At 35.7% G+C, this 72,089-nt stretch overlaps 1 non-coding gene and 1 pseudogene across 1 annotated transcript; one reads left to right on the forward strand and one right to left on the reverse strand.

The window, feature by feature from the left end:
- Positions 1 to 3,470: 3,470 nt before the first annotated feature.
- LOC148761202 (uncharacterized) lies at positions 3,471 to 29,503 on the reverse strand (annotated as a pseudogene).
- Positions 29,504 to 35,896: 6,393 nt separating this feature from the next.
- LOC148761203 (small nucleolar RNA R71) lies at positions 35,897 to 36,003 on the forward strand. The gene has a single exon (XR_016028132.1). It is a non-coding gene; the product is annotated as a small nucleolar RNA R71 (small nucleolar RNA).
- Positions 36,004 to 72,089: the final 36,086 nt, after the last annotated feature.

Consider the following 72,089-nt stretch of genomic DNA (forward strand, 5'->3'; position numbering starts at 1 on the left):
TTGATCAATACTTTTTCCTTTTTCATCAGCATCAAGTTTGGTGGATGGACTCATTGGTGTGCAGATTGGTTTTAGCTTCAGCATATCAAACTTTTTGAGCATATCTTGAGTGTATCTTTTTTGGATGATGAAGATTCCTTTCTCACTTTGTTTGATTTGAAGGCCAAGAAAGTATTTCAGCTCACCCATCATACTCATCTCAAATTCACCTTGCATCTCTTTGGCAAAATTCTTGCATAAAGCCTCATTAGTTGCACCAAATATAATGTCGTCCACATAAACTTGAACAAAAATTAAATCATTTAAATCTCTTTCGATAAACAATGTAGCATCGATGCTACCCCTAACATATATTTTTTCAACTAGAAATTTTGAAAACCTCTGATACCAAGCTCTAGGAGCTTGTTTCAATCCATACAAGGCTTTATGGAGTTTGAAAACATGATCTGGTTTTTCAAAGTCTTCAAATCTTGGTGGTTGTTCAACATACACTTCTTCTTGAATGAAACCATTTAAAAATGCACTCTTTACATCCATTTGGTACAATTTAAAATTCATGAAGCGTGCAAAGGCAAGCAACAACCTTATGGCTTCAATCCTAGCAACCGGTGCAAAGGTTTTATCATAGTCAATTCTTTCCTCTTGGTTGTATCCTTGGGCTACTTGTCACGACCCAAATTCCGGGTCATGACCGGCGCATGGGTCCAATGGACATAATCCACTAAACCCAGGCAAGCCTATTATTTATCTTACTTATGATTCTATTTATTATCACTAAGTCCTATTTCATAACTTTGAGTCAAAATAGTGATATACATTGCCAACTCGTACAGGCATTACTCTTTTAAAATTTACATTACGTTCATCTATACATAACAAAATAATACTTGACCTCCAGCGGAGTGACTCGGATGGATATACAGCTACCGAATGCCGAGACGCCTACCAGAAGATGTACACAGATCTACAAGGACACCTCGTCCTAATTATCAGCTACCTCGTGATCTGAAAACATGAATTTGAAAATGGTGAGTATAAACCCAGTGAGTGAACAATGAAGGGAACAAGCAACAATTAGGAAAAATTTAAAATCATGATGCACTTGTTTCAAACAATGCAATTTATTTCATTCCTATTTAAAACCCCTCCAAACCCCAGAGTTTTTTCGCTACAGCGAGCATGAATTTCGATGCAGTGAAAACAAAGCAACCAGAGAAACATTTTTCCTCACTCAACAAAAGCCATCCTGCTAAACTAATAAATCAACCTAACATTCATGAAAATTCTCAAAGTATAATGTGTCAAATTTTACGTACATTACAACCATAAATCATTGTCCATCAATTTGCTATATCACACACATTTACATATGTATATATATATATACGTATATACTCATCATCATCATCTCACCAACCCATCATCATCATCACCAGCTCATGCACACTCCCTACTCGCACATGGCTGGGTCATCACCGGATTATGCGCACTCCCTACTCGCACATAATCGGGTCATCACCGGGTTATGCGCACTCCCTACTCGCACATAACCGGGTCATCCTCGGCTTATGCACACTCCCTACTCGCACATAGCCGAGTCAACATAATTACACAACATTATATTCAAGCATATATGTATATCAACATAATGCAGCCACATAGAAATCCATAATAACCACATTTCATAACATAAACCTTTTCTCAAAAGCTTGTTCCCAAGGCATTCATTTTCATGAAAAATTGCATAAAATCATTCAAACACTTTGTTCAAAACAGTCATATTCCCAAAACAATTTGGATAGGCAGTCCACTCACAGGTATCGAAAAATCCGGATTTCGGATGAACTCTGACTAATAGTCCTCAGGCGCAATTCCTTTGCCTTTTCCGGATGTCTCACCACCTTGACAAATAACAAAGTTGAGGAATTTACTATATTGTCCCTAAATTGATATAAATTAATTTAAACTACTAATGCTTGATATGTAAATGCACAAATATACCCGATTACCGCTTAATCACGGTATCGATTAAATTCGACCGATCACCCGATTAATCGACGATTGTGTCCAAATCACCTCCAAATTAATTCATTTCTCCTCTAATACCTTAATTTACCACATACATTTAAATAAAGCCAAATTCAGCATTAGAACCCTCACAATTCCTTATAGAATAAAATTTGGTCATTTGGTGTACTAGCATCGAATTTTTTTCTACATAACCGTTTCACCTTACTTCATCATTTTCCATGCCATTTTCCTTGAAATAAAAACAATCCCCCATTGATATTCAGCCCTCATGGTTCAGCCAACAAGGAACCCTAGAGAAATTGAATATTTCTTTTGTGTTTTTCTTCATAACCATGCTTAACTATCCCTAAACACTAACATAGTCTAAAATCAAATTATTCCAACAACAATTCCTCTTCCATACCCATTTTTCAGAATTGAATTCATCATGATAACTCAATATTCAACCATGGAAATCAAGAACAAAGGCATGGGTAAGCTAGGTATCAAGGAGAATTAAAGAAATTTTAACTTACCTAGCTTGTTTCCTTGATTTCTTCACTTTTTCTTTGAATTTCCACCTAGGTTTTCTTGTTTTTCCTTTTGTTCTTCCTTTTTTCTTGTTGCTGGATGTCTAGGCCGAATATGGTGAGGGAATTGGGGATTTAATGGGCTGATTTCTATAGAAAATAATAAAATAATCAAGCATGCCATGTGTCACATGCTTATTGGCCTAATTTTTAACTTTTTGACTTTTTCTTCTTAATTTTCCACCACAAATATTCTGGTATTTATCCAATCCTAACACAATTAAAATCCCTTGGTCTTGACAAGTGCTGGGCCGAAAATTTTACTGATTTGCCCCCGAGACAAAAAAATTACGATTTTGCCCTTATACTCCGAAATGCACCGGAATCTCATTATTTCTACTTTTCAACCTAAAATAACACTAATATTGATCAATATTAACTAAATGGGGCAAAAATTGTTGAAAAAAATTTTCGTTTAGTCCACTAGTGGCAAAATTACCATTTTACCCTTCTGCTCCATAAATACCGGGAATCATAATTTTTCACTACTAAACATCATTTTATACTCCAATAATCATAATTATATTTCATATAATTATTCTTCGTCAAATTTGATCAAATCTTGGCTAAAAATCTTCATTTTATCATCAAATGGTAAAATGACCGTTTTGTCCCTAATTGGTCAATTTTTTTGATGGACTCCAAACTAGACCTTGAACTCCAAATCACTATTCTAAGTCATTCTGTTGGTTTTAAAATTTTCAAATTCCTCTTAGAATTTCTATTTGAACTAGTTCAAGGCTCGATTTAACTTAGTTATACCACTCGATACAATACCGTCTTTTAATCGAGCTTGACAGGGTCTCACATTCTCCCCCACTAATAAAAATTCGGTCCCCGAATTTAAATTCAACGTAGAGTGGCTTACCTTTACATATCGAAGAGGTGTGGATGCTTTGTCCGCATCTCATCCTCAGCTTCCCACGTTACCTCCTCGCTAGTGTGATTCCGCCACAACACTTTCACTGAGGCTACATCCTTTGAACGGAGCTTTTTAACTTGCCTATCAAGGATAGCTACCGGTTGTTCCTCATAGGTTAGATCATTTTGCAACTGAATAGTTTCATACCGTATTACATGTGATGGATCTGGGTTGTACTTCCTAAGCATGGACACATGAAACACGGGATGAATATTAGAAAGGTCTGGCGGTAATGCCAAATGATAAGCCACCGCTCCAACCTTTTCTAAGATCTCGAATGGCCTTATATACCGAGGACTTAACTTCCCTTTCTTGCCAAACCTCATTACCCCTTTAGTTGGCGAAACTTTCAAAAATACATGATCTCCTACTTGGAACTCCAAGTCTCTCCGTCGGTTATCAGCATATGATTTCTGTCTACTTTGTGCTGTTAACATCTTCTGACGGATCATGTGTATTTTCTCGGTTGCATCCTGCACCAATTCGGGCCCCAAAAGTTTCCTTTCTCCCACCTCTAGCCATCCAATGGGTGACCTACATCTTCGTCCATATAAGGCCTCAAATGGTGCCATTTGGATGCTAGTTTGGAAACTGTTGTTGTAGGCAAATTCCACTAAGGGTAGATATTGTTCCCACCTGACACCAAGGTCTATCACACAAGCCCTCAACATATCCTCCAATGTCTGTATGGTCCGTTCAGATTGTCCATCAGTCTGAGGGTGGAAAGTTGTGCTAAAATCCAACTTAGTGCCCAATGCTTCTTGCAACTTTCCCCAAAACCTACTAGTAAACTGAGCTCCTCTGTCAGATACTATAGAAATGGGAATACCATGTAGTCGCACTATCTCATCCACATAAACTCGAGCATATTGGGCAGCCCCATAAGTAGTCTTAACAGGAAGAAAATGAGCTGACTTTGTTAACCGGTCCACTACTATCCAAATTGAATCATATCCCCCACTGGTTCGAGGCAAACCCGTTACAAAGTCCATAGCAATATGTTCCCAGTTCCACTCGGGTACTGGTAATGGCTGTAGTAGCCCTGCAGGCTTTTGATGCTCGGCCTTAACCTGCTGACAAACCAGGCACTTGGAGACAAACTCAGCTACATCTCTCTTAAGTCCTTCCCACCAATACACCTCTTTCAAATCTTGATACATCTTTGTAGCCCCTGGATGTATCACATAAGCTGCCATGTGAGCTTCCTCCAATATTTCTCTCCTCAACCCGTCACCATCAGGCACATAAAGTCTGGTTCCATACCTCAACACTCCATCTGTGCCTTTAGTAAACATTTTTCCTTTCCTACCCTGAGGATCCTCTAAGGCCTTAATCACAAATTCATCTTTACTTTGTGCTTCTTTAATCCTGTCCATTAAGATAGGCCTCACTCTAAAGTGTGCTAGCAAAGCATTTGTCTCCGCAATTTCCAAACGCACACCTATGTCTCCCAAGCTATGGATCTCTCTAACCAAAGATCTCCTACCAATGGAAATATGTGCCAAGCTTCCCATTGATTTTCGACTCAAAGCATCCGCCACTACATTGGCCTTACCGGGATGATAAAGAATAGTACAATCATAATCCTTTAGCAACTCCATCCATCTACGTTGCCGTAAGTTAAGATCCCTCTGCTGAAATATATACTTCAGACTTTTGTGGTCCGTGTATATCTCGCAAGTCTCACCATACAAGTAATGTCTCCAAATCTTTAAGGCAAACACGATTGCTGCCATTTCCAAATCGTGTATGGGGTAATTCTGCTCATGCCTTTTAAGTTGCCTAGATGCATACGCAATCACTTTCCCATGTTGCATCAATACACATCCTAAACCAACCCCCGATGCATCACAAAACACCGTGTAACCCCCTGTGCCTTGCGGCAGGCTTAACACTGGAGCTGTGGTGAGACATGCCTTAAGCTTCTCAAAACTATTCTCACAAGCATCAGACCACTCAAATTTTGTATCTTTACGTGTCAGCTTAGTCAAAGGGGCAACTATTTTAGAGAAGTCTTTCACAAAGCGACGATAATAGCCAGCTAAACCCACAAAGCTTCTAATCTCCGTAACTGATGTTGGCCTTGGCCATTTTTCCACTGCTTCAATTTTCTTTGTATCAACTCGTATCCCCTCCTTAGATACCACATGCCCCAAGAATGCAACACTTTCGAGCCAAAACTCACACTTGGAGAACTTAGCATACAATCGATGTTCTCTCAAAATTTGGAGCACTATCTTAAGATGCTGCTCATGCTCCTCTCGACTCTTTGAATATATCAAAATATCATCAATAAACACCACTACAAACTTATCCAAATAAGGTTTGAACACTCAGTTCATCAAATCCATAAAGGCTGCAGGAGCATTCGTGAGCCCAAATGACATCACTAAGAACTCATAGTGCCCATATCTTGTTCGAAATGCGGTCTTGGGTATATCTTCGTTCCGGATTCTCAACTAATGGTACCCAGATCGCAGATCTATCTTAGAAAAACATTGTGCTCCTTGTAGTTGATCAAATAAATCATCTATCCTTGGGAGAGGATATTTATTCTTCACCGTCACTTTATTAAGCTGTCGATAATCAATGCACAGCCTAAGTGACCCATCTTTCTTCTTCACAAATAACACTGGTGCTCCCCATGGGGATACACTAGGTCGTATGAAACCTTTATCCAACAAATCCTCCAACTGATCCTTAAGCTCTTTAAGCTCTGCAGGTGCCATTCTATATGGGGGTATGGATATAGGTCTAGTGTCGGGAATCAAATCTATGCAAAACTCAACCTCCCGTTCAGGAGGCAAACCTGGTAGCTCCTCAGGAAATACATCCACGAACTCCTTCACCACCGACACTTGAGTTACATCTCCAATCTTTGCCTGACTATCCTTTACAACAACCAAGTAACCTATACAACCCTGTCGTAATAATCTTCTGGCAGATATGACCGATATCAAATTGGTTGGAGCATTACTCCTATCCCCCTGAATACTAAATGATGGTTCACCGGGGAAATCAAATCTAACCAATTTATGATAGCAGTCCACACTAGCATGACAGGGTGATAACCAATTCATCCCCAAGATTACATCAAAGTCTATGGTGTCTAGCACCACTAGATTCACCGAAGTGTCTTTGTCCTTGACTCGCACTACACAAGACTCATATTCCCACTCGGCCACAAATATCTCCTTTAAAGGAGTAGACACCACTAATTGTTCCTCTCTCCTAACACGACCTCTACCCAACCGAGATGCAAAACATGGAGAGATAAAAGAATGGGTAGCACCAGGATCAAATAGTACTCGAGCATTTATATTACAAACGGAGAGAATACCTGAGACCACGGCATTGGATGTTTGAGCCTCCTGCTGTGTTAAAGCAAACACCCTCGCTTGGCCTCTACCAATAGAACTTTGATGTCCGGACCCAGATGGTCTGCCTTGAGAGGAAGTACCCGCACCTCTACCTCTCGATCCACTAACCTCCCGGCCAGATGAGACGGTAACTGACGGAGCAGATGAAGCTGGCTGGGTGGAACCACGAGCAGAATCTGGTGATTGATGTGCCATCGGACAATCCCTCCTAATATGCCCAGGTTGACCGCACCTGTAACAAGTTTTTGTAGTAAGGAAGCACCGTCCACTATGTCGTCTCCCATAAGTATCACAAGAGCGAATGACTTGACTACTCTGTCTAGAATCTTGCTGCCTCCTAGAACTGAAGGTTCTCTGTCCCACCCTAATATTAGCACCAGGTGCGTCACTCCCCTGCTGAGGTAACCGTGAGTCCCTCTGTGGACCCTGACGGCTAGAAGATGAACCACCACCGCTGAAATCTCTACGGCCCTGATAACCCTCTGTCTTGCCCCTTTTTGCTCTATCCCTCGCAGCCCTACTCTCACTGGTCCTCATCTCGATGCGTTGAGCACGATCCACTGCTGCAGAATAGGTAGTGAAATCTCGGGATGCCACAGCCCTAAATAATGGCTCCACTAACCCATCCACAAACCTCTGAATCTTCATCTCCTTAGTAGAAACGAGATAGGGCGCATAACGAGCTAGCTGCGTGAACTTGATGTCATACTCAGACATCGTCATGCTTGAAGTCTGTACCAAAGTCTCAAACTCTCTAGCTCTGGCATTACGCACACTGAGTGGTAAGAATCGATCTAAGAAGGCTACACTGAACTCACTCCAGGCCAACGGTGTTGCATTAGTTGGTCTGCCTCTACATAAAGAGCTATACCATTCCTGCGCCACATCCTCTAATTGGAAGGCGGTTAGCTCAACTGACCGAACACTAGAACATCCCAAGGCTTTACAAATTTTCTCCACCTTATCCAAGAAAACCTGGGGTTTCTCCGATGCATCAGACCCTGAAAATGTTGGAGGCTTAAGCTTGAGAAAGTCAGGAAGAGAAATATCTAGATGTCCCCTCTCCTCCTCATGATGTTGGTGATCGGCCTGTCCTTGGGAGCTAGGGGATTCTTGTACTGTAGGTCTCCCCTCTACCACCCTTTGTATATCTTCCATGCGGGTCGCCATCATCTCTACAACCCGGTTAACTCCCTGTAGGCTTGCCGTCAAATCCTCAATAGTAATACCCCTAGCTGGGTGTCTATCTACATCACCTGAGGACTGTCCCTCTTCTTGCCTACTCACAGGCGTATCCAACCCCACCGGCCTAGTGACCCTGCCACGTCTACCTCGGCCTCTCTGGGTGGATGCCCGTGGTCTATCTGCCATCTCAATGGGAGCATCTTGCTCCCCTGCCCGTCTTGAGGCGGCTCGTGTCTTAGGTGGCATTCTTACCTAGACAAAAGCAAACGCCTGTTATTAAACACATATTATAACCATACTTAAAGCAACAGGTGGTTTCTAAGATAGGGAATCTATGCGGTCATTTGGTTGTAAAATGTGCCGCGGTTCACACTTTACAACTGAAGTTCCCACATAAAGACCCGACTCTCCGCTGGACTAACAAAAAGGAAGTTCTAGGACCTAGACAAACCTAGGGCTCTGATACCAATACTGTCACGACCCAAATTCCGGGTCATGATCGGCGCATGGGTCCAATGGACATAATCCACTAAACCCAGGCAAGCCTATTATTTATCTTACTTATGATTCTATTTATTATCACTAAGTCCTATTTCATAACTTTGAGTCAAAATAGTGATATACATTGCCAACTCGTACAGGCATTACTCTTTTAAAATTTACATTACGTTCATCTATACATAACAAAATAATACTTGACCTCCAGCGGAGTGACTCGGATGGATATACAGCTACCGAATGCCGAGACGCCTACCAGAAGATGTACACAGATCTACAAGGACACCTCGTCCTAATTATCAGCTACCTCGTGATCTGAAAACATGAATTTGAAAATGGTGAGTATAAACCCAGTGAGTGAACAATGAAGGGAACAAGCAACAATTAGGAAAAATTTAAAATCATGATGCACTTGTTTCAAACAATGCAATTTATTTCATTCCTATTTAAAACCCCTCCAAACCCCAGAGTTTTTTCGCTACAGCGAGCATGAATTTCGATGCAGTGAAAACAAAGCAACAAGAGAAACATTTTTCCTCACTCAACAAAAGCCATCATGCTAAACTAATAAATCAACCTAACATTCATGAAAATTCTCAAAGTATAATGTGTCAAATTTTACGTACATTACAACCATAAATCATTGTCCATCAATTTGCTATATCACACACATTTACATATGTATATATATATATACGTATATACTCATCATCATCATCTCACCAACCCATCATCATCATCACCAGCTCATGCACACTCCCTACTCGCACATGGCTGGGTCATCACCGGATTATGCGCACTCCCTACTCGCACATAATCGGGTCATCACCGGGTTATGCGCACTCCCTACTCGCACATAACCGGGTCATCCTCGGCTTATGCACACTCCCTACTCGCACATAGCCGAGTCAACATAATTACACAACATTATATTCAAGCATATATGTATATCAACATAATGCAGCCACATAGAAATCCATAATAACCACATTTCATAACATAAACCTTTTCTCAAAAGCTTGTTCCCAAGGCATTCATTTTCATGAAAAATTGCATAAAATCATTCAAACACTTTGTTCAAAACAGTCATATTCCCAAAACAATTTGGATAGGCAGTCCACTCACAGGTATCGAAAAATCCGGATTTCGGATGAACTCTGACTAATAGTCCTCAGGCGCAATTCCTTTGCCTTTTCCGGATGTCTCACCACCTTGACAAATAACAAAGTTGAGGAATTTACTATATTGTCCCTAAATTGATATAAATTAATTTAAACTACTAATGCTTGATATGTAAATGCACAAATATACCCGATTACCGCTTAATCACGGTATCGATTAAATTCGACCGATCACCCGATTAATCGGCGATTGTGTCCAAATCACCTCCAAATTAATTCATTTCTCCTCTAATACCTTAATTTACCACATACATTTAAATAAAGCCAAATTCAGCATTAGAACCCTCACAATTCCTTATAGAATAAAATTTGGTCATTTGGTGTACTAGCATCGAATTTTTTTCTACATAACCGTTTCACCTTACTTCATCATTTTCCATGCCATTTTCCTTGAAATAAAAACAATCCCCCATTGATATTCAGCCCTCATGGTTCAGCCAACAAGGAACCCTAGAGAAATTGAATATTTCTTTTGTGTTTTTCTTCATAACCATGCTTAACTATCCCTAAACACTAACATAGTCTAAAATCAAATTATTCCAACAACAATTCCTCTTCCATACCCATTTTTCAGAATTGAATTCATCATGATAACTCAATATTCAACCATGGAAATCAAGAACAAAGGCATGGGTAAGCTAGGTATCAAGGAGAATTAAAGAAATTTTAACTTACCTAGCTTGTTTCCTTGATTTCTTCACTTTTTCTTTGAATTTCCACCTAGGTTTTCTTGTTTTTCCTTTTGTTCTTCCTTTTTTCTTGTTGCTGGATGTCTAGGCCGAATATGGTGAGGGAATTGGGGATTTAATGGGCTGATTTCTATAGAAAATAATAAAATAATCAAGCATGCCATGTGTCACATGCTTATTGGCCTAATTTTTAACTTTTTGACTTTTTCTTCTTAATTTTCCACCACAAATATTCTGGTATTTATCCAATCCTAACACAATTAAAATCCCTTGGTCTTGACAAGTGCTGGGCCGAAAATTTTACTGATTTGCCCCCGAGACAAAAAAATTACGATTTTGCCCTTATACTCCGAAATGCACCGGAATCTCATTATTTCTACTTTTCAACCTAAAATAACACTAATATTGATCAATATTAACTAAATGGGGCAAAAATTGTTGAAAAAAATTTTCGTTTAGTCCACTAGTGGCAAAATTACCATTTTACCCTTCTGCTCCATAAATACCGGGAATCATAATTTTTCACTACTAAACATCATTTTATACTCCAATAATCATAATTATATTTCATATAATTATTCTTCGTCAAATTTGATCAAATCTTGGCTAAAAATCTTCATTTTATCATCAAATGGTAAAATGACCGTTTTGTCCCTAATTGGTCAATTTTTTTGATGGACTCCAAACTAGACCTTGAACTCCAAATCACTATTCTAAGTCATTCTGTTGGTTTTAAAATTTTCAAATTCCTCTTAGAATTTCTATTTGAACTAGTTCAAGGCTCGATTTAACTTAGTTATACCACTCGATACAATACCGTCTTTTAATCGAGCTTGACAGGGTCTCACATTCTCCCCCACTAATAAAAATTCGGTCCCCGAATTTAAATTCAACGTAGAGTGGCTTACCTTTACATATCGAAGAGGTGTGGATGCTTTGTCCGCATCTCATCCTCAGCTTCCCACGTTACCTCCTCGCTAGTGTGATTCCGCCACAACACTTTCACTGAGGCTACATCCTTTGAACGGAGCTTTTTAACTTGCCTATCAAGGATAGCTACCGGTTGTTCCTCATAGGTTAGATCATTTTGCAACTGAATAGTTTCATACCGTATTACATGTGATGGATCTGGGTTGTACTTCCTAAGCATGGACACATGAAACACGGGATGAATATTAGAAAGGTCTGGCGGTAATGCCAAATGATAAGCCACCGCTCCAACCTTTTCTAAGATCTCGAATGGCCTTATATACCGAGGACTTAACTTCCCTTTCTTGCCAAACCTCATTACCCCTTTAGTTGGCGAAACTTTCAAAAATACATGATCTCCTACTTGGAACTCCAAGTCTCTCCGTCGGTTATCAGCATATGATTTCTGTCTACTTTGTGCTGTTAACATCTTCTGACGGATCATGTGTATTTTCTCGGTTGCATCCTGCACCAATTCGGGCCCCAAAAGTTTCCTTTCTCCCACCTCTAGCCATCCAATGGGTGACCTACATCTTCGTCCATATAAGGCCTCAAATGGTGCCATTTGGATGCTAGTTTGGAAACTGTTGTTGTAGGCAAATTCCACTAAGGGTAGATATTGTTCCCACCTGACACCAAGGTCTATCACACAAGCCCTCAACATATCCTCCAATGTCTGTATGGTCCGTTCAGATTGTCCATCAGTCTGAGGGTGGAAAGTTGTGCTAAAATCCAACTTAGTGCCCAATGCTTCTTGCAACTTTCCCCAAAACCTACTAGTAAACTGAGCTCCTCTGTCAGATACTATAGAAATGGGAATACCATGTAGTCGCACTATCTCATCCACATAAACTCGAGCATATTGGGCAGCCCCATAAGTAGTCTTAACAGGAAGAAAATGAGCTGACTTTGTTAACCGGTCCACTACTATCCAAATTGAATCATATCCCCCACTGGTTCGAGGCAAACCCGTTACAAAGTCCATAGCAATATGTTCCCAGTTCCACTCGGGTACTGGTAATGGCTGTAGTAGCCCTGCAGGCTTTTGATGCTCGGCCTTAACCTGCTGACAAACCAGGCACTTGGAGACAAACTCAGCTACATCTCTCTTAAGTCCTTCCCACCAATACACCTCTTTCAAATCTTGATACATCTTTGTAGCCCCTGGATGTATCACATAAGCTGCCATGTGAGCTTCCTCCAATATTTCTCTCCTCAACCCGTCACCATCAGGCACATAAAGTCTGGTTCCATACCTCAACACTCCATCTGTGCCTTTAGTAAACATTTTTCCTTTCCTACCCTGAGGATCCTCTAAGGCCTTAATCACAAATTCATCTTTACTTTGTGCTTCTTTAATCCTGTCCATTAAGATAGGCCTCACTCTAAAGTGTGCTAGCAAAGCATTTGTCTCCGCAATTTCCAAACGCACACCTATGTCTCCCAAGCTATGGATCTCTCTAACCAAAGATCTCCTACCAATGGAAATATGTGCCAAGCTTCCCATTGATTTTCGACTCAAAGCATCCGCCACTACATTGGCCTTACCGGGATGATAAAGAATAGTACAATCATAATCCTTTAGCAACTCCATCCATCTACGTTGCCGTAAGTTAAGATCCCTCTGCTGAAATATATACTTCAGACTTTTGTGGTCCGTGTATATCTCGCAAGTCTCACCATACAAGTAATGTCTCCAAATCTTTAAGGCAAACACGATTGCTGCCATTTCCAAATCGTGTATGGGGTAATTCTGCTCATGCCTTTTAAGTTGCCTAGATGCATACGCAATCACTTTCCCATGTTGCATCAATACACATCCTAAACCAACCCCCGATGCATCACAAAACACCGTGTAACCCCCTGTGCCTTGCGGCAGGCTTAACACTGGAGCTGTGGTGAGACATGCCTTAAGCTTCTCAAAACTATTCTCACAAGCATCAGACCACTCAAATTTTGTATCTTTACGTGTCAGCTTAGTCAAAGGGGCAACTATTTTAGAGAAGTCTTTCACAAAGCGACGATAATAGCCAGCTAAACCCACAAAGCTTCTAATCTCCGTAACTGATGTTGGCCTTGGCCATTTTTCCACTGCTTCAATTTTCTTTGTATCAACTCGTATCCCCTCCTTAGATACCACATGCCCCAAGAATGCAACACTTTCGAGCCAAAACTCACACTTGGAGAACTTAGCATACAATCGATGTTCTCTCAAAATTTGGAGCACTATCTTAAGATGCTGCTCATGCTCCTCTCGACTCTTTGAATATATCAAAATATCATCAATAAACACCACTACAAACTTATCCAAATAAGGTTTGAACACTCAGTTCATCAAATCCATAAAGGCTGCAGGAGCATTCGTGAGCCCAAATGACATCACTAAGAACTCATAGTGCCCATATCTTGTTCGAAATGCGGTCTTGGGTATATCTTCGTTCCGGATTCTCAACTAATGGTACCCAGATCGCAGATCTATCTTAGAAAAACATTGTGCTCCTTGTAGTTGATCAAATAAATCATCTATCCTTGGGAGAGGATATTTATTCTTCACCGTCACTTTATTAAGCTGTCGATAATCAATGCACAGCCTAAGTGACCCATCTTTCTTCTTCACAAATAACACTGGTGCTCCCCATGGGGATACACTAGGTCGTATGAAACCTTTATCCAACAAATCCTCCAACTGATCCTTAAGCTCTTTAAGCTCTGCAGGTGCCATTCTATATGGGGGTATGGATATAGGTCTAGTGTCGGGAATCAAATCTATGCAAAACTCAACCTCCCGTTCAGGAGGCAAACCTGGTAGCTCCTCAGGAAATACATCCACGAACTCCTTCACCACCGACACTTGAGTTACATCTCCAATCTTTGCCTGACTATCCTTTACAACAACCAAGTAACCTATACAACCCTGTCGTAATAATCTTCTGGCAGATATGACCGATATCAAATTGGTTGGAGCATTACTCCTATCCCCCTGAATACTAAATGATGGTTCACCGGGGAAATCAAATCTAACCAATTTATGATAGCAGTCCACACTAGCATGACAGGGTGATAACCAATTCATCCCCAAGATTACATCAAAGTCTATGGTGTCTAGCACCACTAGATTCACCGAAGTGTCTTTGTCCTTGACTCGCACTACACAAGACTCATATTCCCACTCGGCCACAAATATCTCCTTTAAAGGAGTAGACACCACTAATTGTTCCTCTCTCCTAACACGACCTCTACCCAACCGAGATGCAAAACATGGAGAGATAAAAGAATGGGTAGCACCAGGATCAAATAGTACTCGAGCATTTATATTACAAACGGAGAGAATACCTGAGACCACGGCATTGGATGTTTGAGCCTCCTGCTGTGTTAAAGCAAACACCCTCGCTTGGCCTCTACCAATAGAACTTTGATGTCCGGACCCAGATGGTCTGCCTTGAGAGGAAGTACCCGCACCTCTACCTCTCGATCCACTAACCTCCCGGCCAGATGAGACGGTAACTGACGGAGCAGATGAAGCTGGCTGGGTGGAACCACGAGCAGAATCTGGTGATTGATGTGCCATCGGACAATCCCTCCTAATATGCCCAGGTTGACCGCACCTGTAACAAGTTTTTGTAGTAAGGAAGCACCGTCCACTATGTCGTCTCCCATAAGTATCACAAGAGCGAATGACTTGACTACTCTGTCTAGAATCTTGCTGCCTCCTAGAACTGAAGGTTCTCTGTCCCACCCTAATATTAGCACCAGGTGCGTCACTCCCCTGCTGAGGTAACCGTGAGTCCCTCTGTGGACCCTGACGGCTAGAAGATGAACCACCACCGCTGAAATCTCTACGGCCCTGATAACCCTCTGTCTTGCCCCTTTTTGCTCTATCCCTCGCAGCCCTACTCTCACTGGTCCTCATCTCGATGCGTTGAGCACGATCCACTGCTGCAGAATAGGTAGTGAAATCTCGGGATGCCACAGCCCTAAATAATGGCTCCACTAACCCATCCACAAACCTCTGAATCTTCATCTCCTTAGTAGAAACGAGATAGGGCGCATAACGAGCTAGCTGCGTGAACTTGATGTCATACTCAGACATCGTCATGCTTGAAGTCTGTACCAAAGTCTCAAACTCTCTAGCTCTGGCATTACGCACACTGAGTGGTAAGAATCGATCTAAGAAGGCTACACTGAACTCACTCCAGGCCAACGGTGTTGCATTAGTTGGTCTGCCTCTACATAAAGAGCTATACCATTCCTGCGCCACATCCTCTAATTGGAAGGCGGTTAGCTCAACTGACCGAACACTAGAACATCCCAAGGCTTTACAAATTTTCTCCACCTTATCCAAGAAAACCTGGGGTTTCTCCGATGCATCAGACCCTGAAAATGTTGGAGGCTTAAGCTTGAGAAAGTCAGGAAGAGAAATATCTAGATGTCCCCTCTCCTCCTCATGATGTTGGTGATCGGCCTGTCCTTGGGAGCTAGGGGATTCTTGTACTGTAGGTCTCCCCTCTACCACCCTTTGTATATCTTCCATGCGGGTCGCCATCATCTCTACAACCCGGTTAACTCCCTGTAGGCTTGCCGCCAAATCCTCAATAGTAATACCCCTAGCTGGGTGTCTATCTACATCACCTGAGGACTGTCCCTCTTCTTGCCTACTCACAGGCGTATCCAACCCCACCGGCCTAGTGACCCTGCCACGTCTACCTCGGCCTCTCTGGGTGGATGCCCGTGGTCTATCTGCCATCTCAATGGGAGCATCTTGCTCCCCTGCCCGTCTTGAGGCGGCTCGTGTCTTAGGTGGCATTCTTACCTAGACAAAAGCAAACGCCTGTTATTAAACACATATTATAACCATACTTAAAGCAACAGGTGGTTTCTAAGATAGGGAATCTATGCGGTCATTTGGTTGTAAAATGTGCCGCGGTTCACACTTTACAACTGAAGTTCCCACATAAAGACCCGACTCTCCGCTGGACTAACAAAAAGGAAGTTCTAGGACCTAGACAAACCTAGGGCTCTGATACCAATACTGTCACGACCCAAATTCCGGGTCATGACCGGCGCATGGGTCCAATGGACATAATCCACTAAACCCAGGCAAGCCTATTATTTATCTTACTTATGATTCTATTTATTATCACTAAGTCCTATTTCATAACTTTGAGTCAAAATAGTGATATACATTGCCAACTCGTACAGGCATTACTCTTTTAAAATTTACATTACGTTCATCTATACATAACAAAATAATACTTGACCTCCAGCGGAGTGACTCGGATGGATATACAGCTACCGAATGCCGAGACGCCTACCAGAAGATGTACACAGATCTACAAGGACACCTCGTCCTAATTATCAGCTACCTCGTGATCTGAAAACATGAATTTGAAAATGGTGAGTATAAACCCAGTGAGTGAACAATGAAGGGAACAAGCAACAATTAGGAAAAATTTAAAATCATGATGCACTTGTTTCAAACAATGCAATTTATTTCATTCCTATTTAAAACCCCTCCAAACCCCAGAGTTTTTTCGCTACAGCGAGCATGAATTTCGATGCAGTGAAAACAAAGCAACAAGAGAAACATTTTTCCTCACTCAACAAAAGCCATCATGCTAAACTAATAAATCAACCTAACATTCATGAAAATTCTCAAAGTATAATGTGTCAAATTTTACGTACATTACAACCATAAATCATTGTCCATCAATTTGCTATATCACACACATTTACATATGTATATATATATATACGTATATACTCATCATCATCATCTCACCAACCCATCATCATCATCACCAGCTCATGCACACTCCCTACTCGCACATGGCTGGGTCATCACCGGATTATGCGCACTCCCTACTCGCACATAATCGGGTCATCACCGGGTTATGCGCACTCCCTACTCGCACATAACCGGGTCATCCTCGGCTTATGCACACTCCCTACTCGCACATAGCCGAGTCAACATAATTACACAACATTATATTCAAGCATATATGTATATCAACATAATGCAGCCACATAGAAATCCATAATAACCACATTTCATAACATAAACCTTTTCTCAAAAGCTTGTTCCCAAGGCATTCATTTTCATGAAAAATTGCATAAAATCATTCAAACACTTTGTTCAAAACAGTCATATTCCCAAAACAATTTGGATAGGCAGTCCACTCACAGGTATCGAAAAATCCGGATTTCGGATGAACTCTGACTAATAGTCCTCAGGCGCAATTCCTTTGCCTTTTCCGGATGTCTCACCACCTTGACAAATAACAAAGTTGAGGAATTTACTATATTGTCCCTAAATTGATATAAATTAATTTAAACTACTAATGCTTGATATGTAAATGCACAAATATACCCGATTACCGCTTAATCACGGTATCGATTAAATTCGACCGATCACCCGATTAATCGGCGATTGTGTCCAAATCACCTCCAAATTAATTCATTTCTCCTCTAATACCTTAATTTACCACATACATTTAAATAAAGCCAAATTCAGCATTAGAACCCTCACAATTCCTTATAGAATAAAATTTGGTCATTTGGTGTACTAGCATCGAATTTTTTTCTACATAACCGTTTCACCTTACTTCATCATTTTCCATGCCATTTTCCTTGAAATAAAAACAATCCCCCATTGATATTCAGCCCTCATGGTTCAGCCAACAAGGAACCCTAGAGAAATTGAATATTTCTTTTGTGTTTTTCTTCATAACCATGCTTAACTATCCCTAAACACTAACATAGTCTAAAATCAAATTATTCCAACAACAATTCCTCTTCCATACCCATTTTTCAGAATTGAATTCATCATGATAACTCAATATTCAACCATGGAAATCAAGAACAAAGGCATGGGTAAGCTAGGTATCAAGGAGAATTAAAGAAATTTTAACTTACCTAGCTTGTTTCCTTGATTTCTTCACTTTTTCTTTGAATTTCCACCTAGGTTTTCTTGTTTTTCCTTTTGTTCTTCCTTTTTTCTTGTTGCTGGATGTCTAGGCCGAATATGGTGAGGGAATTGGGGATTTAATGGGCTGATTTCTATAGAAAATAATAAAATAATCAAGCATGCCATGTGTCACATGCTTATTGGCCTAATTTTTAACTTTTTGACTTTTTCTTCTTAATTTTCCACCACAAATATTCTGGTATTTATCCAATCCTAACACAATTAAAATCCCTTGGTCTTGACAAGTGCTGGGCCGAAAATTTTACTGATTTGCCCCCGAGACAAAAAAATTACGATTTTGCCCTTATACTCCGAAATGCACCGGAATCTCATTATTTCTACTTTTCAACCTAAAATAACACTAATATTGATCAATATTAACTAAATGGGGCAAAAATTGTTGAAAAAAATTTTCGTTTAGTCCACTAGTGGCAAAATTACCATTTTACCCTTCTGCTCCATAAATACCGGGAATCATAATTTTTCACTACTAAACATCATTTTATACTCCAATAATCATAATTATATTTCATATAATTATTCTTCGTCAAATTTGATCAAATCTTGGCTAAAAATCTTCATTTTATCATCAAATGGTAAAATGACCGTTTTGTCCCTAATTGGTCAATTTTTTTGATGGACTCCAAACTAGACCTTGAACTCCAAATCACTATTCTAAGTCATTCTGTTGGTTTTAAAATTTTCAAATTCCTCTTAGAATTTCTATTTGAACTAGTTCAAGGCTCGATTTAACTTAGTTATACCACTCGATACAATACCGTCTTTTAATCGAGCTTGACAGGGTCTCACACTACTAACCTAGCTTTATTTCTAACTACATTTCCTTGCTCATCTACCTTATTTCTAAACACCCATTTTGTTCTAACAATTGGGTGGTTTAAAGGCCTAGAGACTAATGACCATACACGATTTCTTTTGAATTGATCAAGTTCCTCTCGCATGGCCAATATCTAGCTTTCCTTTTTTTCTGCTTCCTTAAATGTCTTAGGCTCAATTTGAGATATAAAAGCTGAAAACTCACAAGTCTCTCTTTTTTCTCTTCTAGTCTTAACTCCTTGTGAAATATCACCTATGATTAGGTTTTGTGGGTGATCTTTTGCATATCTCCAACTTCTTGGAAGATCACTATGCTGAATTTCTGTTCTTTGCAAATTTTCTAAAGGTGGAGTTTCATTTTCTCTTCTAGGTAAGTTTTCTTCATTATTCTTATTGTTTTCCAAGATCATTTCTTCCATTTGCTTTTCTAGGATCTCTACATCATCATCATCAACATGAATTTCCTTTTGTAAGGCATTAGACTCATCAAAAACTACATGGACTGATTCTTCAACAATTAAAGTTCTTTTGTTGAAAACTCTATAAGCCTTTAAGTTTAAGGCATATCCTAAAAATATTGCCTCATCACTCTTTGCATCAAATTTACCTAAAGATTGTTTTCCATTGTTTAACATAAAACATTTACAACTAAAACTCCTAATGTGTGAAATATTTGGTTTCCTACCCTTGTAAAGTTCATAAGGAGTCTTTGATATCATGGCTCTAATTGAGACTCTATTAAGTATATATGCTACTGTGTTCACTACCTCAACCCAAAAATACTTAGGTACGTTATTTTCACATAGCATAGTTCTAGCCATTTCTTTCAAGGTTTGGTTTTTCCTTTCTACAACTCCATTTTGCTGGGGTGTTCTAGGTGCAGAAAAATTATGATCCAACCCCTTTTCATTGTAAAATTTATCAAATTCATCACTTTCAAACTCTCCTCCATGATCGTTCCTAATACTAACTATGGCTAGTCCTTTTTCATTCTCTACTTTCCTACTATGACTTATAAATGCTAGTAGGGCATCATTCTTATGAGCAAGAAAATAAACCCAAGTGTACCTAGAGTAGTCATCAACTATCACAAAGCTATAAGATTTTCCTTCTAGACTAGTTGTACTTATTGGACCAAATAGATCAATGTGTAGCAATTCAAGAGGTCTTGATGTGGATACAATCTTCTTAGTCTTAAAGGATGTTCTAACTTGTTTTCCTAGTTGGCAAGCATCACATATTTTATCATTTTCAAATTTTACATCCGGCAGTCCAATAACTAGATTTTTCTTAATTAATTTTGACATAGTATGCATGCTTACATGTCCTAGCCTTCTATGCCATAGCTAGCTATGATTTTTAGCATTAACTACTAAACACATTTCACAATTTATTTCAAGATCTTCAAGAAACACAACATACATATTCTTTAATCTTCTTCTTATAAATGAAACTTTATTTGTGCTTACATCTATCACTTCACACTTATTTGAATCAAAGCATACTTTAAATCCTTTATCACATAATTGACTAATGCTCAATAAATTATGTTTTAAGCCTTTAACCAATAACACATGATTGATTTGAGTTTGGGAGTTCTTACCAACCATTCCTATACCATGGATTCTACCTTTTGAATCATCACAAAGGATACGGTACCTCCCTTTCTTTTGTCTAGCTGAGCAAATAACATTTCATCTCCTATCATGTGCTGTGAGCAGCCACTGTTCATATACCAAGGCTGTTTCTTCTTGAGTTGAGCTCTTGAACATGTCTCTTTTAAGTGCAGCTCAACCTACAAAACAGAATTTCAGTTTTTCTTTATAGGTACTCATACCTTGATGGGTCCTTGATTGTTAGCAGCAATATAGGATCCTTTTGAAATCTATATTTTTTTTATTTTCTGTGTGCTTCTTTCCTTAAAACAATCATATGATAAATCGCCAATTTTATTACAAATATAGCATCTAGATGCTGTATTAGTAGAATTTTTCTTGTAGTAGACTTTTCTTTTTGAAGTTTCATTTTTCAAACTTTTAAGAACTACATTTTCATCAAGTGTTTTTTGCAAAGCTTCAGATTTATTGTCCAACTCTACTTTTAAAACTTCAAAATCTGTTTTTGAATGTTCTAACTCAACTTGCAGAAAATTTCTTTTCTCAAAAACAGAATTAAACTCTTTTTTTATCTTTTCCAAATCATTTTGAAGTGATGCAGTCTTTTTCTTTAAAGTCTTGTATTTTGAAAAGAGTTTTTCAAATTCATCATAAAGGCACTCATATTCATCTTTTAAATCATTAATAGAAATATTGTAGGGGGATTAGGATACCTCGAATTCATCATCTTGTGCCATCAAACACAGGTTTGCTCTTTCCTCAGCTTTTTCTTCCTCACTTTCAGAACTTGAAGTGTCACTATCTGACCAAGTAGCTGCCACCATTGCCTTTTTTGATTTCTTATTTTTCTTTGGAGTCTCATCCTTCAACAATGGGCATTCAGACTTAAAATGTCCAGGCTTCTTGAATTCGAAGCAGCTTAGCTCCTCTTTTTTGTTGGAGTCAAATTTGTTTCTTGTTTTCCATAAAGGGCTTTGATTTTTTCTAAACCCTCTTCCAGCTAGTTTTCGATTTCTTCTTCCCATAAGCTTTCTGAATTTTTTGGCAACCAGTGCCAACTCTTCATCATCATCACAGGATAGCTCTTCCAGCTCGTCTTCAAGAATGCTGCCTTTTAGTGCAATGTTCTTTTTCTTTTCTTTTGCTTCCTTCATATCTTCTTCTTCTTTTTCTTTGAGTTCTAATTCAAAAATGAGAAGAGAACCACAAATCTCATCTAGAGTAATAACATTTAGGTCCTTGGCTTCTTGGATTATAGTCACTTTAGGCTTCCAATTTTTTAGTAGGCTTCTAAGAGTCTTTTAACAATCTCATGCTCGGGTATTAGTTTGCCTAGTTGACTAAGTATGTTTGTAGTATTAGTGAATCTATCTAACGTGCTGGTGATATCTTCACCAGGCTCCATTTTAAACATTTCATAATTATGGGTCAAGAAGGTTATCTTGGACTCCTTGACTTGAAAAGTCCCTTCATGGATAATTCTAAGTTTATCCCACACTTATTTAGCTGTTGTGCAGCTTGATACTTTATTGAACTCGGTGGGACTGAGAGCATAATGTAATGTATTAATAGTCTTAAAATTTGTTTGGACTCTCTTAGTTTCAACCTCGGTCCATTTGGACCTTGGCTTTGGGATTATCTCATTTGTCACTACATTTAAGTAAAGGGAATGTATGGTCTATCAGTTATAACATCCCACATCTCATAATCAATTGCCCTAATATATATAGACATCCTAGTGCTCCAATAAAGATAGTTAGAGCCATCAAACAGAGGTGGTCATTTGTGGATTGTCTCTTGGCAACTATGGATTTTTGTAGAGCCATTTGGATCCTCCTAAAGGGTGTTAGACCTTAAAAACAGGGATTTAGCTCTGATACCACTTGTTGGTCCCAATTAAATGTGCTATAGGGGGTGAATAGCACAATTTGGCTTTTTCAAAAATTGTCTCTAAGTGTAGACAAATGTAAGATAAAAGAAATAATGAAAATAAAACAAAAACAGAGTAAATAAGACAGTAGAATTTAGAGTGATTCGATCCAAGACCTGCATCCACTATCTTGATTATCCAACCAAGGATTTTTCAACCAATCTGCTAAGAACCGGTGAAATTCACAAGCTTTCACAAAGCTTGAACAATGACTTTTACTAGGCTTAGCCAAAACCTTTCACAATAGTTTTTCACGGGCTTAATATAACCCAACACCTAACTTTTCAAGGCTAAGTTAGAACCTTAACACAATCAAGCAATCCTAGCTTGAAACAAACACTTAGAGTGACTCCATCACTCTAAGAATATAAAGAGAGAAGTAAAATGAGTGTACCTATGATCACAAAGTTGATCTAAGTGGTACAAATTGAAGTGCAAAACACAATTACAAGGATGTGCATTAAGTGCAGTGAAGTGCAGAGGATGTTTTCTAGTTTTTCAACTCTTTTGTGTGTTCTTGGAAGCCTTCAATACATTTTTAGTTGTTGGAACCCTCTTTTATACTTGGAGAAACAACTCTGATGGCAGCTTGACAGTTTTCTAGCCGTTGGAAATAGTTGGGAGCTGGTTCTAGCTGTTAAACTGTCTTTTAGTGCAGAATTCAAACTTGCAGGCAGAATGCTCTTAGTCGACTAACCAATTTCTTAGTCGACTAAGTCGTTTCTGTCTTCTGTTCCTAGTTTCTGGTAGTTCTGGCAGTGTGCACTTAGTCGACTAACTCATTCCTTGGTCAACTAAGTTGGTTCTGTTTCTCTATATTCTTAAGCCCGCCAACCTTTGATTTTAATCTTAGCTGACTAACTCTTCATTAATCAACTAAGGGACTTTTGTCTTGTTGTTCAATTATGACTTCCTTGTTTCTATGCTTTTTGATATGTGGATTTTAATGATTCATTATTTATTTGCATACAATTTTGTCCTGCACACTCAAGTAGAAATATTAAACACAAATGAAATGGGAATGCTTTATTATCATCAAAAACTAATCGAGCCAACAGTTATTAAGTACTAAAATTATGACAGATCAATCTTATTCAAGTAACTAGATTTTGTAAACAATTAATTAAAACTAAATTTAATCAAAAAATTAAACTGATTAATGAAGACTAAAAATCCACTAAAGAAAAGCAAGAAATTAAAACCTAAGATTATAAGTTCATTCAACACTTTATCCGATATTTGTTTCTCTCAATATTTACATTAATGGGTCATTTTACTAACCTAAAATCCAAACCTATGCACAAGTCTCCATTGAGATGTTTGCACCAATAACTAACTTAATTGGGTCACTATATGTCTATAGTAATCAATTGCATAAGGTTCATTAAGATAGTGTTCTAATTTGGCTATACATGGCATTTAGGTGTATATCTACCCTAATTGTGAATTAGATCACCTAAGTGATGTGAACATACAATATTCAAACCTTAGTCCAATCTTAAATTACACTATTGAGTCTTATTCAGATTCACAAATCATTCAATTATTGACTAGATAGTCAAAAGCATTAAGAACATATTTGAATAAGTAAAACCATACCCATTCATAATAAATGAAAGAGAAACAAATATTCAAATTGTATGTTGAAATCCACCATAATTCTAGAAATATAATTTAGCTCATAATAACTAATAAAAATATCATCCAAAGAAAATTAGCCATGAATCCAAGTCCAAGAAATTAAGAGAAGCACAAAAGTTGCTTGCCATCCAGAATAGTTGCCATCCAAAGAAAATATCATCCAGAATATTTGCTTGCCATCCTCATTTGAAAACCTCTGAAAAAGGTCCTTTAAATAGGTTCCAAAATCCCTAATTTCCCAATTCCAGTCGAAAGTTTATTTTTGGAAATCTATTTGGTGCCATAGCCTTGGTTTCCTCGACGTTGCGACATTGTGATCACGGAATGAAGTATGGTGTACATCAACCTTGTAGCACCGTGGTGCTACTCTCCTCAATGTCACGTCTTCTGCTCTCTAGTCCAAGTATGGGTTATTGTCTATCACCAGAGCTATGGCTTCACTTTTCTAGCACCGTAACCCTTTGCCTTTTGGATTTTGTATGATGCACTAGTGCATCACAACGTTGCAACCTTGGTCTACTTAAGGCCGCGACCCTTATTTCCTTGTGCTGCTTTGATGAAGAATTATAGTAGTCCAACCTTTTTTAACATAATTTTTACCTTGATTTGTTTCGAATTGGGCAAAGTAGTAAACATATAAGTTGTAGCCCTATCTTTTAGCTTTCCATTGGCCAAAGAATCACATCAATTGGATTACTGTAGCTCAAGTTATCTTTGAAATATTGTAACATGTATGAATGAAGTCATCACCATACTTGCACTGATTTTCATCAAATAAACCTCTCTCATTAAATTTCCTACAAGAGCAATAAGAGAAATTAACAATAATTATACTTAAAGTAATTTAAAACAAAATAATATAAAATTAACTCAAAATACTTAAATTAAACTAATCAACATATAATTAAACTTAACTAAAAAAAGCATCTAAAATACTAAAATCAGAACATAACTCAAAGACCTACTAATTTAATTTTCTAAAATGTGTCAAAATAACTCTATACAATAGAGTTATCACACCCAAAACTTAAAATTTTGCTAGTCTTCGAGTAGAACATAAACTAAAATGCAATAACATAAATGAAGAAAACAACTTTAATATCCTCATAAGTTAATTCATAAACTCAACTCTAAGCAATACAAAAATATTATTCAAGTTCATGTTTAAATTCAAATACAAGCTCATCATTAAGTGAATTTCTATGTGTGCGTGCCATTTTATTCACCTAAAACACTATACAATTCGGATAAGTTTATACGCATGCAAAATTCAAATTAGCATCAAAATTCCATAAGTTTGTTTTTCAACTCTTTCACCATTGATGTAGACTAATACTAAGTCAAGGGTCAGTTGGACTTTATCAAGCTTGTAATGTATGGTTAAGGTCAAGGTAGGATACGAAATAATATGTAGCTTAAATCTTCCTAAGCACATAGTCATTCTAGGGCCTATAAAGAGCTTTATTTTCCTCCACCAAATACATCCTTTTTTCATAAATTTTCTTTCTTTTATTCAATACTTGATTTTTCTTTTTCTTTTTCTTCCTTTTTTATTTTCTTTTTCTCAACATTAAACCCTTAAACTTATTTCTTATATTGGGTAGTAAAATGAATACAATCATACTTTTGATCTTTTTAATCACTTTTAATCTTTACTACCTTTTTCACTATATTGCTCAATATATTTCCTAAATTGACTTTTGCACTTAAAAGTGAATGATGCAAAAATTGGAACTATTTATGTAAAGGTCTAAGTTACTAATTAAGTGTTTAAACATAGAAAATGTTATATTAGGCTCAAAGAGGAATTCTAAGGATAAATATATAGCAAGGTTGGCTTGAAAGTCTCAAACAGTCCAAAGATGGCCTAAATCATCTCCTTTTGCCTCAAGAAAGAACTAAACAAATTCTAGAATTCAAGACATAATTCAAAATTTCACACTCACATAAACTTTCTCTGGATATGTACAATGAATCTAAGCAAAAGACACAATGCTCAAATTGTACAAATCTCATCCTAACAATGAAACTTAGCATAAGAATTTACATAATACTTAAACAATATTCACATGTTTCAAAGAATCAAGATAAGAATATAACTAGGTTTTCATCATTTGATAGGTAAATTAAAAACAATTGACGTAATTAAATCTAACTCAAGTTCTTAAAACATATAACAAATTATATGATAGATAACTTAACTAACTTAAAAACTAAAACCATAAAAAAAAAAAGCTTGAAAACTAAAAATTCCCCCCTCCCCCCAAACTTGAAAATAATTGTCCTCAATGTTATGAAAAGTAAGGAAAATGAATACTCCCCTGACTTGCAGTCAACTTCTACGGATCATCCTCCTTATCATCTTCATTCTAGTTTTACACTATGGGATCATATAGCAAAGTAGGAAAAATGGCCATGTCCTTGCTAACATGTTCAGCATAAGCTAGCGTCATTTGCTTAATTGATTGCATACATGTAGCATGATGATCCGTTTGAAGTTCAAGCCTCTCCATCCTCTAGAACATGGAAAATGCTAAGGTTGCCTCTATGGTGGTGGATAGAGTGGAGTTGATGAAGAATTTCCTCTGGCAGTCGAATACTCCTAAGCATAAAACTTGTGCATAATGCCTACATCCAAAGGAACTTTAGGATGCAATGCTTCTTCACTTTTGTCCTAACTCACTCCCACTTTCTTGCACAAGGTCGTGATCAAAGATGGATACCAAAGTCCATCACCTTATGAGCGGGTAGCTTGAACAATGCTATTGAACACTACTTGACCCATATTGATTGAGATTATGGAAACAATTGCATTCAAAATAATTGCTTTATCCTTTATTACATCACTCAAATGCTTCACAAGAAGTAATCTCGATGCTAAAAAATGATACCATAGCTTGTGATCATTTTTCATGGCATTAGCTTTAAAAGACATGGGTATGCCTTTATTCATTTCCCACTCTGCACCTTTATTACAAAACACTCCAACAACTCCATCCAAATCAATATTACTAGCCAAAAATTGTCCATACTCATCACTTTCAATATCTGGTAAGTTGTAGAATTGATTAATCATCTAACTGTTGAAGCGTACTTGACATCCTCGGACAAAAACTTGCCCTTTCTCATGTTTGACAACATTGACATAAAATTCTTGAACAATAAGTAACACAGTTGCCTTCAGTTTCTCACAAAATTTCTTTCACTATCGCTTAGTGATAAGCCTATGAACAAAATCATACAACCTAGGATGAAGATGAATGCTTCGTTTTGGAATATGAACTTTTTGCACAAGGGATTGTAACAGAAACAAATTTACTTTGATCAAAGTGAGTCACGTTACCATTACCTCTAACTCGTTTCTTGGGTGCCATCAAACATTCAACAAATGTCCGTCAATTTATACTCAAGTGTCAAAAAAATATGCAGCTACTTCTCAAATTAATCCACAACAATACCACCAAAATCACTAATGCATAAATAATCCCACTCCCACAATTACTATTCAAGTGCAGAATTTTATCACTATTCACCATTTTCTAGCAACTAATCTCTCAAATATTCAATGTAGAATCATTTAAAAGAAAGCTTAAATACTATAATCTCAAATTAATCACAAACCCACTAATCAACAATCACAAAGGCTTCTCCAATTTTTAAATCTACCAAAGTTGAAAATTCTTCAAAAAACTAAATCACTTACTCGAATTTTTTGTAGAAAATTTAGTTATTGAATGAGTGGAAGATGATTTGCATATTTCAAAGGAGTGATTTGATGCCAAATTTGAAAAGTGTTGGAAGTATAATTGAATGGGTGGAAGGTAGAGAGAAAAAGAAGACCTTAAAAGTGAAAAAGAAGAGGGAAGAGGCAGGTTTATAAAGTGGAGGCTTCAATTGGCACAGTGACGCTAGCCCTCGTGTGCTGCAGTGTTCTAGCCCCAAGTTTTACTATAGGGCAAGGCATCACGCAATGTCACGATGCTAACTTTTTTGGCACCACGGCGTTGTTTCAATTTTTTTTTGAATCAAAGGCCTTGCAAAACAAAAAAGGTAAAACAAAATTTAAGCTCATGTAATAAATCATAAATATAAAAGAAACTTGGGTTGCCTTCTCAGAAGCGCTCTCTTTATAATCGTTAGTTGGACTCTCTTGTAAGCACATTTGGGATTGAAAAGATGGATAGAAGATCATTGACGATTAACGTCACCTCCCTAGTAATGCTTCAACAGTTGCCCATTCAGCTTGAATGTTTCGCTTGTTAACCCATATATTATTTCCACTGCTCCATGTGGAAACACCTTTGATACAATAAAGGGTCTCGAACATCTTAATTTCAACTTGCCTAGAAATAGCTTTAAGCGCGAGCTAAACAACAACATAAATTGACCTGGCTCGAAATTATGCTTAATAATCTTTTGATCATGCCATCTCTTTGTCTTTTCTTTGTAAATTTTGGCATTTTCATAAGCATTTAAACGAAGTTCATCCATCTTATTTAATTTAAGCAAATGCTTCTCACCAGTCGCTTCCAAGTCAAAGTTTAACTTCTTAATGGCCTAAAAGCACTGTGCTCTAACTCAATCAGAAAGTGACATGTTTTTCCAAATACCAATTGATATAAGGACATACCTATTAGAGTTTTTACAAGTGGTACTATATACTTATAATGCATCATCTAGTTTACTAACCCAATCCTTCCTTGATAGAGATACCACTTTCTCAAAAATTCTCCTAATTTCCTTATTTGACAGTTTGACTTGTCCATTTGTCTAAGGGTGGTAAGTTGTGGCCATCTTATGTGTCACTCCATACTTTGCAAGCAAAGCTGAAAAATATTTATTACAAAAATGGCTCTCTTCATCACTCACCATAGCCCTTGGTGTTCCAAATCTAGTGAAAATGTTCTTTTGCAAAAATTTCAACACAACCTTAACATTATTCATTAGCAAAGCTGAAGCTTCCACCCATTTCGACACATAATCAATGGCCACAAAGATGTAAGGATTGTTGAAAGAAGAAATGAATGGTCCCATGAAATCAATTTCCCAAACATCGAAAATCTCCACTTCAAGAATGTTGTTGAGTGGCATCTCATGTCTTTTTGAAATGTTTTCCACTTTTTGACACTTATCATAATATAAAACAAAATTATGAGCATCCTTAAAAAGTGTTGGCCAATACAAACCTGATTGAAAACTTTGGCTGTCATTCTATCTCCTCTAAAGTGGCCTCATACTTCGAAAAATGACAATGTCTCAATACACTTTCAACTTCCTCCTTTGAAATGCACCTTTTTAACATTCTGTCAACGCATTGCTTAAACAAAAATGGTTCATCCCACATATAAAATCTAACATCATGAAGAAATTTCTTTGTTTGATGAAAATTTAAATTTGGAGGAAGAAGCTTACTTACAATATAATTGACATAGTCAGTATACCATGGTATATTCTTTTGACCAATAAAAAATAATTGTTTATCACAAAAGGCTTCGTTGATCAAATTTAAGTCCTTACCTTGGTTATCATTCTCTAACCTCAACAGATGGTCTATTACTGGACTCTCTAAGCATTTTCTGTCTTTAATCTCTAATTCAAATTCTTGTAGCAATAAAATCCACCTTGTCAACCTTGGCTTAACATCTTTCTTAGCAATAAAATACTTAATTGTGGAGTGGTCAGTATAAACAATTACTTTTGTGCCAATCAAGTAGAACGAAACTTGTCAATTGCATACACAATAGCTAATAATTCTTTTTTAATAGTATTATAATGCATCTGAGTTTTAGTCAAGGTTTTGCTAACATAATATATAGAATGAAAAACTTTATCTTTTCTCTGTCCTAATGGTGTACCTACTGCGTAGTCACTAGCATCACACATAAGCTCAAATGGAGTGACCAATTAAGAACTACAATAATGGGTGCATATGTCAATTTCTTTTTCAATTCCATAAATGTAGCATGAGATGCATCATCAAATTTAAATGGGACATCTTTTTCCAAGAGATTACACAAAGGTTTAGCAACTTTAGAAAATTCTTAATGAATTACCGATAAAAACCAACGTGTCCAAGGAAACTCTTAATACCTTTTATCGAGGTTGGTGGTGGAAACTTATTGATTGTCTCTATCTTTGCTTTATCCACCTCCAATCCTTTACTCGAAACCTTGTGACCAAGAACGATGCTTTCTTGTACCATAAAATGGCACTTCTCCCAATTTAATATCAGGTTTGTCTCTTCTCATATCTTCAAAACCCTGTCAAGATTCAACAAACATTCATCAAAATTATTTCCAAAAGTAGAGAAGTCATCCATAAATACCTCTATCCTTTTCTCCACCATATCTAAAAAATAGCCATTATGCAAAGTTGGAATGTGGCTGGAGCATTGCAAAGTCCAAATGACGTCCTCTTAAAAGCGAAAATGGCATCCTCTTAAAAGGGAAAGTGCCATAAGGATAGGTGAAAGTTGTCCTCTCTTGATCCTGTAGAGTTATTGCAACTTGATTGTATCTTGAATACCCATATAAGAAACAATAGCACTCTTTTCTAGTTAGCCTATCCAACATCTGATTAATAAATGGTAAAGGAAAGTGATATTTCCTTGCGGTTTTGTTGAGCTTCTGATAGTCCATGCAAACTCTCAATCTAGTTTTGTCCTTGTGGGAATGACCTCATTATTTTCATTCGCAACCATCGTCATCCCACCTTTCATTGGTACACATTGCACCAGACTTACCCACACACTATTGGTAATAAGATAGATGATGCTAGCATCTAACTACTTGATGATCTCTTTCTTCACCACTTCTTTCATGATTGGATTCAATCTTCTTTGATACTTGATAATGGCTTTATGATTATCTCCAATAAATGCATGCATATCAAAGGACTTATCCCTTTTATGTCTACAATTGTCCTCCCAAATGTTTTTCTGTCCTCTCTAAGAACTCTGTATAGTTTGTCTTCTTGCTTGCTAGTAAGATCAGATGAAACAATAACAAGAAGAGTCGACGAGTCACCAAGATATGCATACCTTAAATGATTCAACAATGGTTTTGTGAGACCTTGACCTTTATGGACTCGTAAAGGGAAGTATACGTGATATCCTTAATCAGGGGTAATTTCGTCATTTTCTTAGTAAGCCCATAAAAGTTAGATTTTTAACAATATTATAGCCTAAGTAGGCCTAAGGCATAAATGGATGGTGAAATTAGGGGTAAAATGGAAAGAAAACCAAAATTTTGATGATTTTCACGATAGGGGCAAAATGGTCATTTTTCACCTCGAGTTAAAATTTTAAGTTTTTATGAACCCGAGCATGTCTAGACCATTATGGACCTTGTCCCAGTGTCAAAAGAGCAAAAAGATTGCATAAAAGATTAGAGGAGAATAAGCTAATTTGTGGAGGGGTAATTTGGTAATTTCAAGGGAATGGATAAGATTGGCTATAAATATCTTTCTTCCAGCAACTTCTTCTCCCATTTTCCAGCAGCTTGTCTTCTTCTTCTTTTTCTCTTTCACGTTGCTTCCAACCTCCATGGAAGCTTGATATGGAGCTTGCATGATTTTCTCTCTTTAGTTCTAGTTATCGTACTTTTGAGCCATTTTGACTAGAACTCTTGTATTCTTTCACTCTTTCACTTCAAAACCCTTGATAAATCTTATTCCCATACTTTCTCTCACTAGTTGGGCATTTTAGAGAGAGAAAAAGAGAATCACCCCATTAATTTGGAAGTTATTTGAAGAGAATTCGACTACAAAGGAGCCCTAGGGTGAATGATGAACAAAGCTTGATTTTTAGCTGTGAATAATGGCTAGTAATTTAGATTAAGAGTTGTTTTATTGTTAAGTATGTTCATTACTTTTTTAGTAATTAAGATAGTGAACATAGATAACCATTTAATGTGGAAATTGAAAGCTAGCTAAGAGATAGCTTTTAGGGTTCATAGTGTGTGAATTGACCTATTGCTTATGCTAATGTGATCCTAGGTTCTAATGAAGTCCCATCCTTCCAATTAGATCATTATGGGAATTAGAGTCAACTAAAAGCTCAACAGTAAATCGATGAGTGGACTGCCTATCAAAACTATTTTGGGAATGTGACTGTTTTGTACAAAGGTTTTGAATGATTTTATACAAATTTTCTTAAAAATGAGTGCCTTGGGAACAAGCTCTTGAGAAATGGTTTATGTTGTGACATGTGACTATTATTGATTCATGCACTACCACATGGTGTTGATATATATATATATATATATATATGAATATATTGTTGTGTAATGACATGGACTCGGCTATGTGCGAGTAGGGAGTGAACATAAGCCGAGGATGACCCGGTTATATGCGAGTAGGGAGTGCGCATAACTCGGTGATGACCTAGCCATGTGTGACTAGGGAGTGCGCATGACCTAGTGATGATGATGATGGGATGGTGTGCATGATGATGATGGGTATACATATACATATATATACATATGTAAATATGTGTGATATAGGAAATTAATGAGTAATGGTATATGGTTGTAATGCATGTGAAACTTGACATGTTAAACTGTGGAAAACTGTTATGCGTTTTATGTTGGTTTGGACATTTCAACAGGGTAGTTTTTCTTTGGGAAGAAGGGCAAATTGTTCATTGGTGCCCTGTTTCTCGCTACAACGAGAATCATTTTCGCTGCAGCGAGAAACTCTCGGGTTTGGAAGGGTAGACTGGCCGAAAACTCCCTGCAGCGAGAATGCATTTTCACTGCAACGAAAATGACACTATAGCTTCTCGCTGCAGTGAAAAACTTTCTGTTTCTGGGTTACAATTTCGCTGCAGCTAGATTGAATCTTGCTGTAGCGAAAAACTTTCTATTTTGTCTCTTATCCTGTCCAATTGCTACCCTATTTTTAACTTCTTTGCTACCATATCTGAGCATGGACATCCAACATTAAGGACTAAATGAGTTAAGTTTAAAATGAGGAGGTTTAGTGAGAAACCCTCGGCCAGTTGAGAAACCCTTGTTTGGATAATAACTTAATCCCAACGTCGCTGCAGCCAAAATTCATTCTCGCTACAGCTTAGCTGCAACGAGAATGCCTTTCCGCTACAGCGAAGATTCGTTGTCGTATTTGACTTGCTTGCATATTATTGAAGCTCTCATTTTTCAAATGGTTCGTTATGTATGGGTTCATGATTTTCAAATGATTAATCATTTAAAGGCTTGATGAGGGGTTTTTAATATGAATGGAACTAAATTGCATTGTTTTTAAACAAGTGCATCATGATTTTCAATTCTCCCTTGTTATTGCTTGTTCCCTTCCTTGTTCACTCACTCGGTTTATACTCACCGTTTTCAACTTCATGTTTTCAGATCACGAGGTAATCGGTAACTAAGATGAGGTGTCCTTGTAGACTTGTATCCATCTTTTGGTAAGTGTCTCGACATTCAGTAGCTGTACATTTGTCCGAGTCCTTCTGCTGGAAATCGAGTATTCTTTTGTTGTGTATAGACAAACCTAATGTAATTATTAAGTTACATGTTGTAAATAATGTATATGCACTTGTTTGGTATGCCAGTATGAGGTGGCAATGTTTAATAATATTTTGATTCTAAGTTATGAAATATGACTTAGTAGTTTATAAGAGAATAATGAACATGTCAGATTAATATGCTTGCTTGTGCTTAATGGATTATGTCTATTGGGCTCTTAGCCAGTCATGACCCGAAATTTGGGTCATGATAGGTTTGAGTTTCAACTTAGGAGGTTATTCAATAGAAGGCTTCACTAGTGACGATGAAGAAGAAGAGAAATCCAACGACTCAAATTGTGTTCCCAAGATACGAGATGTAGCATTCAACACAGTCACACATTCTATGATAGCCTTATTACTTGTCATAGACTCAGCAACCAATGATGCCTTAAGTGGGTTAATAAGATGACTTTCCTCAAAAACTTCACTCGTGACCCTATCCACCACACTAACTACAAAACATTCATCATGATTGTTAGCAAACTTTAAAGCTCTTAAAATGTTAAATTTCACCTCCTAATCTTGTACTTGCAAGGTAAGTTCTCCCTTTTCAACATTAATGAGTGCTCTAGTAGTGCGTAAGAAAGGTTTCCCAAGGATAATAGGAACTTATTTTTCCTTCTCCATATCAAGTACAATGAAATCCATCAAAAAGATGAATTTATCCACTTTTACAAGCACATCTTCCATTATATTTCTTGGATATGTAAGGGTTCTATCTACTAATTGTAAAGTCACAATAGTGGGCTTGTTGTAGATAAACAAAGGAATCAAATTAATACTTGCCCCCAAATCATTCAAAGCCTTGGTGAAAAATAGTGGACAAATGGTGCAAGGAATAGTAAAGCTACTAAGGTCCTTAAGCTTTGGAGGAAGCTTGTTCTGTATGATTATGCTTAATTCCTCAATAAGTGCCACTATCTCAAATTCACCCAACTACCTCTTCTTGGACAAGATATCGTTTAGAAATTTCACAAATGAAGGCATTTGCTCTAAAGCCTCAGCAAAATGAATATTGATGTGCTTTTTAAACACCTCTATAAATTTCCAAAATTGACTCTCTTCTTGTTGTTTCTTGAAGCACTAAGGAAAGGGTGGTGGTGGTAGAGTTACCTTAGCTTCCTTCTCTTGACGCTGCTCACTAGAATTTGCAATCTGTGTCTCACTCTCATTTGTTTTGCCTTTCTGTTCGACTTGCTTTAGGTTACTTTCAACTTCCTTACCACTTCTCAAGGTAATGGCTTTGACATGTTCCTTACTTTCCCTCATCGAATTTGCCTTTATATCACTAGTTAAGTCCTTTTAGCTCTGTTGTTTAATGAGCTAGCTAGTTGACCAATTTAGGTCTTAAGGTTCCTTATCGAAGCCACTTAACTATGTATGAGGGAATCAATCTTGTACATGTATTGCATCATCAATTCCTCCATAAATGGTTTCTTTTCTAAAATAGGAGCTTTTGCTTGTTGCTGGAATCCACAAGGCATGTTCGGCTTTAAAGTCGAAGATGATCCTTGATTGTTACCCCAAGAGAAGATTGAATGGTTCCTTCACCCTAAGTTATAAGTATTGGAGTATGAGTTGTTTAATTGTCTATTCCCACATATTGAACTGTCTTTGTACTGCTTGGACATTGAGTACTAACATGCATATCTCCACAATACTCACAAACTATAAAAGGACTTTGAATTGAGTTAGCACCAAAAGAGACAAGTTTCTTAGTTAGAACTGCTACTTGTGCTGATAATGTCGTAATGGGATCCACATCATGAACTTCAGCTACTCTCCTATGCATTGATTACTCTACTGGCCACTAGTAGTTAATTGATGCCATCTCCTCTAACAGGTCATATGCCTTGTCAATTGACTTTGCCATTAAAGCTCTTCCTATAGTAGCATCAATGGTGGTTTGAAAATGAGCACTTAATCCATTGTAGAATGTTCGCACTTAAAGCAATTTTGGAAGACCATGATGAAGGCAATAACTAAGCATGTCCTTGTATCTTTACCAAGCCTCTCACAACGAATCAGAATCTAGCCATGTGAATGATGTGATATCATTCCTCATTTTCGTTGTCTTAGCCATAGGAAAGAACTTAGCAAGAAACTTCTAAGTAAAGTCATCCCATGTTGTGATGGATCTAGTAGGGAGCACATTCAGCCACACTTTAGCTTTGTTCCCCAATAAAAAATGCGAAAGCCTTAAACAGATTGCATCATCTGTGACTCCATTGTGTTTAAAGGTGTCACATATCTCCAAGAAGTTCGAAATGTGGGCATTTGGATTATCATTTAGAAGACCTTAAAACTGGACTGAAGTTTGGATTATGGTAATTATGGTTGGCTTAATCTTGAAATTGTTGGCTTGAATAGCCGGCCTTCTAATGCTTGAGGGAATCCTTTGTACTAAAGGAATAAGATAACTCTTAAGCAACAATTCTCTTCCATTACTCGCATTTGGATTTGCTACTCACCTTATTGATCAGCCATTGTATCAGTTTGAGCACAAACTTGTTGATTTTCTCGTTGAAGTATTTAGAATGTTTTATCAATCTCTGGATCACAAGATACAATCTCCAAGCTTTTTACTCTTCTCATACAACAACAGATTAAACCTGAAAAACAAAAAAAGAAAAACTTAAATTAAGACTAATCTGTTGAATTTTAATACTAGAAAATTAAATAGGAAAAACAAATCTCCGTCAATGGCACCAAAAACTTGTTGTTTTTTTAGTACACGCAAGTATATGTATCAAACAAGTAATATAGACAGTAAGTCTAGAATTACATCTGATACAAATTTACTCTTTATTGTTCACTAAGTACTAAAATTATGACAAATCAATCTTATTCAAGTAACTCGATTTTGTAAACAATAAATTTAAACTAAATTTCATAAAAAAAACTAAACTAATTAACGAAGACTAGAAATCCAACAAAGAGAAACAATAGATTAAACCTAGGATTATGGGTTCATTCAACACTTCATCTGATATTTGTTTCTTTCAATATTTACATTCATGGGTCATTTTTCTAATCTAGAATCCAAACCTATGCACAACTCATTAAGTTAGTCTTCTAATTTGGCTATATATGGCATTTAGCTGTATGTCTACCCTAATTGCTAATCAGATTACCTAAGTGATGTGAACATACACTATTCAAATCTTGGTCTAATCTAAAATTACTCTATCGAGTCTCATTCAGATTCATAAATCATTCAATTGTTGGCCAAACAATCAATAGCATTAAAAACATATTTGAATAACCAAAACCATACCCATTCATAGTAAACAAAAGAGAAACAAATATTCAAATTACATGTTGAAATTCATCAAAATCCTAGAAAAATAGTGTATCTCATAATAACTAATAAAAACATCATCCAAAGAAAATTAGCCATAAATCCAAGTCAAAGAAATTAAGAGAAACACAAAAGTAGAAAGAGAAACTAATAGTTAATTCTTTTCGATCTCAAGTCTCTCCCAAATTCTCTTGCTTTTCTGCTTCGTTCTTGTCATGACCCAAACCAAGGAGTCGTGACCAATGCATGAGCCAACAGATAAGGCCCTCAATACCCGAACAAGCCTTGAAAATTTGAATCATATCAAAACATATAATATATAGCCAAGGGTCTTTCACATCAAACATATTTATAATATAACTCAAATTTGAATACATAAAAATTACCCTTTGGAACAAAATTCATACACAATACTTAACTTAGTATATACAGGCCATACATTGGTTAACAAGCAGGTTCGTCTCATAAACCCTTAACACAATAATAAAATATGGCAACGCAGTGCCTACATATCACAAAAACTGAACCAAAAACAGAAAGACCCAAAGTCAAACTCAGTGGAGTAGACCCATCGAATAGGAGACCTATCGAATGTCAAAATTGGTCTGTCAAAGGACGACACTAGCCACGCAAGTCCAATGGCCTATTTATCTGCTCATGGTACAAACAAATGGGTGAGTCATCTAATAATCAATGAGGGGGTGCATCTAATTCAAATAATATTGTGCAGATAATATATGTATATAAGCATTTACAATGCCATCAAGCATATTCTAGCAAACATCTTCAAAAATAGAGGCATAAATCAAATCATCACCAATGTGTACTCTTTAAATCTCACCAATCAGATTTATGTCATTATGTCTTCACAAATAATGCATATCAAGTTAGGCTTACCTCAAAAGCCATTGCAAAACTAGTATCCATAGGCAAACCATAGTTGCCAAAGACTAATATCAAATTCAAACTCATTTCTACTTACTTCAAAGTTATTTCATCATATAATAATGATCTTCATTTTCTTCTCAATAATCACATGATCGTATCACTATGGCTTATCACTAATCATTCAAATCATAATCATTGAGTGGTCCTCCTTAAACATAATTAAATCATATATAGTGGCCAACTGGAGAAGTCAAATCACACCCGGCATCGAAGCAATAGACCAAAAATCAAATCATGCTCTGAGTCGAAATATTCGACTGAGAACAAATCACACTTAGTGCCAAAACAACTGGTGGAGAATCAAATCAACATCCAAAATCTCTCATCGTCGGACGGAATACAAATCCCTAATTAAGGCCATCATGCATTTGATTCCACATATATGCCCTTTCACATCAAAGATTATTCTAAACAAACTTCAAATACTAACTAGCCCAATATCATTTCTAAATGCCCTTGATCCTCCAAGGCATCAAACACTCATAATCCTTCAAAAGGCTATTTGCCTAGAGTAAACTACTCTTAGGCATTCATCATCATAATCTCACATCATCAGATCCACTAGAGCTCCTAGTCTAGGCTCAAGCATATGCCACTATGTGGCTTGCACTAAGGTACATAGACATAGATTCACATATAATCAATTCACTAGCTTAGGCACATCTATCTAGGCAATTATGTACACACACAAACATGTGCACACACACATACACACATATATCATTCAAGTACCATGGCAACACATTTAACAATACATATGCATCACATGCATTTATTCAAATAATAAACACCACTCATAGGAACAACAAAGGCTACTTCACAACGAAATCAAGCTTCTCTTGCCTTTAACAATTCTCCAGCTCACCAACGTGTTACTAGCTCTATTTTCTCCTTGAATAAATCAAAACAATAATTATTTCTTTGCTTTCGAAAGTTTTTGGCATTTGAAACTAGGCTTTATTCCAACTACTCCTAGCTATAAAACCTAAATTCCAAATCTTAAGTTCAAAGGGTTTAAACCCTTACCTTAGAAGTTGGGTTGTTCAACCTTAACTCTAAATTCCCATCACACTAAAAGGAGAAAATTTTACCAAAGCTGGAGCAAATAGATTTCCAAGTTATCAATCGATTAAATCAAAAATCAATCGGTAAAAAGATGTAATCTTACCTCAGTTATGGTTTCTCGAGCTCCAATCCACTTTAAACAAGCTCAAAATCCCACTTGGGGTCTAGGGTTTCAAAAAGGTAGAGAAGTTCCTCTTTTGTTTTAAAATGGGTAGACAACCTAAATCTCTTTTTTTTTTTTTTTTTGCATTTTTGGGCTGCTTTATATATAAATGCTCCCATCTATTGATAGATCCCACTAAAATTTTTTTAGGTGTTGACCTTCATCTATCAATCGATTTGTCGAGTCTATTGATAAATGGTGCACTAAATTCCTTCATATTTTCCCCATTTAACTATTTATTGATAGATTCCATTGATCTATCGATAGATGTTTCTAAGCTATTTTGGTATTCATTTCATGTAGCCATCTATCGATAGATTTCATAGATCTATTGATAGTTTTCATTCAACATACTTCATTAGGTTCCCGAGTGGACATTTATCGATAGTGAAGGTGAATCTATCGATAAATGTTCATCCAAATTGCCGTCCCAGCTCTTCCATATTACATCAATCGATAAATGTAGAACATCTATCGATAGATCATGTCTAGATTTTAGATTTTTCACTTCTCTAAGTCTCTAAACCCACTCATTTAAGTACCTAATTCATTTTCATTCAAATAAACACTTTAAATCATTCATAGAACTCAAGGTTCTTGCACATATACTCAAATGTAAGATAAAATCTGAACCTTAAACCTCAAACTTTAGGGTTCATCAATCATTTGACTAGCAATTTGCCTAAATGTCATGAGGCATTGCTTCCATACGCTTAGCACATCTTAAATATCATCAAAATCCTCAAATACACAAAAATTTCAAGGCCATTCTCAGTACACATGTGCATGTTTTCAAGCCTTCAAACACAAACATAAAAATTTAAATTAATTCATAAAATAGCTTAATTTACACCATACAGTCCATAACAAAGTCAAGGGTGATACAGTTCTTGGCTATTTTTCTCTAAAACAGTTGTTTGTCGTCTTTCTTTGAAAACCTCTTAAAAATATCTCTTAAATAATTTCCAAAATCCTTAATTTCCAAAGTTTATTTTTGCAAATCTATTTGGCACTGTGACACTTGTCTCCTCGGCACCATGATCTTAGGATGAAGTATTGTGTGCATTAACATTGTGGTGCCATGCTGCTACTCTCCTCAATGCCGTGGCCCTCCACTTTATAGTCCATAGGTTATTGCCCATGGGTTGTCCATGGGTTGTTGCCCTCTACTCTATGGTGTCCATGGCACTTTGCTCTCTAGATTTTGTATGATACATTAGTGCATCACAATGCTGCAGCCTTGGTCTACTCAAGGCTGTAGTCCTCATTCCTTATGTTGCCTTGATGCAAAATTACAAAACTCTAGCCTATTCCAATGTGATTTTCACCTTGATTTGTTCTGAACTAGGCAAAGTAGTAAACATGAAAGTTGTAGCCCTATCTCTTAGCTTTCCATTGCCTTAAGAATCATATCAATTGGATTATTGTAGCTAAAGTTATCTTTGAAAAACTGCACTATATACAAATGAAGCCATCACCATACTTGCATGAATTTTCATCAAATAAATCTTTCTCATCGAAAATCCTACAAAAACAATAAGAGAAATCAATAATAACTATACTTAAAGTAATTTAAAACAAAATAACATAAAATTAACTAAAAATGCTTAAATTAAACTAATCAACATATAATTAAACTTAACTAAGAAAAACACTTAAAATACTAAAATTCGAACCTAAAATCTCAAAAACCTAGTTACTTAAGTCCTCAAAATGTGTTAAAATAACTCTATATAATAGAGTTATCAATAGCAAGCAGTGAATCTGTATCCACTTGAATGTATTTGAAACCTTTATCCAACATAACTTAAGCCCTTGGAAAGAGCCCAAATATCCTAGGCCTCTTTCACTTTTGTCCATATCTGCTATCTAGCATTCTTCGACCAGTAAGAATCTTTGAAAACACCCTAATTCCTCTAATACCACAATAACCATATGATATGTATAAATATCAATCCTTAAGGTATATAATCTAACACTACAAAGTTAGACATGTTTGTTAATACCCACTGTTGCAAATCCATGTTGAAAAGCTCCCCAACACTCAAATCTGGTTTTATTTGTAACCATGTCACCTTAGAGGTACTACAATCCTACAAAGCATGAAGAAGGTTTTCAATGGAAATACCACAATGAGGGCACAAGGTGGATATAGCCATATTCCTATGACTGAACCAATCCTTTGTAAGTAAAGGATCATGTAAAATACGCTGTATAAAAAGCCTCACCTTCCTTGAACTTACAAGTCTCCAAACCTTCTTTCAGTGGTTTGCTCTCGACAAAGGACTGGTGGTTTAACACTTATAAGCTTACTTAACTAAGAAGTCGCCATTACTTGTTAATGTCTAAAAACCAATATCTTCCTTACCATTGATAGGATCCACTATTACCACTACAATCATCAAAACTATAATGTGAAGAAGCAATTAAGTAGTAAGTTCAACATCATAATTGCCATATTCATCACAAAAACTAGCAATTGATAGTTCCACTTTAGCCTTCGTGATCTCCCTAGTGGCAAATTCAATTAACGATCCATATGAAAGCCAGTGATTAATCTAGAATCTAGTATGATGCCTATTATTTGCAATCATTCCAAGGTCTTTGATAAATACTTCCCTATTTTTCAATATACTTATCCATATATAAAAGTCAGTAGCTTTAACTCTCACGGTAAAGAAATCTAGGTTTCTTATGCTTTTTTTTATTATGTCCACTTAAAAACTGTTTTTATCCTTTTAGATATCCCAACCAAGCTTGGCTAAAAGAGACAGATTAAATCTTCTAGTTTCCTGAATCTGCAAGCTTTCATCTTCTTTAAGCATGCAACCGTATTCTAACTAAGAGCATGAAACTTCTTTGCACCATCGACATGACCACAAATAAAATCTTTGTTCAGCTTGTCAATCCCACAAGCTATACTCTCCAAGAGAAAGGAAGTTTGCATAACATACGATGCCATCATACTTGTTACAAATTGAACCAAAGAGATTCACCCTACCATAGATAAATGTTTGTTGTTCCAATTCTTTAGTCTTCACTTGACTTTATTAAGTAAGTTAGAGTATGTTTCCTTCAATATTCATCCATGAAATATAAGCACTCCCAAGTACTTTCCCAAATTCTTGGTTAGAGGTATTTTGGCGACACTACTCAAGATTTTAGCTTTCACATGACAAAAATTAGCATATACCAGTAATCTTGATTTCTCAAGACTTTCTTTTTGCCCATAGGTTGAACAAAACTTATCAATTGTTCTCATCATAACCTTTATTTGATTAAGCGTACCGATTCCAAATAATATAAGGTCATTTGTAAAACAAATATGCGAAAGATATGGCCCATATTATGTGAAAGCTAAGGTTTCCAATTACCCATGTTTACCTTATTGTCTACCAAATGATATAATTATTCTAAACATCAAACAAAAAGATATATGGAGAGTGGATCACCTTGATGAAGACACCTTGTAGAGGTGAATACAAGTGTATGATTACCATTCCAGATGATAAAAAATGTAAAAGATTTCACTATGAACATAATTAAATTAATCGATTGTGAAGGAAAGCCAATATCTATCAACACCTCTTGTGAAAAGCTCCACTTCACTCGATCATAAACCTTCTCTAAATTTATTTTAATGGCAAGAGCACCCTCCTTTCTTTTCATATTTCTCATTGTGTGAATAGCCTCTTGCACTACAATAATATTATTTGCCATTTGCTTTCCTAGAATGAAGCTACTTTGAGATTCCTTTTTAGTCATTCAACATAGGTCGTAGCCGATCAACAAATATTTTTGTAATTAATTTTAGAGGGACCAAACATAAGCTGATAGGATGAAACTGATTAATCCTTTCTAGACCTTTAACTTTTGGGATGAGCATTATCGAAGTGTGATTCAATTCCACTAGGATTGTCTTAGTGACATAAGAGTTCGAAACAAACTAATTTAAGTCCTATCCAATATGTGGCCAATTCTTTTATAGGAAACTTGCAAGAAAGCCGTTAGATCTTGGGCTCTTATTTGAACTCATATCAAAGAGCACCTGCTTGACTTATTCACAGCTAATAAGTTTACTTAAAATCAAAATCTTATCATCATTCAATCTCCATTCTAAATTTATAGGCAGTGAATCCCAATTACCATAATCAGTATAAAGCTTTGAATAAAATTGTGTCACAAGCTCCTCTAGCTCTAATGCTTCAAGCACTATGAACCATTATCTCTTCTGAAGGTAGCAATTTTCTTCTTTCTTTGTTTACTTTTAGCTAGAGCATGGTAAAACTTAGAATTCCCATCTCCATGTTTTAGCTAGTCCATTTTAGCCATTTGCTTCCATATTAGCTCTTATTGATAAAGTGTTAGATTAAATTCCTTAATAAGAATGATCTCAAGATTTTGAAGGTAGTCATTGGGTCATTTATCTAATTGTTTTTAAATGCCTTTTAATCTTGCTACCAGTCTCTTCTTTCTACGATATATATTCCCAAAACTTTCCTGGCTCCATTTACTCAAATTTGTTGCAAGGTTTTGTAAAGATTCAGCTATATCATTCCTTTCATATTTCCAACTCTCTTTCATAACTTTTACAAAATTTAGGTGATTCATCCAAGCTTCTTCAAACCTAAAATTCCTCATCCTTGGTATATGTGATTGGGAACCAAGACACTGGACTAGAACTAGATGATGATTTGAGTCTGTCCTTGGAAGATTCAATACATCTGTATAGGGCATATGTTGCACCATTCCTTATTTGTTAACGTTCTATCCAATTTAACTCGAGTATAATTCAATCCATCCCTTTTGTTACACCAAGTATACTTTGAAACTAATACACCTAGATCAAATAGGTTGCAATAACTCATACATTCTAGCATAAGGTTGCAGTTTGCTAGATTGACACTTTTCCTTCATAACTTCTCTTTAGAAGATACTACTTGATTAAAATCACCAATAACAAATCACGGAAAGTCATGCAAATGACTTACCATATTCAGAGATTGCCATAATCTTTTTTCATTCACTACATCTAGACTCTCGTACACCATTGAAAGTAACCAATTACCTTTAAAGGAATTAACTAATAGATGAATTGTTTGAGAGGAATATGCCATAATCTTAATGTCAATAGTCATTGAATTCCAAAGTATCTAGATTCCACTTGCAAATTTCGTTAGCCTCCACATGGAAAAAAATTTGTGAAACCAATGTGATGACACACACTATCTGCTTTAGCTTCTGAGATACATGGCTCCTAAAGAATGAAGATATGTACTCTGTGTAATTTAACCAATGTTTAATATTTCTTATGCATCTATAAGAGGCAACTCCTCTAACATTCGAACATATTATATTTAACATATATGAAAATAAAGGGATAAATACCTAACAAAAGTGACTTAGACAGGATAAACCTACATAGCTCCTGAATCTAAACCTCCAAATCCATATCTTTTGAAACATTGTTTATCTTTAAACCGTTTAAATGTTCCTCAACAAGCATATCATCACATTTTTCCCTAGCTACCTTGTTCACCCCTACCCTGTCACGACCCAATTTCTCGGGCCATGATCGGTGCATGAGCTCAATGAGCATAGCTCACTAAGCCCAAGCAAGCCTATCCATTTACCTTTTCTTTACAAATTTATCATATCATGCACACACACACATTTTTTTTTCGGGTGTGAACATAGCCAAAACACAATGGCATTATAGATAATAATATACATGCACTATACCAGTCATGTATTTAGCAATTTACATTGCATACACATATTCACATTGTTAGATTGTATTCATAATACAAAACGACCCATGACTTCCAGCGGAGACATTTACAATAAAAGGGATTGCTATCGAATGCCAGACACATACCCAAGAGATGAACAACGAGGACTCCTCGATCTAGGGTCCAACAGTCACCTGATCTGAAAACATGAATTTTTATAAAACGTGAGTACAATACTCAGTGAGTGAACAAGGAAGGGAACAAGCAACAATTAGGGAGAATTTAAAATCATGATGCAGTTGTTTCAAAACAATACAATTTAGTTCATTCCTATTTAAAACCCCTCCAAACCCGAGAGTTTCTCGCTACAGCGAGCATGAATTTCGCTACAGTGAAAACAGAGCAACAAGAGAAACATTTTTTTTCTCACTCAACAAAAAGCCATCCTACTAAACTAATAAAATCAACCTAAAATTCATGAAAATTCTCAAAGTACAATGTGTTAACTTTCATGTACATTACAACCATAAATCATTGTCCATCAATTTGCTATATCACGCATATTTACGTATGTATATATATATATATATATATATATATATATATATATGTATATACCCATCATCATCATCTCACCAACCCAATACCATCATCACCAACTCATCATCATCATCACCAGCTCATGCGCACTCCCTACTCGCACATGGCTGGGTCATCACCGAGTTATGCACACTCCCTAATCGCACATAACCGGGTCATCACCAGGTTATGCGCACTCCCTACTCGCACATAACCAGGTCATCCTCAGCTTATGCGCACTCCTTACTCGCACATAGCCGAGTCAACATAATTACACAACATTATATTCAAGCATATATGTATATCAACATAATGCAGCCACATAGAAATCCATAATAACCACATTTCATAACATAAACTTTTTTTTTTTCAAAAGCTTGTTCCCAAGGCGTTCATTTTCATGAAAAATTGCATAAAATCATTCAAACACTTTGTTCAAAACAGTCATATTCCCAAAACAATTTTGATAGGCAGTCCACTCACAGGTGTCAAAAATCCGGATTTCGGGTGAACTCTGACTAATAGTCCTCAAGCGCAATTCCTTTGCCTTTTCCGGATGTCTCACCACCTTGACAAATAACAAAGTCGAGGAATTTACTATATTGTCCCTAAATTGATATAAATTAATTTTTATTACTAATGCTTGATATGTAAATGCAAAAATATGTCCGATTACCATTTAATCACGGTATCGATTAAATTCAACCGATCACCCGATTAATTGGCGATTGTGTCCAAATCACCTCCAAATTAATTCATTTCTCCTCTAATACCTTAATTTACCACATTCATTTAAATAAAGCCAAATTCAGCATTAGAACCCTCACAGTTCCTTACAGAAAAATTTAGTCATTTGGTGCACTAGCATCGAATTTTTGTTTTTCTACATAATCGTTTCACCTTAATTCATCATTTTCCATGCCATTTTCCTAGAAATAAAAACAATCCCCCATTGATATTCAGCCCTCATGGTTCGGCCAACAAGGAACCCTAGAGAAATTGAATATTTCTTTTGTGTTTTTGTTCATAACCATGCTTAACTATCCCTAAACACTAACATAGTCTAAAATCAAATTATTCAAACAACAATTCCTCTTCCATACCCATTTTTCAGAATTGAATTCATCATGATAACTCAATATTCAACCATCGAAATCAAGAACAAAAGCATGGGTAAGCTAGGTATCAAGGAGAATTAAAGAAATTTTAACTTACCTAGCTTGTTTCCTTGATTTCTTCACTTTTTCTTTGAATTTCCACCTAGGTTTTCTTGTTTTTCCTTTTGTTCTTCCTTTTTTCTTGTTGCTGGATGCCTAGGCCGAATATGGTGAGGGAATTGGGGATTTAATGGGCTGATTTCTACAGAAAATAATAAAATAATAAAGCGTGCAATGTGTCACATGCTTATTGGCCCAATTTTTTAACTTTTTGACTTTTTCTTCTTAATTTTCCACCACAAATATTCTGGTATTTATCCAATCCTACCACAATTAAAATCCCTTGGTCTTGACAAGTGCTAGGCCAAAAATTTTACTGATTTGCCCCCGAGACGAAAAAATTACGATTTTACCCTTATACTCCAAAATGTACCGGAATCTCATTATTTCTACTTTTCAACCTAAAATAACACTAATTTTGATCAATATTAACCAAATGGGGTAAACATTGTTTAAAAAAAATTTTTCGTTTAGTCCTCTAATGGCAAAATTACCATTTTGCCCTTCTACTCCATAAATATCGGGAATCACAATTTTTCACTACTAAACATCATTTATACTCCAATAATCATAATTATATTTCATATAATTATTCCTGGTCAAATGTGATCAAATCTTGGCTAGAAATCTCCATTAAATCATCAAATGGTAAAATGACCATCTTGTCCCGAATCAAACAATTTCCTGATGGACTTCAAATTGGACTTTGAACTCCGAATCACTATTCTAAGTCGTTCTGTGGGTTTCAAAATTTTCAATTTCCTCTTAGAATTTCTATTTGAACTAGTTCAAGGCTCAATTTAACTTAGTTGTACCACTCGGTACAATACCGTGTTTTAATCGAGTTTGACAGGTTCTCACATTCTCCCCCACTAATAAAAATTCGGTCCCCGAATTTAAACTCAATGTAGAGTGGGTTACCTTTACATATCGAAAAGGTGTGGATGCTTTGTCCGCATGTCATCCTCAGCTTCCCACGTTACCTCCTTACTAGTGTGATTCCGCCACAACACTTTCACTGAGGCTACATCCTTTGAACGGAGCGTTTTAATTTGCCTATCAAGGATAGCTACCGGTTGTTCCTCATAGGTTAGATCATCTTGCAACTGAATGGTTTCATACCGTATTACATGTGATGGATCTGGATTGTACTTCCTAAGCATGGATACATGAAACACGGGATGAATATCTGAAAGGTCTGGCGGTAATGCCAAACGATAAGCCACCGCTTCAACCCTTTCTAAGATCTTGAATGGCCCTATATACCGAGGACTTAACTTCCCTTTCTTGCCAAACCTCATTACCCCTTTAGTTGGCGAAACTTTCAAAAATACATGATCTCCTACTTGGAACTCCAAGTCTCTTCGTCGGTTATCAGCATATGATTTCTGTCTACTTTGTGCTGTTAACATCCTCTGACGGATCATGTGTATTTTCTCGGTTGCATCCTGCACCAATTCAGGCGCCAAAAGTTTCCTTTCTCCCACCTCTAGCCATCCAATGGGTAACCTACATCTTCGTCCATATAAGGCCTCAAATGGTGCCATTTGGATGCTAGTTTGAAAATTATTGTTGTAGGCAAATTCCACTAAGGGTAGATATTGTTCCCACTTGACACCAAGGTCTATCACACAAGCCCTCAACATATCCTCCAACGTTTATATGGTCCGTTCAGATTGTCCATCAGTCTAAGGGTGGAAAGCTGTGCTGAAATCCAGCTTAGTGCCCAATGCTTCTTGCAACTTTCCCCAAAACCTACTAGTAAACTGAGCTCTTCTGTCAGATACTATAGAAATGGGAATACCATGTAGTCGCACTATCTCATCCACATAAACTCGAGCATATTGGGCAGCCCCATAAGTAGTCTTAACCGGAAGAAAATGAGCTAACTTTGTTAACCGGTCTACTACTATCCAAATTGAATCATATCCCCTACTGGTTCGAGGCAAACCCGCTACTGGTTCGAGGCAAACCCGTTACAAAGTCCATAGCAATATGTTCCCACTTCCACTCGGGTACTGGTAATGGCTGTAGTAGCCCTGCAGGCTTTTGATGCTCGGCCTTAACCTGCTGACAAACCAGGCACTTGGAGACAAACTCAGCTACATCTCTCTTAAGTCCTTCCCACCAATACACCTCTTTCAAATCTTGATACATCTTTGTAGCCCCTAGATGTACCACATAAGCTGCCATGTGAGCTTCCTCCAATATTTCTCTCCTCAACTCGTTACCATCAGGCACATAAAGTCTGGTTCCATACCTTAACACTCCATCTGTGCCTTTAGTAAACATTTTTCCTTTCCTACCCTGAGGATCCTCTAAGGCCTTAATCACAAACTCATATTCACTTTGTGCTACTTTAATCCTGTCCATTAAATAGGCCTCACTCTAAAATGTGCTAGCAAAGCATTTGTCTCCGCAACTTCCAAACACATACCTATGTCTCCCAAGCTATGGATCTCTCTAACCAAGGATCTCCTATCAATAGAAATATGTGCCAAGCTTCCCATTGATTTTCGACTCAAGGCATCCGCCATTACATTGGCCTTACCGGGATGATAAAGAATAGTACAATCATAATCCTTTAGCAACTCCATCCATCTACGTTGCCATAAGTTAAGATCCCTCTGCTAAAATATATACTTCAGACTTTTATGGTCCGTGTATATCTCGCAAGTCTCACCATACAAGAAATGTCTCCAAATCTTTAAGGCAACACGATTGCTGCCATTTCCAAATCGTGTATGGGGTAATTCTGCTCATGCCTTTTAAGTTGCCTAGATGCATACGCAATTACCTTCCCATGTTGCATTAATACACATCCTAAACCAACCCCCGATGCATCACAAAACACCGTGTAACCCCCTGTGCCTTGCGGCAAGCTTAACACTGGAGCTGTGGTGAGACATGCCTTAAGCTTTTCAAAACTATTCTCACAAGCATCAGACCACTCAAATTTTGTATCTTTACGTGTCAGCTTAGTCAAAGGGGCAACTATTTTGGAGAAGTCTTTCACAAAGCGACGATAATAGCCAGCTAAACCCACAAAGCTTCTAATCTCCGTAACTGATGTTGGCCTTGGCCATTTTTCCACTGCTTCAATTTTCTTTGTATCAACTTGTATCCCCTCCTTAGATACCACATGCCCTAAGAATGCAACACTTTCGAGCCAAAACTCACACTTGGAGAACTTAGCATACAATCGATGTTCTCTCAAAATTTGGAGCACTATCTTAAGATGCTGCTCATGCTCCTCTCGACTCTTTGAATATATCAAAATGTCATCAATAAACACCACTACAAACTTATCCAAATAAGGTTTGAACACTCGGTTCATCAAATCCATAAAGGCTGCAGGAGCATTCGTGAGCCCAAATGACATCACTAAGAACTCATAGTGCCCATATCTTGTTCGAAATGCGGTCTTGGGTATATCTTCGTTCAGGATTCTCAACTGATGGTACCCATATCGTAGATCTATCTTAGAGAAACATTGTGCTCCTTGTAGTTGATCAAATAAATCATCTATCCTTGGGAGAGGATATTTATTCTTCACCGTCACTTTATTAAGTTGTCGATAATCAATGCACAACCTAAGTGACCCATCTTTCTTCTTCACAAATAACACTGGTGCTCCCCATGGGGATACACTAGGTCGTATGAAACCTTTATCCAACAAATCCTCCAACTGATCCTTAAGCTCTTTAAGCTCTGCAGGTGCCATTCTATATGGGGGTATGGATGTAGGTCTAGTGTCGGGAATCAAATCTATGCAAAACTCAATCTCCCGTTCAGGAGGCAAACCTGGTAGCTCCTCAGGAAATACATCCACGAACACCTTCACCACCGACACTTGAGTTACATCTCCAATCTTTGCCTGACTATCCTTTACAACAACCAAGTAACCTATACAACCCTGTCGTAATAATCTCCTGACAGATATGACCGATATCAAATTGGTTGGAGCATTACTCCTATCCCCCTGAATACTAAATGATGGTTCACCGGGGAAATCAAATCTAATCAATTTATGATAGCAGTCCACACTAGCATGGCAGGGTGATAACCAATCCATCCCCAAGATTACATCAAAGTCTAACGTGTCTAGCACCACTAGATTCACCGAAGTGTCTTTGTCCTTGACTCGCACTACACAGGACTCATATTCCCATTCGACCACAAATATCTCCTTTAAATGAGTAAACGCTACTAATTGTTCCTCTCTCCTAACATGATCTCTACCTAACCGAGATGCAAAACATGGAGAGATAAAAGAATGAGTAGCACTAGGATCAAATAGTACCCAACCATTCATATCACAAATTGAAAGAATACTTGAGACCACGACATTGGATGTCTGGGCTTCCTACTGTGTTAAAGCAAACACCCTTGCCTGGCCTCTACCAACAGAACTCTAATGTCAGGACCCAGATGGCCTACCCCGAGAGGTAGCACCATCGCCTCTATCTCTTATCTCGTTAACCTCTTGGCCAATTGAAACAGTTGCCAAAGGAGCAAACAAAGATGGCTGGTTAGGACTGCGAACAGAACCTTGCAATTGTTGGGCCATTGGATAATTCCTCAACCTATGTCTAAGTTGTCCACAACTAAAACAAGTTTTCATGGAAAAATAGCATCGTCCTTTGTGTCGTCTTCCACAATTATCATAGGGAGGAATAGCTTGACTAATTTGCCTTGAGTCTTGTTGTTGCCTCCTTCCAACAAAAGCTTCCTGCCCTGACTCAACATTGGTACTCATCACGTTACTCCCTTGTTGGGGTAACCTTAATTCCCCATATGGGCCTTGACAGTTAGAAAATGAAATCCCACTGCTAAAGTCTCTACGACCCTGATAACCCTCGGGAGGTTGGCGATCTGTCTGGCCTTGGGAACTAGGAGACTCTTGCTCCACATGTCTCCCCTCTACTATTTTTTGTATATACTCCATACGGGCTACCATCATTTTTACAACCCGATTGACTCCCTGCAGACCCGCTGCCAAGTCCTCAACAGTAATGCCTCTTGCCAGTGGCCTAACAGTCTCACCTAAGGGCTATCTCTCATCTCTCCTATTCATAGGCGTACTCGCTCTCACCGACCTAGCGACCTTGCCAAGTCTACCTCACCCCTTATAGGTGGGTGCCCATGGCCTATTAGTCATCTCAATAGGGGCATTTTGCTCCCTCACTTATCTTAAGGTGGCCCGTGTCTTAGGTGGCATTCTTACCTAGACAAAAGCAAACACCTGTCATTAACCACAGTTAAAGAGATAAGGTGGTTTCTAAGATTGGGAATTTATGCGGTTCCTCGATTATGAAATGTGTCGCGGCTCACAGTTCATAATTAAAAACTGTACATAAAAACCCGACTCTCCGCTGGACCTGACCATAACACCCTAGGACCTAAACAACCTAGGGCTCTGATACCAACTTTGTCACGACCCAATTTCCCAGGCCATGACCGGCGCATGAGCTCAATGAGCATAGCTCACTAAGCCCAAGCAAGCCTATCCATTTACCTTTTCTTTACAAATTTATCATATCATGCACACACACACATTTTTTTTTCGGGTGTGAACATAGCCAAAACACAATGGCATTATAGATAATAATATACATGCACTATACCAGTCATGTATTTAGCAATTTACATTGCATACACATATTCACATTGTTAGATTGTATTCATAATACAAAACGACCCATGACTTCCAGCGGAGACATTTACAATAAAAGGGATTGCTATCGAATGCCAGACACATACCCAAGAGATGAACAACGAGGACTCCTCGATCTAGGGTCCAACAGTCACCTGATCTGAAAACATGAATTTTTATAAAACGTGAGTACAATACTCAGTGAGTGAACAAGGAAGGGAACAAGCAACAATTAGGGAGAATTTAAAATCATGATGCAGTTGTTTCAAAACAATACAATTTAGTTCATTCCTATTTAAAACCCCTCCAAACCCGAGAGTTTCTCGCTACAGCGAGCATGAATTTCGCTACAATGAAAACAGAGCAACAAGAGAAACATTTTTTTTCTCACTCAACAAAAAGCCATCCTACTAAACTAATAAAATCAACCTAAAATTCATGAAAATTCTCAAAGTACAATGTGTTAACTTTCATGTACATTACAACCATAAATCATTGTCCATCAATTTGCTATATCACGCATATTTACGTATGTGTATATATATATATATATATATATATATATATATATATGTATATACCCATCATCATCATCTCACCAACCCATTACCATCATCACCAACTCATCATCATCATCACCAGCTCATGCGCACTCCCTGCTCGCACATGGCTGGGTCATCACCGAGTTATGCACACTCCCTACTCGCACATAACCGGGTCATCACAGGGTTATGCGCACTCCCTACTCGCACATAACCAGGTCATCCTCAGCTTATGCGCACTCCCTACTCGCACATAGCCGAGTCAACATAATTACACAACATTATATTCAAGCATATATGTATATCAACATAATGCAGCCACATAGAAATCCATAATAACCACATTTCATAACATAAACTTTTTTTTTTTCAAAAGCTTGTTCCCAAGGCGTTCATTTTCATGAAAAATTGCATAAAATCATTCAAACACTTTGTTCAAAACAGTCATATTCCCAAAACAATTTTGATAGGCAGTCCACTCACAGGTGTCAAAAATCCGGATTTCGAGTGAACTCTGACTAATAGTCCTCAAGCGCAATTCCTTTGCCTTTTCCGGATGTCTCACCACCTTGACAAATAACAAAGTCGAGGAATTTACTATATTGTCCCTAAATTGATATAAATTAATTTTTATTACTAATGCTTGATATGTAAATGCAAAAATATGTCCGATTACCATTTAATCACGGTATCGATTAAATTCAACCGATCACCCGATTAATTGGCGATTGTGTCCAAATCACCTCCAAATTAATTCATTTCTCCTTTAATACCTTAATTTACCACATTCATTTAAATAAAGCCAAATTCAGCATTGGAACCCTCACAGTTCCTTACAGAAAAGTTTGGTCATTTGGTGCACTAGCATCGAATTTTTTTTTTCTACATAATCGTTTCACCTTAATTCATCATTTTCCATGCCATTTTCCTAGAAATAAAAACAATCCCCCATTGATATTCAGCCCTCATGGTTCGGCCAACAAGGCACCCTAGAGAAATTGAATATTTCTTTTGTGTTTTTGTTCATAACCATGCTTAACTATCCCTAAACACTAACATAGTCTAAAATCAAATTATTCAAACAACAATTCCTCTTCCATACCCATTTTTCAGAATTGAATTCATCATGATAACTCAATATTCAACCATCGAAATCAAAAACAAAAGCATGGGTAAGCTAGGTATCAAGGAGAATTAAAGAAATTTTAACTTACCTAGCTTGTTTCCTTGATTTCTTCACTTTTTCTTTGAATTTCCACCTAGGTTTTCTTGTTTTTCCTTTTGTTCTTCCTTTTTTCTTGTTGCTGGATGCCTAGGCCGAATATGGTGAGGGAATTGGGGATTTAATGGGCTGATTTCTATAGAAAATAATAAAATAATAAAGCATGCCATGTGTCACATGCTTATTGGCCCAATTTTTTAACTTTTTGACTTTTTCTTCTTAATTTTCCACCACAAATATTCTGGTATTTATCCAATCCTACCACAATTAAAATCCCTTGGTCTTGACAAGTGCTAGGCCAAAAATTTTACTGATTTGCCCCCGAGATGAAAAAATTACGATTTTGCCCTTATACTCCGAAATGTACCGGAATCTCATTATTTCTACTTTTCAACCTAAAATAACACTAATTTTGATCAATATTAACCAAATGGGGTAAAATTGTTTAAAAAAAATTTTTTTGTTTAGTCCTCTAATGGCAAAATTACCATTTTGCCCTTCTACTCCATAAATACCGGGAATCACAATTTTTCACTACTAAACATCATTTATACTCCAATAATCATAATTATATTTCATATAATTATTCTTGGTCAAATTTGATCAAATCTTGGCTAGAAATCTCCATTAAATCATCAAATGGTAAAATGACCATCTTGTTTCTAATCAAACAATTTTCCTGATGGACTTCAAATTGGACTTTGAACTCCGAATCACTATTCTAAGTCGTTCTGTGGGTTTCAAAATTTTCAATTTCCTCTTAGAATTTCTATTTGAACTAGTTCAAGGCTCAATTTAACTTAGTTGTACCACTCAGTACAATACCGTGTTTTAATCGAGTTTGACAGGTTCTCACATACCCCCATGTTAATTTTTTTTTCTTGGGAATTATTGTCCACCATGGTTGGGTTAAGGTGCTGTGGGTTATGTATACAATGGGCCTACTGACTCTCTACCTCTATGCTCACGTGTACCATGCTATTAAGACCTTCATGAGAGTACACCTTGTCTTTATTTCCACTCTTGTAGTACTACCTATCGGTTATCCCAGACGAAGCTATTTTGACTTTCCCTGGGTTCTACCTTCATCCTTTTACCACTTTGGAAGATGAAGAATCTCTGTTAAATACCTAATTTGTCTCTTGTAAATTTTTCTTTAATGAGTATTTTGTCCATACTATAATCTTCTGTTTCCCTACCTTGTTCTCTTTTGGATCAACAACTGTTAACTCCGTGGTTTCTGGGACTATCTCCTCATCACCCTAAGTCACATTGTCGTCCTCAATAATATAAAAACAAGAACCAGATCTTACTACTGACTTGGGTAATTCCTCTTAAACCACAAACTTCACCTTTAGACATGGCTTTCTCCTTGTAATGACCACTCCTCCGTCGCTACAGGCATCCGAGTCTCGCAAGAGAACCCGCCAAGCCCTGGACAAGCCTTAGTTGAAACTTTAGTTATTATGCCATCAATTTATGAAATTATTTAAACCATATATCTCTTTGTAATAAGAATTAAACATAAATCGTAATAAACCATTTTAACCTTTATTCACCATATTCGTAAAAATTACATTATAGTCTATAATTATTCAATTGTACACTTACATTGACACTACTTACAAATACATTATACTAGGAACGACTCGACCTCTAGCAATGGAGTGACTCAGAATAAAGTGCTATGAGATGCCTTTACCTATCCACGGTAAACAACATATGTCGATGAACGCACACTAGGCTGAACACTATCTGCAAAAGGGAAATAAGGGGGTGAGTCTCACAAACCCAGTGATCATCTGCTCTGTGAGTAGGGCGTAGATGGAAAACAAGATTAAGGCAAATCATTTGAATAATAAAATCGGAATAAAAGTAATAATCTTAGAAAAATCAAATCACAAATAGAGTGTTTGTGCCTTGTAAAAATAATGCCGTAAAATCATCATGCAATATTTCACTGGGCAAAACGATGCCGAAAACAAGTGTAGTAAAACAAGGTTCAATCATAGAAAACATCACTTGCTATCAAAATACGAGAACTATATAAAAGTATGCACGCTCCCAGAATGTGTGGCACTTAAAGAAATCAACTTATAAAGCCACATAAACCAACTCATGATTGTCAAGTAAGCACTGAAAGCTTTTATTCAAATAAGGGGAGCTGCAGAGAAAATCTTAACTCTCCACCATCCAAAAGAGTACGCGTCGAAAAACTCACAAGGCTCTCAAGTAGGAAAGCATAATATCAACCCGTGGACCCAATTCCACGTAATAACAATTTGAGAGCTCTACTCCATCGGATTCCCATAACTTTGGCAGTCTCGACGATGTTGGCTAACATCAGAGAAATCAAGCAGTAGCAACCACGTATCACAACTTGTGGCCTAGCCACATATATACATCACAGACTATGGCCCCAGCCATGTCTAACAACCCGTCGATGACCCAAAAGTTCTCTAACTAGAGCCCACTTGTATACAAGGGTCACACTTTTTTGATGTGATATCTGACCTACTCTCGACTCTCTCGGTTTATCAAAATCGTTTTCAAAACTAAATCAAGTTTTTCGAGGCTTTTTCTTTAAAACATTTGAAATCGAAGTTCGATAATCCTTCAAATTGCTCTTCACATTAAATGGCGTGATGTAAACACTCATACAAAAATATGAATAAAACTGGTGCTCAAATCTTGCATTTTAATCACTTAACAAATGCATTTAGCTATGCATATCACACAAAAACACAAGGCATAGATATTGATGCAAACATCGTAAAAAGGCTTATTTCTCGATTTTTAAAACACTTTACATATATAGCTTATCTATAGATATATCCAAAAAAACTTTGAAAATAATTTGCATCCATAAATTTTCTATGGTTTCTACCAGCTCATGCTTTCCACAAATTGCATTTAAAGTAAATTGACACGTCTATTAATCGTATAGCATTATATATGTATTATGGAAATTTTGAAATCGACACTCCCTACTCACCTTACAATAGTGGGACGCTACGTCGCTATTGATTCGAGTATGTATCTAGCTAACTCTACTTGCCGGTCACTCGTTAGCTCTTCCGACACGCCACCACAGCACACTTTCCTTGCTTATACACTTTCTAGCAACCATTCAAACTCAATACAATTAATTATACTCAAACTCGAATATGGGCAGCACATCAATCAATAAATCCTTACTCAATTTCATATTTTTCATCAACCTCAATCACAAGCATTTAACATACAATCTATGAACTTTCAACCAACCAAATCCAATACAACATAGTATGGTTACATTGCTTGTTCACCTTTCGGTTTTAGCTTGAGCTCCACATATAATCCACCATTCTTCACATTCTCGATTACCATTGCTGCCACAAACATAAACAATTAGCACACATCTCATTTCCCTCGTATACTTGTGATTTAAAGACCAAAATACTTACCCATTGCTTATCTAGCTCAAAATCACCATACATTCCAAGATCCACCTACATGCATGCATGTATTTCTTTTAAATCTTAAAGGACTTTTGCTGCCACAACATTTTCACACAATTACCAAATCATTTCCTCAAGAAATTCATAACCAAAATCAAGGTTCTACTTACCTTCCTTAACTTGGAACCACCAAATCTCTTTAAACTTCAACAATGGTGTGTGGGTGAGAGCTCCCTCATTGCTCAAGCTTTTTCATTTTCCTCTCAAATTTGCAGCTTTAATGTGGTAATTTTGGAGGTTTAGGGCTCACAAAAGGATTAGGGAAGCACGATTTTGGAGAGAACTTGGCAACTCTCTCTTTGTGTTGCAAATGGGCGGATTGCCCGAGAATTCTTTCTAAACCATTTGCAAGCTTTAGCTTGGGCGGATTCCCCAAGGAATCCTTAAAGCTTGGAGGACTTCTCAATGTTGGGAGGAAAAATCTCATTTCCTTGTTTACTCATGCATGGGTGGATTGCCCAAAGTCATTTCTTTTTCTATTATTTTCTTTTCTTTTTACATGTCATGCCATTCAACTCAAATTTCCTTATTTTGTTCATTTACAATTCATTTCACTTGTATTTCTATGCATTTCATTTTCATTTCCTTTTAATACCACCTTATCACCCATAACATTTCCTGCACATTTCCTTTGCCAATAACCTTTGCCATCCCATGAACCAATAAGACTTCATGTATTTTTCCACTCTTGAATCCTATTTGACCTCCCTCAAAACCAATAAAATTTTATGCAACTAAATTATTCTTTCTTTTTCTTATTAAATCACATTACAAACCTTAATTGCTTTACCATGGGCTATCTTTGCCAAACCATGGTTTTCCTTCACTTAAATACTCTATTTTCTTTTTCTCTTTATCAACTTTCACATGATGGGGTCCCACATGTTTCCCATTAACTTCCTTCTTTTTGCATGCAATAATTTGCACATAATAGTTTATTTCATATGTATATCTCATATTTCACATAATCTAACCTTCCTTGATTAGTAAATTTCCATTTAACTTCAAATGTTGAAATTTGCATATAAATCCTCAAACTTTTTCTTATTTACCATGTGACCCTCCAAACTTTCATCCTTCACAATTTGATCCTTCCAACATTTATTCAATTCCAATTTCCCTCTATCTTTCTTCCTTTACACATGTACAAACAAAATATAACATTTGCACTTCACCAAGGTATCACCATAATATTTAAATATATACTTACCCGTTCCTATTGCATTTAATAAAGGCACGCGAGCCCCGCTAATGCTGTTTTTCTTCGAAATTCTTTCTTATTTCTTCTCTCCCACTTAAAGTAGTTATATAATTCTCCTTCATGACTAATTTCAACAACAGTTAAAATATTAATATTTTAATATTATTTTATTAATAAAATAATATTTTATTCTAAAATTCTTCACTTGTCTCCTCGGGTCCCAAAATGTCTCATTTTGTCCTGGTTCACTTCTGAATCACCTTTTAACTCATTAATTCATCCTCAATAAAAATATTATTATTTAATTATTATTTCGTCACGTGCAGAGTATTTTACTTCGAACTATTCCTTTCACCCTTCATCACTCTTAAACACTCTAATTAACCTCAACTGATATCCGATAAGATCTATTAGCCACCATATCAAAGTACGAGGTGTTACATTCCTGTAGTTTTTTTTTTCTTTTTTGTGACCATCTAGCGTCCAAACCTTGATGCCTCGTAATCCTTCTCTTGACATTTGTTTGATTCTGCCAACTTTAGCACCTGCTCCACAGGAATACCTTCATTTTCTCTTATTCTTGCTTCACAATCATCAAGACTGTGGCCAAACTTACCACAATGAAAACATAACATTCTCAAGCCTTCATATTCAACTTTTTCCATCTTCCCCCTATGAAGATTTTCGATATTAAAGGTTTATTTAGATCAATCTCAACATAGATCCTGGCAAACTTACCTCTAGTTGCTTGATGGGTAGTTCAATAAATCTTTAAGGTTTTCCCTATTTCATCACCAATCCTTGCAAGTATATCACGATCATAGAATTCAAGAGGCATACCTGGAAAAGGAATCCATGCTACAACCAAGTCAACAAAGGCCTCATTTGACCTAAATCCAAAAGTCCATCTCCTAATAGTCAAATAATGGTCTACTATGATCCACAAGCCATTTGTTAAGACATAGTGATAATCAGATTTATTGTTAAACTTAATACAATAAAGTCGATTGTTTAGGTCAACTACCTGAAATTTTCCAACTAATGACCATAATTGCTTAACCTAATTGCAAAGGTAGGTATATCTAATATCTCTTCCTAATAATTTAACAATCAATGTCTTCCTCCATGGTTTTCGGATTCTTCTCTTTTCTTTCTTCATAATCTGAATATAGAGACCTCTCAAAACATTTTCAACAGAATCATCCTCGGACTCTAGATCCTCCAATATTTCACCTTCTTCTTCTGAATCATTCTCATCTGTAGTATTCTCATAGTCATCATTCGTTAAAACATTGCAGTAAGACATACGTGGAGAAACTACATGCCGTAAGTTGTGATTATGGTCAAAAGCAGCCCCTCAGTGAACTTTGTGGATTGGAAGATTCCATCCTTGACCAAACTCCCTTAGAACCCATTTTATTAGACATCGAAGTAGTGCCTCCTCTTGCTTCCGGCAAAAGATCACTAGCCAGCTCTACCTCCATGCAAGAAAGCACTGGCTAGGCTTTTGACTTATTTGTTGCGCAAGATAGTGATATATTCTTAACGTGCACTTGGAGAGAAAAAAAACTTATTTAACTATTTTCTAATTTTATAACGGTGGATAATTTTTCTTATTTTAAATCTTAACAAAGTAATATGATAATTTAAAAATTATTTATTAATATTTTAATGAATATAAAAATTTTATAAATGATGTACAGAACAATGATCTTAAAAGTTAAATCTTAATTTGCAACTTTTTTTAAACTTTTTCAATTATCTAACTTTTTAAGAGCTTTAAAGAAAAAAAATTGCTCCTAAGAATATCATTAATTAGAAAATTTGAGATTTGAAACTGAGATCATTATAGTTTATCTCCCTTTTGTCTTATAAATATTTATCCCATTCAATAAATATATATATGTGAAAAATGAAAATCCCGCATTCAATGGTGCAAGTAGAAGCAAATTCAAAGGTGGCTATTCAGAAGATATACACTTTGAACTTCTCACTAGATCCATGTGCAAATTTACTAAGGCAGATTAAGGAGTTGTTACAACAAGATTGGGACTGCACTATTATTCACATATTTCGTGGGACCAATCAAGGAGCCGATTAGATGGTAACAAATCATGAAGACTTTATGATAGGTTTACATATTTTTGATGTTTCATCTCCTAATATTTCCCCTATTTTATTAGCAGATAACTAGGCATATCAAAGCCTAGAATGTGTACTTTGTTGTTTTGATCAATATAATTCCCCTTTTACAAAAAAAAAAAACCCACATTCAAAGTTTTCAAAAAAACAAATTTTAAATTCAATTAAGGATAAGTTTAAAAATAAAAAAATTACATTTAATTCGTGGAATGAAAAATAAAAAAATAGAATAAGGTAGGAATAATTATTATATAATTTGGTTCATGAAATGGAATTAACCTTATGATATTATTCCAACGTTTAGTTAGTAAAAATTTTTTTGAAAAAATAAAAGAATAGATGATAAAAAGGTAAAAATACCTTTATCATAAATAATAATTTTCAATTTAAAAACCTAATTTTTTGATAATATATTAAAAACATTAATAATTTTTACTTAAAACATCTAATATGATTATTTATTTTAATAACATTTTTTCTCTATTTTCTTTTTTAAAAATTAATAACTTATAATTATAACTTCAGTATATTTTTTATTTTAATCTCATTTTATTTCTTCTCTTTTTTCATTTTTTTCATTTTTCCCTTTTTGTTTTTTTCTTTCATTTTCTGCTACTCAGCCATTGGAGACGTGGCCGACACAATGGAGCACCAGATTTGGTGTTTTCACGACACATCATGATGCTGAATGTCAGGTCAGCACTTCCCACAACTGCGTCGACGTTCTCCATGACCAAATCTAGTCGTTAGAGGCGTTAGACCAACCACAAATCCTGGGGTATGACGGTAGTGTGGAAAGTTTAAAGAAAGGAGTAAGGTGGATGAGGAAGAAAGAAAAAGAAAAAGAGAAAAATGAAATGCTTTTTTATATGCTAGGGTTAGGTTTTATTATATATAGGTTAATAATTTTACAAAAATGTTTAGGACATTCTTGTTCAATTCTTTTAGTTCATTTCGACTCATGCAGAATAGTTATTATTGAAAGGGGTTGATATTAACTATTCTGACTTCACCTGAAATGACCATTACATGAACCAACTAATGAAATAGAGGAGGGAAAAAGAATATGGGGAATAAAATAGTCATTCCTCCAACCAAACATGCAATTAAATTTAAAATATTCTAACCAAAAAATCAAATTCATATGTCATATAAATGCAACTTTAAAGATGTGAAACTTTTACAAAGGATAAATAATACTTCTAATTTTTAATCAAACACATCAATTATGTCATTTCATTTTCATTAAAAAAATATTTATAGAGTAATAGAAACCTTATTTTATTAAAAATAATTATCTACATTAAAGAAGTAATAAATTTTAAAAATAAAAAAATTAATTAAAGTTTTCATCCTTGAATATAATTATTAGAATTCATAATTAATTAAAATTTATGGAAGCCATAAAAAAATATTGAAATGTAATAAGTTAATATGAATTTTTAGTGCAATTCATTTGAAACATAATTTAACTTGATTCGAAGTAAATATAATAAAATTAAAAATTTAAATTTTGATCAACTCTAAATAATTAAAATGTACAAATAATTCAACTCAAGTATTATTTTGATATGATTGATTTAATGATCACATTTTACTCTTTTTTTTTTATTTTCTTAAAAGCATTCATTATAAAAATATTTTTATTACTAAAAACTACTTTATTTCCACTCTTCTCATTAGCCATAAATATAAATGAATCTAATTAAATACTTTTACTAGAGAAAAAGAGGAAAATGAGTTACCTAAACCGACCTTGATGAGGAAGGAAGAAGTGGGCACGATCATCAATGACACCATCGACAAGGTCCTCGTCCTCCACTTCGAATGTACTGCCGACGCTGTCTGTCTCCAACTTGACAATATTCTTGCCAAGGCGACGTTTGAGCTTTCCAAATTCACCACGATGGCTTTAGTCGACATAGATTTTGAGGATGCTTGGGTTTTCTTTAAGTATTTCAACATCGCTTAGATATCTTCCACTGTTTTCTTCTTCAATGCCCATCACATGAAGATGAATTTTGGGGGTTTTCTGTTATCTTTGAAAAAATGCTCTTTATCATTTGGATTTCGTTGCTTTAAAAATGGTTATACAGAGGATTTGAAAACAATTATATTTTGATGAAAATGCTTCTCAAATTAAACAAAGTTTTATGATTTTAAAATTTTGAGTTGGATGGGTGTGTTAATTTTTTATTCTTGCATGGAAACTTTCAGTTGTGATACTGTATGACCATGAGCATGAACAGACAAGTATGAATGACTGTATGATGACGCTGATCATGTGCATTTGGAATCATCATTGCCCAAAAAAATTTAATGACAATATTTTCATACTGATATGGTTTCTTGGAATCATCATCTTCCTGCAATAGATATTAATAAAGAATTTTGATTTAGACATGTATCAATTCAAATTTGATTTCAATGATTCTATACCTTTTGATCTTAGAGACTCTTATTTGCAAAATATTTTTTCACTTTTCCTGGAGAAATTATTTTATTCATGCTTTTCAAAAATGCTTTTCTTGCCAACACTAACTTCTTGAATTTTGATAAACTAACAACAAAAATTACCTCTCACAACTATTTACCAGGATCAGGGATAATTAAATTGTGGGACCAAAATAATGTATCAATTCTACATTTTTTCCATGTTAAAGTGATAAAATATCATACTTTGTGAAAAACAAAATACATTTAAATTTTTTGAAAATCAATAATTACTAGTTGAAATGACTTTGAATAAAGTGAATGACCTTTTGCTCTTTTCAAATACATCAAATGATTTGACAAATTTAGACCTAATTATAAGAAAAGCTTCATTAGTTGATCAGGAAATGGTAAATTAATGTTTTTTAATTTAAGCTTACAAATAAAAAACATGATTTTTCTATATCAAGTATTCCTTAATCAAATTTATTGAAATATAATTTATTTCAAATCACAATCAATTTGATACTCAATTATTCTCATTATGTATGACATTTTGACAAATGTCGAGACTAACTATTAGAATTTTAAATTTTGGAGGTTAATTTAAAAAAGTACGAGATTTTCTTTGACATATCTTCAATCTTTAATGATGTCGACATTCTAGGATTTTTTAAAGGTTTTCAATGCGCATTCATTACTTCGAAATGACCTCCTTGTAGTGTTTCTTGTCATGGCCTTGGCAATATCATGAGTATCTTTAAAAAATTCTCCTTTCACACTAGATTATCCTTTTAGGATGTTACCCTAGAACCTTATTCTTCCAATTTTTTTTTTCTTTTTACATTATCTCTCTTCTTTTTTTATTCATTGATTGTTTCATTTTACACTTGTGAAGTCAAACTCCTTTAAAAGAGTTGATTATTCAAAAGGTAATTTATCAAAGAAAAAAAACCAAAACTTCATCGACTTTTTTCTTAACTGGAAATTCACTCAAGGCCTAGTTATCTTGTTAAAATTTTATTAAAATAAGAAAAATAAGTACATAGAGGAAGGGGACATAAACCTTACCTCCAGAATTACATAAGATACGAGAGAAAGAAGACATGTTGAAGGTACTACTTTCCTTACATATTTACTATGAATGCATAGGATAATTAATACTACTTTTTTAAGTAAAACTATGAACAAAAACTAAATTAAGAGTACTATTCCTTTACATTTATTTGATTCTAACAAAAGGTAAGTTTAATTTATCAAGCCTAAGAATACCTCTTAATTCGCCAGCTTCAACTTAGAACACCCTTAATCCATCATGCAAGTACCCTTGATTGGAAAGAAAGTCGGCAACTTGGTTCATTTCGAGGTGGATGTGAGTAATTCTAAACAAAAAATGCTTTAAGAGATTCTCTATAGAGGCCAATAAATATCCGGTGTCATGGGAGCCTAAGTTGCTTTACTGCATCATATTCACAACTACCAGTGCATCCATTTCAATCCATATTTTGCTGAAATTGCATTCTTGACATAAAGATAAACCTCTTTTCAAAGTGAGAAGTTCTACGTGCAAAGAATTCTATGGGCCAAAATTCTCAGAGAAACAAAAAATACGTTTACCTATATGGTCTCCAACAACTCCTCCACCTGCTGCATGTTGGGCAATTTTGGAGCTCCCATCCACATTTAACTTAATTTCATCTGATAATAGTTTTAACCATTTAATTATTTGGGGCCATAAAAATGGAGGACTTGGAAAAGTGATGTTCCATAACTCGACAATCTACACATCACCTCTCTATTGCTCCTTATGCAAAAGATTTCCTTTGTAAAGCTACATTAAAAGCTTCATTATGCGCCAAATCACACATTGGGGATAAACTCCTAAATTCTGTTGGTCCCAAATAAATGTGCTAGAGGGGGGGTGAATAGCACTTATTGGCTCTTACTAAAATTGACTTCTAATTAGGGATAACTGTAAGATAAAAGAAAGATTTAAAGATGAATGAAAACTAAAAAACAAAGCAGACAATCACACTAGAATTTATGGTGGTTCAATCCAATACCTACATCCATTACCTTGATTGTTCAACCAAGGATTTTCCAAACCAATCACTATGAACAGTGAAATTTACAAGCTTTCACCAAACTTTTACAATGGCTTTTAGCAGGCTCAGCCAAAACCTTTCACAATGGTTCTTATCGAGATCAACCAAAACCCAAAGTGGTTTTTCAAAAGCTCAACCACAACCTTTCACAATGGTTTTTCATGGGCTCAACCAAAACCCAAAGTAGTTTTTCAAAGACTCAACCACACCCTATAACAATGGTTTTCACGGGATCAACCAAAACCCAACAACTAACTTTTCAAGGCTAAGTTAGAACCTATACTCTCAATCAAGAAATCCAAGCTTGAATAAATCCCTTAGAGTGACTCGCTCACTCTAAGTATATAAGAAGAAAAGAAATAAGAAATTACCTATGATCACCGACTTGATCTAAGTGGTACAGAGTGAAGTACTTCAATCTATTACAAAGATAGGAGTTGAGTGCAATAAATGAGCATAGAGTATTTCTTGATTTTTGAACTCTTTTTTGTTCTTGGAAGACTTAATTGAATTTCTAGTCGTTGGAAGTCCCTTTAATACTTGGAAAATCTGCTCTGAAGTGAGTTAGACAACTTTTGACCATTGGAAATAGTTTTGTTGTAGTTCTGGACATTAATCTGTCTTCTAGTGCACAATTCAAATTTTTTGACAAAATGCTCTTAGTCGACTAACATATGTCTTAGTCAATTAAGTTGCCTTTGTCTCTTAACCCAGTTTCTGGCAGTAAGCTCTTAGTTGACTAACAATGCTTGTTAGTCGATTAAGTTCTTTCTATCTTGTAATCCAGATTTCTAGTAGTAGGCTCTTAGTCGACTAGCCATCCTTCTTGGTCGACTAAGTCTTCTTTGTTTTGCAATCTGCTTTTGAACTAGCCAACTTCATTTTTAACTTTTAGTTGACTAACTCCCATCATCATCCGACTAAGAGGCTTCTATTTTGTGACTCAATTGTAGCTCTTTCTTTTTTGCTTGTTTAACCAATTAACCCATCTTGCAACTGAACAAGCATCTTGACTTGCTTACAAATACCAAATATATTAATGATTTAAGCTTTCTCCTGCACACTTAAACAATATAATTAGACATTAATGAATGGGAATATTTTGCTATCATCAAAAACATATAGAGTTAACATTCTCTATCTCTTATTTTTTATGATCACAAAACACTCTAAGATTAAGAATGCAATGTCTATGTTCAATATGAATGCTTCAAATCTTTATGCATAATGAGGTGCTCCCCTTTAGTCAATACATCTACTTTTCTTTACATAGTATTCAACAAAACCAAAACTGAGCATAACACACATAAATTAAACATGAATACCTATTTAACTATATTTGATTTAGTCTTCCTTCTCTCTTTTTTCTTTTTCATCAGTAAACAAGATATTCAAAACTCCTCCTTAATGAGTGCATTAAGATTTTCCTTTAATCTTTAAATCAAATTTTATGAATGAGAATCATAAGCACTCATACATCTAAGTCATACAAGCTTATAGATATAGTTCAATAACTTCAAGAGTCAAGCTTGTGTCAATGTAAGAACAAGTGTATGGGAGTTAAATCATTTCAAAAAAGTGTCAAGGATTACTCAAATAATGCTCAAGCAAATTTGATCATTTTGTCATAATCAAAACTATAAAATTTTAAAGCTAACAATCTCCCCCTTTTTGATATGACAAAACTATGAGCATAATTTGCATTTGAAATGATTTTAAAATCTCCCTCTCAACATATGCATAAAATTAAATTTGCTTATAAACCTTCTCCCCCTTTTTGTTATATCAAAAAGGTTAAAAAGAGTGAGCATTAAACATTTAAGCTCAAGAAATAATGGTTAGCAAAATCCATCAAGAATATAAGCATTAAGACCATGAATATGTAACCATAAAGTCTCCAAGTCATCATATATATGCACTTAATATCTTCAACCAAGTCATTAAGAAATATACCCATTAAGCATTCAACTATTAATTCATTAAAAGAATCATCAACAACAAAGCCACATGTATATATATCTGTAAGCGAAATGTGGACATAATAATTATGAAGTTCAAGAAAGATAATCATAAAGATGTTCAATAAGCACATAAACCATATTTGAACTCCAATACCAAGTGTTAAAGCTCAATATACCAATTGATAGATATAAGTAAAATCTCTCCCTTTATAAAAGCACAATATCGATTATGAAAGATGGAATCTTTTTAAAGCTCATTATATCAATTGGTAAAGCACTAGTAAAGACTTCCCTTATCATTAAGCATTTTAAGCATATCAACTTCAACGCTCAAAGCATTTAAGAAAGATATGATCAATTTAAAGCTCAAGAGAGAAGAGACACTTATTAAGCTTGATGCTAATTTTAAAGCTAGACACTAATTGAGAAAACTTAAAGCTTGATACCAATTATGCATTTTAACATTTAAGCTTAAGTGGAAGCAATATAAGGCACAATATCTACTTTGGTGTTTAGAAAGATGTTAGCGGTAGCGAAGAACACCAAATGTGGAATCTCACCAAACCTTGTTGTTGAAGATCTTAATTCCTTATGATATCAAAGACAATGAATGACTCCCCCTTAAGAAATCATAAGCTCAACACAAATTGTTAGAGATCCTCAATAGATCAAGCATTAGGAGAGAAATCATTAGCCTAGAATAAATAAGCATTCAAATGGATATTTAATTTATTTTCTTAATACTCAAGTATTCATGAAACTAAAAAAGTATGAGCATTTGAATAGATGTTCAACATATGCATCAAATACTCACATTTCAAGAAATATTTGCAAAGTAGTTCTTAGGCATGTCTAAGATATCATTAGTTTTCAAGCATCATTCTCAATTATCATCAAGTATTACCAATCATCATCAAGCATTCATTATTTATTCTCAATATCAATCAGCCAAGCAGTATTAATCAAGCATTTTCAGGAAATTCCCTAAAAATAGCAATTCAAGGAGAAATTAAATAATATCATCATTAAGCATTTTTAGCAAGTATTCTTGCAAATCAATTTCAAGTAGTTATTCATCCAAGTCATTTTGAAGCAAGCATTGCAAGATGTATTCTCCAAATTATATATGAAATTGTCAATTCAAGAAGAACTTTCACAAAAAGCATATCATTATTAATGAAGCGTGACTAAAGTATTTTGCATTTATTGCAATCATGTATAAAAGTTATGATCAAATAAGCACAAACATGATTACAAGAAATAACATGGTTATCTTCCTTAATCATGATTCCAATTTTGTTCTTTAAAATGCAAGCATGAGTTCAATAGAGACATATACCCATTCAAAAAATATGCAACCATTGAAGTTCAAGGTACATGCAATTTCTCAATAATTCATGATTCATGAGTGATATCAATTGTTATAGAATATTGAAAGTAAAGCACTCAACTCATGAATATATTCAAAGTGAACATTCAATCATCAATGAATACCAATTATCAAGATTCAAGAAAGAGATATTTAATCAAAGCACATCAGGCTTTCATTACTAACTAAAGCTATAGGCCATATTTTATCTTACATGTCAAGTTGTTTATGGTGACTTATAAGCTAAAGTTGGATGCACACAAAATCTTTAGATCATGTAAACGTTAAGGCTCAATGAAGACATAGTTAACATTTAAATGCATATTCAAAATAAATTTCAACTATGTCAACTCACAATATATGCCATGATCAAACTTGACAATTACATTCATGTTCAAATGCATAGCTTAATTCAAGTTTTAGACTTCAAACCTTAAGGTCAAGCATAAAAAAAAATCATATAAACATGCGTCTTGACCAATATAGTAGATGAACCAAGAATATTTTCATGAAGTTCAATGAGTTCATCCTAATTGAATAAGTATGCATAATCAAAAAATCAATTTTGAAACAATCATTTAAGCACAAACATAAAATATATTTCAAGAATTGTTCCTAGATTAGCATTTGAACATTTCAATTTTCATGAGAAGATATTTTCTATATATGCACATGAAAATCCAATCGGATTAACAAATTCAAGCATTGATGAACAATTTCTCATATTTCTATTTTGTCATTGTAAATACATGAGAATTTATGGAATCAGTATGAGTGTCATACTTGGGAATAGATAGATTTATGTCATCAAAAAGGATTTCCCATTTTTCAGCATGTTTTACAATTTCAAGAACCATTACTTGCAACAAATGATCATGAGAGTATTCACAATGCAAGTTTTTAAAAGTCAAGAATCATCTTTGACAAGGAGATTCAAGGAAGAAAATATTGCAAGGGACAAGAAGTAAAGTAAAAAGACATTTTGGAACTCAAAACCTGTCCATTTTGGCTTTAGAGCACTCAAGAATCGACTACATATCCTTGGCGTCCAGTTTTTATCATTCTAGCAGCATTGTTTGCATTTTGTTCTCCAATAGTCGACTAGCTATGCTGGGGAGTCAATTACGCTTGATTCCTACATATTGAAAAGCCAAAAAAAGGTGCAAAACATGCAATGTTCCAAGGTATAATGATCTCAAAACATGGATTTGTGTGAGAACAGGTTAGAATTTCATTTCAACCATGTTTGGAACATCATTTTGGACATGTATGATCAAAGATTCTTCAACAAAAACATGTGAACTCAAATTTTGGCTTTTATTACTCATTTTTTATAAGTGCTAAAAAGTTGAAATGCTCATTTGAAGAATCATGTCTCTAATATGCTCAAACATATTCAATTTACATCATGATGTGTGACTATGACTTATAACATGTACAACAAGCATTTAAACAATGTTTAAGTATAATAAGCATCAAATTTAACATTTTTTAACAATGTTTCAGCACATGAACAAAAATGCCCTTGAAGCTATTCAAGCATTCATTTGCAACAAGAACAACATATAATGGCATTTTTAACATAAGGCACACTTGTTCAAGTTTTATATTATTGAAATCATTGTAGCCTCAAGCATAACAAGAAGGTTTGCACTTTGCTTAAAATATCATCAATGTCAAATTACCATACTCATGATTATGCTTAAGAAAACTCTTTCAATCTATTTTACCAATCACAAGAGAATACCAAGCAACATCGAATTTGTGCAATTTATATAAATATATCAAATCAAGTTTGCTCAACCATTCTATATCATTAAAAATAAAGAATTAATAAATCATTTTCAATCAAAAAGGATAAAAAGATTTTGCAAGAAAATCAATTGATAAAGATTTAATCTTTCTTTGCAAACTTTTCAACTTGAAACATTCAAGATTAGACATGCTTTGTGAAAAATCATGAGCTCAATATCACTCAATTTTGTTCAATTATGCTTTAAATGATTTATGAAATGTGTAAGAACCATAATGAATCATGTTTATGCATGTGAAGGGTCATTTGCAAATATCTCACAATCATGTTCCAAAAATGCCCTTATGACCATTCAAGCTAACAAGCAAGCATGCACATCCAATAAGTACAAGTCATTAGTATTTTCACTATGAAACAAACTTGTTCAATTCATAAATCATTCTAGACTTAAAGGATGGCAACATTTTTCCCATTTAAGCTCCTTTTTCTTTAAAAGTACAAATCAAAGTAGTCAAAACTTTCAAGCTCATTATCAACCATCTTGAACTATTCAAGCAAGTTCTAGAATGTAGATCAAGATTGTTCAAATGGTCAACTTATGCTAAACATAAGGAAATCAAGGATAATTTTTTTTAACTCAATTTTCCTTGTTTTAGGCTACTTGAATAGTTGTGAGTATAAGTCATCAAGTATGCTCATATTTCTATCACATTATCCAACCTTTTATGTTTCAAAATTATGCTCAAAAATCATTTTTCCTCAAAGAAGTATTATGGAAACAATTTCACAAAACATGAGAAAATTTTATAGAAACAATTTTTCATAATCAAGTAATCTTAATAAAGTAATTTTCTCAAAAAAAGGATGATGATATATTCAAGATCAAATATAAGTACATACTCAATCTTTAGATTCATACTTCCTTACAACTTATAGCATGTATCATATCAAATCAAGTTGCATAGCCAAGATTTATCAATAAAGCTTAAAGAATTATGTACTTAATATTCAAGCAAGAATAGACAACCAAAGTTTTCAATTACGAAAGGCAAACAATTTTAGAAACCAAGCTAAATCAATGAAGCATTCGATAAATAAGCAATATAAAATCTCGTTTAAATAAACAAAAGGCTTTTAGCAAAGAGATCACCCATTTTCCTTCATGTGTGGCTAGAGAGCATTCATTCTTCAAGAATTGTTCCTCATTGCTCTAGCACACCTACAAGAGACATTTTCATTTGATTTTTGGTATCCAAATTGCTTTG

The sequence above is a fragment of the Theobroma cacao genome, chromosome 8 (assembly GCF_053813885.1).
Source record: "Theobroma cacao isolate CCN51 chromosome 8, ASM5381388v1, whole genome shotgun sequence".
Classification (NCBI taxonomy): domain Eukaryota; kingdom Viridiplantae; phylum Streptophyta; class Magnoliopsida; order Malvales; family Malvaceae; genus Theobroma; species Theobroma cacao.